Source organism: Miniopterus natalensis, unplaced genomic scaffold, assembly GCF_054644295.1.
Source record: "Miniopterus natalensis isolate mMinNat1 unplaced genomic scaffold, mMinNat1.hap1 Scaffold_60, whole genome shotgun sequence".
NCBI classification, from domain to species: Eukaryota; Metazoa; Chordata; class Mammalia; order Chiroptera; family Miniopteridae; genus Miniopterus; species Miniopterus natalensis.
In genome coordinates, this window is record NW_028269992.1 from 226874 (window position 1) to 298962 (window position 72089).

A 72089-nucleotide genomic window follows, 5' to 3' on the forward strand; every position below is an offset into this window, starting at 1 on the left:
CAATGGCTGAGTGTTCTTTCAGAGAGAAACATACACATTTCATCCTTCTGGAGTGAATTTTCAGCCTGGAATTCATATGCATTTGTACCGTGCAGAATGTAACTACCTGCTCGGGGGTTGTGTCATAGAAGCAACTTTCCTGCAGGAGCTTATTGGAACATTCATTGTTTGGCTAACTTCTTTGGGTTGGTTTTGGAAGGTCTTTCAACTTTAGCCAAATCCGCTTTCTTACGAAATTTTTTCACAGCCTTGTTTCCAAGAGCCCACAAAGAACTGCTGCTTAAAACTCTCCACATGCACATCTCCCATACTGGTGTGCTCGTTTCACTACCTGGATTTTGGTTTCCTCTTCTTTCTTTGAAATTACAAGCCCTCTTTCTGCATGCTACACACACCTTGTAGCAGTTTCAGTTTGCAGCATATTGGTGCTCTTAAAACGCTGAGTAACCTGTGTAGAGTGTGTCAATCTCCAGCACTGAATACACAACTTAGAGCTCCTTTCACCACAGACACGCAAACACATCTTTTTGTAAAAGTCCTACTTCTTTACTCTTGGAAATGTAAGGGTTTCATCGAGAACTTGAAGTCAATCATGCTTTTGCACTCTGCAACCAATAGGAATGAACTCTTGTACATACCCGTCTGAATTTCAGTGCAAAATGCCCTTCTTTTCTGGTTTGTTGAAAGTTCACAACACATTAGGAGATAGAGCGTGTTTGAAGAAGACTGATGCAGTGTGCGTTTTCCTGGATTTCTAGTGATTTGGGAAACATAATCCGTGTTTTCCCACATTGTCTAAGAAACAACATGAGGCTTGCAAGAGATTGAAACAATGCATCCTAAAACTTATTCCAGCAGTGAAAACACACGTTTCTACAAAGACTTGGAAGGAGCAAGCAAAAGAATAGTGGCTGAGTGTCCTTTCAGAGAGAAACACATGCATTTCATCCTTCTGGAGTGAGTTTTCTTGCTGGAGTTCATATGCATTTTATACTGTGCAGAATGTAGCTACCTGCTGGGGGTTGTGTCATAGAAGCACCTTTTCTGCAGGAGTTTATTGGAACATTCATTGTTTGGCTAAGTTATTTAGGGTTGGTTTTGGAAGGTCTTTCAACCTTGGCCAAATCCCGCTTCGTACGCAAGTTTTTAATAGCGCTGTTTCCAAGTGTCCACAAAGAGCTGCTGCTTGAAAGTGTCCACATGCACATCTCCCATACTGGTGTGCTCGTTTCACTACCTGGATTTTGGTTTCCTCTTCTTTCTTTGAAATGACAAGTCTTCATTCAGCATGCTACACACACCTTGTAGCAGTTTCAGTTTGAAGCATGTTGGTGCTCTCAAAACGCTGTGTATCCTGTGTAGAGTGTGTCACTCTACAGCACTGAATACACAACTTAGAGCTCCTTTCAACACAGACACGCAAACACGTCTTTTTGGGAAAGTCCTAACTCAGGTAAGTTGGAAATGTAATGGTTTCATCGAAAACATGAAGACAATCATGCTTTTGAACTCTGCAACCGAAAGAAATGGCTTTTTGTACATGCCATTCTGAATTTCACTGCAAAATGCCCTTCTTTTCTGGTTTGTTGAAAGTTCAAAACACTTTAGGAGATAGAACGTGTTTGAAGAAGACTGATGCAGTGTGCGTTTTCCTGGATTTCAAGTGATTCGGGATACATACTCCTTGTTTTTCGACATTGTCTAAGAAACAACATGAGGCTTGCAAGAGATTGAAAAAATGCATCCTAAAACTTATGCCTGCAGTGAAAACACACGTTTCTACAAAGACTTGGAAGGAGCAAGCAAAAGAATAGTGGCTGAGAGTTCTTTCAGAGAGAAACACACGTATTTCATCCTTCTGTAGAGACGGTTAGGGTTACGATTGGACCTAGGGTTAGGGTTATGTTGAGGTCTACGGTTAGAGATCCGGTTAGGGTTACGATTGGACCTAGGGTTAGGGTTATGTTGAGGTCTAGGGTTAGAGATCCGGTTAGGGTTACGATTGGACCTAGGGTTAGGGTTATGTTGAGGTCTAGGGTTAGAGATCCGGTTAGGGTTACGATTGGACCTAGGGTTAGGGTTATGTTGAGGGCTAGGGATAGAGAGACGGTTAGGGTTACGATTGGACCTAGGGTTAGGGTTATGTTGAGGGCCAGGGTTAGAGATCAGCTTAGTATTACGATTGGACCTAGGGTTAGGGTTATGTTGAGGCCTAGGGTTAGAGATCCGGTTAGGGTTACGATTGGACCTAGGGTTAGGGTTATGTTGAGGGCTAGGGTTAGAGATCCGGTTAGGGTTACGGTTGGACCTAGGGTTAGGGTTATATTGAGGGCTAGGGTTAGAGATCCGGTTAGGGTTACGATTGGACCTAGGGTTAGGGTTATGTTGAGGGCTAGGGATAGAGAGACGGTTAGGGTTACGATTGGACCTAGGGTTAGGGTTATGTTGAGGGCCAGGGTTAGAGATCAGCTTAGTATTACGATTGGACCTAGGGTTAGGGTTATGTTGAGGCCTAGGGTTAGATATCCGGTTAGGGTTACGATTGGACCTAGGGTTAGGGTTTTGTTGAGGCCTAAGGTTAGAGATCAGGTTAGTATTACGATTGGACCTAGGGTTAGGGTTATGTTGAGGGCTAGGGTTACAGATCCGGTTAGGGTTACGATTCTACCTAGGGTTAGGGTTATGTTGAGTGCTAGGGTTAGAGATCCGGTTAGGGTTACGGTTGGACCTAGGGTTAGGGTTTTGTTGAGGGCTAGGGTTAGAGATCCGTTTAGGGTTAAGAATGTACCTAGGGTTATAGTGATGTTGAGGGCTAGGATATTCCAGCAGTGAAAACACCCATTTCTATAAAGACTTTGAAGCAGCAAGCAAAAGCCTAGTGGCTGAGTGTTCTTTCAGAGAGAAACATGCATTTCATCCTTCTGGAGTGAATTTTCATGCTGGAGTTCATATGCATTTTATACTGTGCAGAATGTAGCTACCTGCTGAGGGTTGTGTCATAGAAGCTCCTTTTCTGCAGGAGTTTATTGGAACATTCATTGTTTGGCTAAGTTATTTAGGGTTGGTTTTGGAAGGTCTTTCAACCTTGGCCAAATCCCGCTTTGTACGCAAGTTTTTAATAGCGCTGTTTCCAAGTGTCCACAAAGAGCTGCTGCTTGAAACTGTCCACATGCACATCTCGTATACTGGTGTGCTCGTTTCACTACCTGGATTTTGGTTTCCTCTTCTTTCTTTGAAATGACAAGTCTTCATTCAGCATTCTACACACACCTTGTACCAGCTTCAGTTTGAAGCATGTTGGTGCTCTCAAAACGCTGTGTAACCTATGTAGAGTGTGTTACTCTCCAGCACTGAATACACAACTTAGAGCTCCTTTCACCACAGACACGCAAACACATCTTTTTGTGAAAGTCCTACTTCAGGTCCCTTGGGAATGTAAGGGTTTCCTGGAGAACATGAAGTCAATCATGCTTTTGCACTCTACTACCAATAGAAATGACCTCTTGTACATGCCTGACCGAGTTTCACTGCAAAATGCCCTTGTTTTCTGGTTTCTTGAATGTTCTCAACACATTAGGAGAAAGAGCGTGTTTGAGCAAGATCGATGCAGTGTGCGTTTCCCTAGATTTCAAGTGATTTGGGAAATATAATCCTTATTTTTCCACATTGTGAAAGAAACATGAGGCTTGCAAGAGATTGAAAAAATGCATCCCAAAACGTACTCCAGCGGTGAAAGCACACGTTTCTACAAAGACTTTGAAGTAGCAAGTAAAAGCCAATGGCTGAGTGTTCTTTCAGAGAGAAACATACACATTTCATCCTTCTGGAGTGAATTTTCAGCCTGGAATTCATATGCATTTGTACCGTGCAGAATGTAACTACCTGCTCGGGGGTTGTGTCATAGAAGCAACTTTCCTGCAGGAGCTTATTGGAACATTCATTGTTTGGCTAACTTCTTTGGGTTGGTTTTGGAAGGTCTTTCAACTTTAGCCAAATCCGCTTTCTTACGAAATTTTTTCACAGCCTTGTTTCCAAGAGCCCACAAAGAACTGCTGCTTAAAACTCTCCACATGCACATCTCCCATACTGGTGTGCTCGTTTCACTACCTGGATTTTGGTTTCCTCTTCTTTCTTTGAAATTACAAGCCCTCTTTCTGCATGCTACACACACCTTGTAGCAGTTTCAGTTTGCAGCATATTGGTGCTCTTAAAACGCTGAGTAACCTGTGTAGAGTGTGTCAATCTCCAGCACTGAATACACAACTTAGAGCTCCTTTCACCACAGACACGCAAACACATCTTTTTGTAAAAGTCCTACTTCTTTACTCTTGGAAATGTAAGGGTTTCATCGAGAACTTGAAGTCAATCATGCTTTTGCACTCTGCAACCAATAGGAATGAACTCTTGTACATACCCGTCTGAATTTCAGTGCAAAATGCCCTTCTTTTCTGGTTTGTTGAAAGTTCACAACACATTAGGAGATAGAGCGTGTTTGAAGAAGACTGATGCAGTGTGCGTTTTCCTGGATTTCTAGTGATTTGGGAAACATAATCCGTGTTTTCCCACATTGTCTAAGAAACAACATGAGGCTTGCAAGAGATTGAAACAATGCATCCTAAAACTTATTCCAGCAGTGAAAACACACGTTTCTACAAAGACTTGGAAGGAGCAAGCAAAAGAATAGTGGCTGAGTGTCCTTTCAGAGAGAAACACATGCATTTCATCCTTCTGGAGTGAGTTTTCTTGCTGGAGTTCATATGCATTTTATACTGTGCAGAATGTAGCTACCTGCTGGGGGTTGTGTCATAGAAGCACCTTTTCTGCAGGAGTTTATTGGAACATTCATTGTTTGGCTAAGTTATTTAGGGTTGGTTTTGGAAGGTCTTTCAACCTTGGCCAAATCCCGCTTCGTACGCAAGTTTTTAATAGCGCTGTTTCCAAGTGTCCACAAAGAGCTGCTGCTTGAAAGTGTCCACATGCACATCTCCCATACTGGTGTGCTCGTTTCACTACCTGGATTTTGGTTTCCTCTTCTTTCTTTGAAATGACAAGTCTTCATTCAGCATGCTACACACACCTTGTAGCAGTTTCAGTTTGAAGCATGTTGGTGCTCTCAAAACGCTGTGTATCCTGTGTAGAGTGTGTCACTCTACAGCACTGAATACACAACTTAGAGCTCCTTTCAACACAGACACGCAAACACGTCTTTTTGGGAAAGTCCTAACTCAGGTAAGTTGGAAATGTAATGGTTTCATCGAAAACATGAAGACAATCATGCTTTTGAACTCTGCAACCGAAAGAAATGGCTTTTTGTACATGCCATTCTGAATTTCACTGCAAAATGCCCTTCTTTTCTGGTTTGTTGAAAGTTCAAAACACTTTAGGAGATAGAACGTGTTTGAAGAAGACTGATGCAGTGTGCGTTTTCCTGGATTTCAAGTGATTCGGGATACATACTCCTTGTTTTTCGACATTGTCTAAGAAACAACATGAGGCTTGCAAGAGATTGAAAAAATGCATCCTAAAACTTATGCCTGCAGTGAAAACACACGTTTCTACAAAGACTTGGAAGGAGCAAGCAAAAGAATAGTGGCTGAGAGTTCTTTCAGAGAGAAACACACGTATTTCATCCTTCTGTAGAGACGGTTAGGGTTACGATTGGACCTAGGGTTAGGGTTATGTTGAGGTCTACGGTTAGAGATCCGGTTAGGGTTACGATTGGACCTAGGGTTAGGGTTATGTTGAGGTCTAGGGTTAGAGATCCGGTTAGGGTTACGATTGGACCTAGGGTTAGGGTTATGTTGAGGTCTAGGGTTAGAGATCCGGTTAGGGTTACGATTGGACCTAGGGTTAGGGTTATGTTGAGGGCTAGGGATAGAGAGACGGTTAGGGTTACGATTGGACCTAGGGTTAGGGTTATGTTGAGGGCCAGGGTTAGAGATCAGCTTAGTATTACGATTGGACCTAGGGTTAGGGTTATGTTGAGGCCTAGGGTTAGAGATCCGGTTAGGGTTACGATTGGACCTAGGGTTAGGGTTATGTTGAGGGCTAGGGTTAGAGATCCGGTTAGGGTTACGGTTGGACCTAGGGTTAGGGTTATATTGAGGGCTAGGGTTAGAGATCCGGTTAGGGTTACGATTGGACCTAGGGTTAGGGTTATGTTGAGGGCTAGGGATAGAGAGACGGTTAGGGTTACGATTGGACCTAGGGTTAGGGTTATGTTGAGGGCCAGGGTTAGAGATCAGCTTAGTATTACGATTGGACCTAGGGTTAGGGTTATGTTGAGGCCTAGGGTTAGATATCCGGTTAGGGTTACGATTGGACCTAGGGTTAGGGTTTTGTTGAGGCCTAAGGTTAGAGATCAGGTTAGTATTACGATTGGACCTAGGGTTAGGGTTATGTTGAGGGCTAGGGTTACAGATCCGGTTAGGGTTACGATTCTACCTAGGGTTAGGGTTATGTTGAGTGCTAGGGTTAGAGATCCGGTTAGGGTTACGGTTGGACCTAGGGTTAGGGTTTTGTTGAGGGCTAGGGTTAGAGATCCGTTTAGGGTTAAGAATGTACCTAGGGTTATAGTGATGTTGAGGGCTAGGATATTCCAGCAGTGAAAACACCCATTTCTATAAAGACTTTGAAGCAGCAAGCAAAAGCCTAGTGGCTGAGTGTTCTTTCAGAGAGAAACATGCATTTCATCCTTCTGGAGTGAATTTTCATGCTGGAGTTCATATGCATTTTATACTGTGCAGAATGTAGCTACCTGCTGAGGGTTGTGTCATAGAAGCTCCTTTTCTGCAGGAGTTTATTGGAACATTCATTGTTTGGCTAAGTTATTTAGGGTTGGTTTTGGAAGGTCTTTCAACCTTGGCCAAATCCCGCTTTGTACGCAAGTTTTTAATAGCGCTGTTTCCAAGTGTCCACAAAGAGCTGCTGCTTGAAACTGTCCACATGCACATCTCGTATACTGGTGTGCTCGTTTCACTACCTGGATTTTGGTTTCCTCTTCTTTCTTTGAAATGACAAGTCTTCATTCAGCATTCTACACACACCTTGTACCAGCTTCAGTTTGAAGCATGTTGGTGCTCTCAAAACGCTGTGTAACCTATGTAGAGTGTGTTACTCTCCAGCACTGAATACACAACTTAGAGCTCCTTTCACCACAGACACGCAAACACATCTTTTTGTGAAAGTCCTACTTCAGGTCCCTTGGGAATGTAAGGGTTTCCTGGAGAACATGAAGTCAATCATGCTTTTGCACTCTACTACCAATAGAAATGACCTCTTGTACATGCCTGACCGAGTTTCACTGCAAAATGCCCTTGTTTTCTGGTTTCTTGAATGTTCTCAACACATTAGGAGAAAGAGCGTGTTTGAGCAAGATCGATGCAGTGTGCGTTTCCCTAGATTTCAAGTGATTTGGGAAATATAATCCTTATTTTTCCACATTGTGAAAGAAACATGAGGCTTGCAAGAGATTGAAAAAATGCATCCCAAAACGTACTCCAGCGGTGAAAGCACACGTTTCTACAAAGACTTTGAAGTAGCAAGTAAAAGCCAATGGCTGAGTGTTCTTTCAGAGAGAAACATACACATTTCATCCTTCTGGAGTGAATTTTCAGCCTGGAATTCATATGCATTTGTACCGTGCAGAATGTAACTACCTGCTCGGGGGTTGTGTCATAGAAGCAACTTTCCTGCAGGAGCTTATTGGAACATTCATTGTTTGGCTAACTTCTTTGGGTTGGTTTTGGAAGGTCTTTCAACTTTAGCCAAATCCGCTTTCTTACGAAATTTTTTCACAGCCTTGTTTCCAAGAGCCCACAAAGAACTGCTGCTTAAAACTCTCCACATGCACATCTCCCATACTGGTGTGCTCGTTTCACTACCTGGATTTTGGTTTCCTCTTCTTTCTTTGAAATTACAAGCCCTCTTTCTGCATGCTACACACACCTTGTAGCAGTTTCAGTTTGCAGCATATTGGTGCTCTTAAAACGCTGAGTAACCTGTGTAGAGTGTGTCAATCTCCAGCACTGAATACACAACTTAGAGCTCCTTTCACCACAGACACGCAAACACATCTTTTTGTAAAAGTCCTACTTCTTTACTCTTGGAAATGTAAGGGTTTCATCGAGAACTTGAAGTCAATCATGCTTTTGCACTCTGCAACCAATAGGAATGAACTCTTGTACATACCCGTCTGAATTTCAGTGCAAAATGCCCTTCTTTTCTGGTTTGTTGAAAGTTCACAACACATTAGGAGATAGAGCGTGTTTGAAGAAGACTGATGCAGTGTGCGTTTTCCTGGATTTCTAGTGATTTGGGAAACATAATCCGTGTTTTCCCACATTGTCTAAGAAACAACATGAGGCTTGCAAGAGATTGAAACAATGCATCCTAAAACTTATTCCAGCAGTGAAAACACACGTTTCTACAAAGACTTGGAAGGAGCAAGCAAAAGAATAGTGGCTGAGTGTCCTTTCAGAGAGAAACACATGCATTTCATCCTTCTGGAGTGAGTTTTCTTGCTGGAGTTCATATGCATTTTATACTGTGCAGAATGTAGCTACCTGCTGGGGGTTGTGTCATAGAAGCACCTTTTCTGCAGGAGTTTATTGGAACATTCATTGTTTGGCTAAGTTATTTAGGGTTGGTTTTGGAAGGTCTTTCAACCTTGGCCAAATCCCGCTTCGTACGCAAGTTTTTAATAGCGCTGTTTCCAAGTGTCCACAAAGAGCTGCTGCTTGAAAGTGTCCACATGCACATCTCCCATACTGGTGTGCTCGTTTCACTACCTGGATTTTGGTTTCCTCTTCTTTCTTTGAAATGACAAGTCTTCATTCAGCATGCTACACACACCTTGTAGCAGTTTCAGTTTGAAGCATGTTGGTGCTCTCAAAACGCTGTGTATCCTGTGTAGAGTGTGTCACTCTACAGCACTGAATACACAACTTAGAGCTCCTTTCAACACAGACACGCAAACACGTCTTTTTGGGAAAGTCCTAACTCAGGTAAGTTGGAAATGTAATGGTTTCATCGAAAACATGAAGACAATCATGCTTTTGAACTCTGCAACCGAAAGAAATGGCTTTTTGTACATGCCATTCTGAATTTCACTGCAAAATGCCCTTCTTTTCTGGTTTGTTGAAAGTTCAAAACACTTTAGGAGATAGAACGTGTTTGAAGAAGACTGATGCAGTGTGCGTTTTCCTGGATTTCAAGTGATTCGGGATACATACTCCTTGTTTTTCGACATTGTCTAAGAAACAACATGAGGCTTGCAAGAGATTGAAAAAATGCATCCTAAAACTTATGCCTGCAGTGAAAACACACGTTTCTACAAAGACTTGGAAGGAGCAAGCAAAAGAATAGTGGCTGAGAGTTCTTTCAGAGAGAAACACACGTATTTCATCCTTCTGTAGAGACGGTTAGGGTTACGATTGGACCTAGGGTTAGGGTTATGTTGAGGTCTACGGTTAGAGATCCGGTTAGGGTTACGATTGGACCTAGGGTTAGGGTTATGTTGAGGTCTAGGGTTAGAGATCCGGTTAGGGTTACGATTGGACCTAGGGTTAGGGTTATGTTGAGGTCTAGGGTTAGAGATCCGGTTAGGGTTACGATTGGACCTAGGGTTAGGGTTATGTTGAGGGCTAGGGATAGAGAGACGGTTAGGGTTACGATTGGACCTAGGGTTAGGGTTATGTTGAGGGCCAGGGTTAGAGATCAGCTTAGTATTACGATTGGACCTAGGGTTAGGGTTATGTTGAGGCCTAGGGTTAGAGATCCGGTTAGGGTTACGATTGGACCTAGGGTTAGGGTTATGTTGAGGGCTAGGGTTAGAGATCCGGTTAGGGTTACGATTGGACCTAGGGTTAGGGTTATATTGAGGGCTAGGGTTAGAGATCCGGTTAGGGTTACGATTGGACCTAGGGTTAGGGTTATGTTGAGGGCTAGGGATAGAGAGACGGTTAGGGTTACGATTGGACCTAGGGTTAGGGTTATGTTGAGGGCCAGGGTTAGAGATCAGCTTAGTATTACGATTGGACCTAGGGTTAGGGTTATGTTGAGGCCTAGGGTTAGATATCCGGTTAGGGTTACGATTGGACCTAGGGTTAGGGTTTTGTTGAGGCCTAAGGTTAGAGATCAGGTTAGTATTACGATTGGACCTAGGGTTAGGGTTATGTTGAGGGCTAGGGTTACAGATCCGGTTAGGGTTACGATTCTACCTAGGGTTAGGGTTATGTTGAGTGCTAGGGTTAGAGATCCGGTTAGGGTTACGGTTGGACCTAGGGTTAGGGTTTTGTTGAGGGCTAGGGTTAGAGATCCGTTTAGGGTTAAGAATGTACCTAGGGTTATAGTGATGTTGAGGGCTAGGATATTCCAGCAGTGAAAACACCCATTTCTATAAAGACTTTGAAGCAGCAAGCAAAAGCCTAGTGGCTGAGTGTTCTTTCAGAGAGAAACATGCATTTCATCCTTCTGGAGTGAATTTTCATGCTGGAGTTCATATGCATTTTATACTGTGCAGAATGTAGCTACCTGCTGAGGGTTGTGTCATAGAAGCTCCTTTTCTGCAGGAGTTTATTGGAACATTCATTGTTTGGCTAAGTTATTTAGGGTTGGTTTTGGAAGGTCTTTCAACCTTGGCCAAATCCCGCTTTGTACGCAAGTTTTTAATAGCGCTGTTTCCAAGTGTCCACAAAGAGCTGCTGCTTGAAACTGTCCACATGCACATCTCGTATACTGGTGTGCTCGTTTCACTACCTGGATTTTGGTTTCCTCTTCTTTCTTTGAAATGACAAGTCTTCATTCAGCATTCTACACACACCTTGTACCAGCTTCAGTTTGAAGCATGTTGGTGCTCTCAAAACGCTGTGTAACCTATGTAGAGTGTGTTACTCTCCAGCACTGAATACACAACTTAGAGCTCCTTTCACCACAGACACGCAAACACATCTTTTTGTGAAAGTCCTACTTCAGGTCCCTTGGGAATGTAAGGGTTTCCTGGAGAACATGAAGTCAATCATGCTTTTGCACTCTACTACCAATAGAAATGACCTCTTGTACATGCCTGACCGAGTTTCACTGCAAAATGCCCTTGTTTTCTGGTTTCTTGAATGTTCTCAACACATTAGGAGAAAGAGCGTGTTTGAGCAAGATCGATGCAGTGTGCGTTTCCCTAGATTTCAAGTGATTTGGGAAATATAATCCTTATTTTTCCACATTGTGAAAGAAACATGAGGCTTGCAAGAGATTGAAAAAATGCATCCCAAAACGTACTCCAGCGGTGAAAGCACACGTTTCTACAAAGACTTTGAAGTAGCAAGTAAAAGCCAATGGCTGAGTGTTCTTTCAGAGAGAAACATACACATTTCATCCTTCTGGAGTGAATTTTCAGCCTGGAATTCATATGCATTTGTACCGTGCAGAATGTAACTACCTGCTCGGGGGTTGTGTCATAGAAGCAACTTTCCTGCAGGAGCTTATTGGAACATTCATTGTTTGGCTAACTTCTTTGGGTTGGTTTTGGAAGGTCTTTCAACTTTAGCCAAATCCGCTTTCTTACGAAATTTTTTCACAGCCTTGTTTCCAAGAGCCCACAAAGAACTGCTGCTTAAAACTCTCCACATGCACATCTCCCATACTGGTGTGCTCGTTTCACTACCTGGATTTTGGTTTCCTCTTCTTTCTTTGAAATTACAAGCCCTCTTTCTGCATGCTACACACACCTTGTAGCAGTTTCAGTTTGCAGCATATTGGTGCTCTTAAAACGCTGAGTAACCTGTGTAGAGTGTGTCAATCTCCAGCACTGAATACACAACTTAGAGCTCCTTTCACCACAGACACGCAAACACATCTTTTTGTAAAAGTCCTACTTCTTTACTCTTGGAAATGTAAGGGTTTCATCGAGAACTTGAAGTCAATCATGCTTTTGCACTCTGCAACCAATAGGAATGAACTCTTGTACATACCCGTCTGAATTTCAGTGCAAAATGCCCTTCTTTTCTGGTTTGTTGAAAGTTCACAACACATTAGGAGATAGAGCGTGTTTGAAGAAGACTGATGCAGTGTGCGTTTTCCTGGATTTCTAGTGATTTGGGAAACATAATCCGTGTTTTCCCACATTGTCTAAGAAACAACATGAGGCTTGCAAGAGATTGAAACAATGCATCCTAAAACTTATTCCAGCAGTGAAAACACACGTTTCTACAAAGACTTGGAAGGAGCAAGCAAAAGAATAGTGGCTGAGTGTCCTTTCAGAGAGAAACACATGCATTTCATCCTTCTGGAGTGAGTTTTCTTGCTGGAGTTCATATGCATTTTATACTGTGCAGAATGTAGCTACCTGCTGGGGGTTGTGTCATAGAAGCACCTTTTCTGCAGGAGTTTATTGGAACATTCATTGTTTGGCTAAGTTATTTAGGGTTGGTTTTGGAAGGTCTTTCAACCTTGGCCAAATCCCGCTTCGTACGCAAGTTTTTAATAGCGCTGTTTCCAAGTGTCCACAAAGAGCTGCTGCTTGAAAGTGTCCACATGCACATCTCCCATACTGGTGTGCTCGTTTCACTACCTGGATTTTGGTTTCCTCTTCTTTCTTTGAAATGACAAGTCTTCATTCAGCATGCTACACACACCTTGTAGCAGTTTCAGTTTGAAGCATGTTGGTGCTCTCAAAACGCTGTGTATCCTGTGTAGAGTGTGTCACTCTACAGCACTGAATACACAACTTAGAGCTCCTTTCAACACAGACACGCAAACACGTCTTTTTGGGAAAGTCCTAACTCAGGTAAGTTGGAAATGTAATGGTTTCATCGAAAACATGAAGACAATCATGCTTTTGAACTCTGCAACCGAAAGAAATGGCTTTTTGTACATGCCATTCTGAATTTCACTGCAAAATGCCCTTCTTTTCTGGTTTGTTGAAAGTTCAAAACACTTTAGGAGATAGAACGTGTTTGAAGAAGACTGATGCAGTGTGCGTTTTCCTGGATTTCAAGTGATTCGGGATACATACTCCTTGTTTTTCGACATTGTCTAAGAAACAACATGAGGCTTGCAAGAGATTGAAAAAATGCATCCTAAAACTTATGCCTGCAGTGAAAACACACGTTTCTACAAAGACTTGGAAGGAGCAAGCAAAAGAATAGTGGCTGAGAGTTCTTTCAGAGAGAAACACACGTATTTCATCCTTCTGTAGAGACGGTTAGGGTTACGATTGGACCTAGGGTTAGGGTTATGTTGAGGTCTACGGTTAGAGATCCGGTTAGGGTTACGATTGGACCTAGGGTTAGGGTTATGTTGAGGTCTAGGGTTAGAGATCCGGTTAGGGTTACGATTGGACCTAGGGTTAGGGTTATGTTGAGGTCTAGGGTTAGAGATCCGGTTAGGGTTACGATTGGACCTAGGGTTAGGGTTATGTTGAGGGCTAGGGATAGAGAGACGGTTAGGGTTACGATTGGACCTAGGGTTAGGGTTATGTTGAGGGCCAGGGTTAGAGATCAGCTTAGTATTACGATTGGACCTAGGGTTAGGGTTATGTTGAGGCCTAGGGTTAGAGATCCGGTTAGGGTTACGATTGGACCTAGGGTTAGGGTTATGTTGAGGGCTAGGGTTAGAGATCCGGTTAGGGTTACGATTGGACCTAGGGTTAGGGTTATATTGAGGGCTAGGGTTAGAGATCCGGTTAGGGTTACAATTGGACCTAGGGTTAGGGTTATGTTGAGGGCTAGGGATAGAGAGACGGTTAGGGTTACGATTGGACCTAGGGTTAGGGTTATGTTGAGGGCCAGGGTTAGAGATCAGCTTAGTATTACGATTGGACCTAGGGTTAGGGTTATGTTGAGGCCTAGGGTTAGATATCCGGTTAGGGTTACGATTGGACCTAGGGTTAGGGTTTTGTTGAGGCCTAAGGTTAGAGATCAGGTTAGTATTACGATTGGACCTAGGGTTAGGGTTATGTTGAGGGCTAGGGTTACAGATCCGGTTAGGGTTACGATTCTACCTAGGGTTAGGGTTATGTTGAGTGCTAGGGTTAGAGATCCGGTTAGGGTTACGGTTGGACCTAGGGTTAGGGTTTTGTTGAGGGCTAGGGTTAGAGATCCGTTTAGGGTTAAGAATGTACCTAGGGTTATAGTGATGTTGAGGGCTAGGATATTCCAGCAGTGAAAACACCCATTTCTATAAAGACTTTGAAGCAGCAAGCAAAAGCCTAGTGGCTGAGTGTTCTTTCAGAGAGAAACATGCATTTCATCCTTCTGGAGTGAATTTTCATGCTGGAGTTCATATGCATTTTATACTGTGCAGAATGTAGCTACCTGCTGAGGGTTGTGTCATAGAAGCTCCTTTTCTGCAGGAGTTTATTGGAACATTCATTGTTTGGCTAAGTTATTTAGGGTTGGTTTTGGAAGGTCTTTCAACCTTGGCCAAATCCCGCTTTGTACGCAAGTTTTTAATAGCGCTGTTTCCAAGTGTCCACAAAGAGCTGCTGCTTGAAACTGTCCACATGCACATCTCGTATACTGGTGTGCTCGTTTCACTACCTGGATTTTGGTTTCCTCTTCTTTCTTTGAAATGACAAGTCTTCATTCAGCATTCTACACACACCTTGTACCAGCTTCAGTTTGAAGCATGTTGGTGCTCTCAAAACGCTGTGTAACCTATGTAGAGTGTGTTACTCTCCAGCACTGAATACACAACTTAGAGCTCCTTTCACCACAGACACGCAAACACATCTTTTTGTGAAAGTCCTACTTCAGGTCCCTTGGGAATGTAAGGGTTTCCTGGAGAACATGAAGTCAATCATGCTTTTGCACTCTACTACCAATAGAAATGACCTCTTGTACATGCCTGACCGAGTTTCACTGCAAAATGCCCTTGTTTTCTGGTTTCTTGAATGTTCTCAACACATTAGGAGAAAGAGCGTGTTTGAGCAAGATCGATGCAGTGTGCGTTTCCCTAGATTTCAAGTGATTTGGGAAATATAATCCTTATTTTTCCACATTGTGAAAGAAACATGAGGCTTGCAAGAGATTGAAAAAATGCATCCCAAAACGTACTCCAGCGGTGAAAGCACACGTTTCTACAAAGACTTTGAAGTAGCAAGTAAAAGCCAATGGCTGAGTGTTCTTTCAGAGAGAAACATACACATTTCATCCTTCTGGAGTGAATTTTCAGCCTGGAATTCATATGCATTTGTACCGTGCAGAATGTAACTACCTGCTCGGGGGTTGTGTCATAGAAGCAACTTTCCTGCAGGAGCTTATTGGAACATTCATTGTTTGGCTAACTTCTTTGGGTTGGTTTTGGAAGGTCTTTCAACTTTAGCCAAATCCGCTTTCTTACGAAATTTTTTCACAGCCTTGTTTCCAAGAGCCCACAAAGAACTGCTGCTTAAAACTCTCCACATGCACATCTCCCATACTGGTGTGCTCGTTTCACTACCTGGATTTTGGTTTCCTCTTCTTTCTTTGAAATTACAAGCCCTCTTTCTGCATGCTACACACACCTTGTAGCAGTTTCAGTTTGCAGCATATTGGTGCTCTTAAAACGCTGAGTAACCTGTGTAGAGTGTGTCAATCTCCAGCACTGAATACACAACTTAGAGCTCCTTTCACCACAGACACGCAAACACACCTTTTTGTAAAAGTCCTACTTCTTTACTCTTGGAAATGTAAGGGTTTCATCGAGAACTTGAAGTCAATCATGCTTTTGCACTCTGCAACCAATAGGAATGAACTCTTGTACATACCCGTCTGAATTTCAGTGCAAAATGCCCTTCTTTTCTGGTTTGTTGAAAGTTCACAACACATTAGGAGATAGAGCGTGTTTGAAGAAGACTGATGCAGTGTGCGTTTTCCTGGATTTCTAGTGATTTGGGAAACATAATCCGTGTTTTCCCACATTGTCTAAGAAACAACATGAGGCTTGCAAGAGATTGAAACAATGCATCCTAAAACTTATTCCAGCAGTGAAAACACACGTTTCTACAAAGACTTGGAAGGAGCAAGCAAAAGAATAGTGGCTGAGTGTCCTTTCAGAGAGAAACACATGCATTTCATCCTTCTGGAGTGAGTTTTCTTGCTGGAGTTCATATGCATTTTATACTGTGCAGAATGTAGCTACCTGCTGGGGGTTGTGTCATAGAAGCACCTTTTCTGCAGGAGTTTATTGGAACATTCATTGTTTGGCTAAGTTATTTAGGGTTGGTTTTGGAAGGTCTTTCAACCTTGGCCAAATCCCGCTTCGTACGCAAGTTTTTAATAGCGCTGTTTCCAAGTGTCCACAAAGAGCTGCTGCTTGAAAGTGTCCACATGCACATCTCCCATACTGGTGTGCTCGTTTCACTACCTGGATTTTGGTTTCCTCTTCTTTCTTTGAAATGACAAGTCTTCATTCAGCATGCTACACACACCTTGTAGCAGTTTCAGTTTGAAGCATGTTGGTGCTCTCAAAACGCTGTGTATCCTGTGTAGAGTGTGTCACTCTACAGCACTGAATACACAACTTAGAGCTCCTTTCAACACAGACACGCAAACACGTCTTTTTGGGAAAGTCCTAACTCAGGTAAGTTGGAAATGTAATGGTTTCATCGAAAACATGAAGACAATCATGCTTTTGAACTCTGCAACCGAAAGAAATGGCTTTTTGTACATGCCATTCTGAATTTCACTGCAAAATGCCCTTCTTTTCTGGTTTGTTGAAAGTTCAAAACACTTTAGGAGATAGAACGTGTTTGAAGAAGACTGATGCAGTGTGCGTTTTCCTGGATTTCAAGTGATTCGGGATACATACTCCTTGTTTTTCGACATTGTCTAAGAAACAACATGAGGCTTGCAAGAGATTGAAAAAATGCATCCTAAAACTTATGCCTGCAGTGAAAACACACGTTTCTACAAAGACTTGGAAGGAGCAAGCAAAAGAATAGTGGCTGAGAGTTCTTTCAGAGAGAAACACACGTATTTCATCCTTCTGTAGAGACGGTTAGGGTTACGATTGGACCTAGGGTTAGGGTTATGTTGAGGTCTACGGTTAGAGATCCGGTTAGGGTTACGATTGGACCTAGGGTTAGGGTTATGTTGAGGTCTAGGGTTAGAGATCCGGTTAGGGTTACGATTGGACCTAGGGTTAGGGTTATGTTGAGGTCTAGGGTTAGAGATCCGGTTAGGGTTACGATTGGACCTAGGGTTAGGGTTATGTTGAGGGCTAGGGATAGAGAGACGGTTAGGGTTACGATTGGACCTAGGGTTAGGGTTATGTTGAGGGCCAGGGTTAGAGATCAGCTTAGTATTACGATTGGACCTAGGGTTAGGGTTATGTTGAGGCCTAGGGTTAGAGATCCGGTTAGGGTTACGATTGGACCTAGGGTTAGGGTTATGTTGAGGGCTAGGGTTAGAGATCCGGTTAGGGTTACGATTGGACCTAGGGTTAGGGTTATATTGAGGGCTAGGGTTAGAGATCCGGTTAGGGTTACGATTGGACCTAGGGTTAGGGTTATGTTGAGGGCTAGGGATAGAGAGACGGTTAGGGTTACGATTGGACCTAGGGTTAGGGTTATGTTGAGGGCCAGGGTTAGAGATCAGCTTAGTATTACGATTGGACCTAGGGTTAGGGTTATGTTGAGGCCTAGGGTTAGATATCCGGTTAGGGTTACGATTGGACCTAGGGTTAGGGTTTTGTTGAGGCCTAAGGTTAGAGATCAGGTTAGTATTACGATTGGACCTAGGGTTAGGGTTATGTTGAGGGCTAGGGTTACAGATCCGGTTAGGGTTACGATTCTACCTAGGGTTAGGGTTATGTTGAGTGCTAGGGTTAGAGATCCGGTTAGGGTTACGGTTGGACCTAGGGTTAGGGTTTTGTTGAGGGCTAGGGTTAGAGATCCGTTTAGGGTTAAGAATGTACCTAGGGTTATAGTGATGTTGAGGGCTAGGATATTCCAGCAGTGAAAACACCCATTTCTATAAAGACTTTGAAGCAGCAAGCAAAAGCCTAGTGGCTGAGTGTTCTTTCAGAGAGAAACATGCATTTCATCCTTCTGGAGTGAATTTTCATGCTGGAGTTCATATGCATTTTATACTGTGCAGAATGTAGCTACCTGCTGAGGGTTGTGTCATAGAAGCTCCTTTTCTGCAGGAGTTTATTGGAACATTCATTGTTTGGCTAAGTTATTTAGGGTTGGTTTTGGAAGGTCTTTCAACCTTGGCCAAATCCCGCTTTGTACGCAAGTTTTTAATAGCGCTGTTTCCAAGTGTCCACAAAGAGCTGCTGCTTGAAACTGTCCACATGCACATCTCGTATACTGGTGTGCTCGTTTCACTACCTGGATTTTGGTTTCCTCTTCTTTCTTTGAAATGACAAGTCTTCATTCAGCATTCTACACACACCTTGTACCAGCTTCAGTTTGAAGCATGTTGGTGCTCTCAAAACGCTGTGTAACCTATGTAGAGTGTGTTACTCTCCAGCACTGAATACACAACTTAGAGCTCCTTTCACCACAGACACGCAAACACATCTTTTTGTGAAAGTCCTACTTCAGGTCCCTTGGGAATGTAAGGGTTTCCTGGAGAACATGAAGTCAATCATGCTTTTGCACTCTACTACCAATAGAAATGACCTCTTGTACATGCCTGACCGAGTTTCACTGCAAAATGCCCTTGTTTTCTGGTTTCTTGAATGTTCTCAACACATTAGGAGAAAGAGCGTGTTTGAGCAAGATCGATGCAGTGTGCGTTTCCCTAGATTTCAAGTGATTTGGGAAATATAATCCTTATTTTTCCACATTGTGAAAGAAACATGAGGCTTGCAAGAGATTGAAAAAATGCATCCCAAAACGTACTCCAGCGGTGAAAGCACACGTTTCTACAAAGACTTTGAAGTAGCAAGTAAAAGCCAATGGCTGAGTGTTCTTTCAGAGAGAAACATACACATTTCATCCTTCTGGAGTGAATTTTCAGCCTGGAATTCATATGCATTTGTACCGTGCAGAATGTAACTACCTGCTCGGGGGTTGTGTCATAGAAGCAACTTTCCTGCAGGAGCTTATTGGAACATTCATTGTTTGGCTAACTTCTTTGGGTTGGTTTTGGAAGGTCTTTCAACTTTAGCCAAATCCGCTTTCTTACGAAATTTTTTCACAGCCTTGTTTCCAAGAGCCCACAAAGAACTGCTGCTTAAAACTCTCCACATGCACATCTCCCATACTGGTGTGCTCGTTTCACTACCTGGATTTTGGTTTCCTCTTCTTTCTTTGAAATTACAAGCCCTCTTTCTGCATGCTACACACACCTTGTAGCAGTTTCAGTTTGCAGCATATTGGTGCTCTTAAAACGCTGAGTAACCTGTGTAGAGTGTGTCAATCTCCAGCACTGAATACACAACTTAGAGCTCCTTTCACCACAGACACGCAAACACATCTTTTTGTAAAAGTCCTACTTCTTTACTCTTGGAAATGTAAGGGTTTCATCGAGAACTTGAAGTCAATCATGCTTTTGCACTCTGCAACCAATAGGAATGAACTCTTGTACATACCCGTCTGAATTTCAGTGCAAAATGCCCTTCTTTTCTGGTTTGTTGAAAGTTCACAACACATTAGGAGATAGAGCGTGTTTGAAGAAGACTGATGCAGTGTGCGTTTTCCTGGATTTCTAGTGATTTGGGAAACATAATCCGTGTTTTCCCACATTGTCTAAGAAACAACATGAGGCTTGCAAGAGATTGAAACAATGCATCCTAAAACTTATTCCAGCAGTGAAAACACACGTTTCTACAAAGACTTGGAAGGAGCAAGCAAAAGAATAGTGGCTGAGTGTCCTTTCAGAGAGAAACACATGCATTTCATCCTTCTGGAGTGAGTTTTCTTGCTGGAGTTCATATGCATTTTATACTGTGCAGAATGTAGCTACCTGCTGGGGGTTGTGTCATAGAAGCACCTTTTCTGCAGGAGTTTATTGGAACATTCATTGTTTGGCTAAGTTATTTAGGGTTGGTTTTGGAAGGTCTTTCAACCTTGGCCAAATCCCGCTTCGTACGCAAGTTTTTAATAGCGCTGTTTCCAAGTGTCCACAAAGAGCTGCTGCTTGAAAGTGTCCACATGCACATCTCCCATACTGGTGTGCTCGTTTCACTACCTGGATTTTGGTTTCCTCTTCTTTCTTTGAAATGACAAGTCTTCATTCAGCATGCTACACACACCTTGTAGCAGTTTCAGTTTGAAGCATGTTGGTGCTCTCAAAACGCTGTGTATCCTGTGTAGAGTGTGTCACTCTACAGCACTGAATACACAACTTAGAGCTCCTTTCAACACAGACACGCAAACACGTCTTTTTGGGAAAGTCCTAACTCAGGTAAGTTGGAAATGTAATGGTTTCATCGAAAACATGAAGACAATCATGCTTTTGAACTCTGCAACCGAAAGAAATGGCTTTTTGTACATGCCATTCTGAATTTCACTGCAAAATGCCCTTCTTTTCTGGTTTGTTGAAAGTTCAAAACACTTTAGGAGATAGAACGTGTTTGAAGAAGACTGATGCAGTGTGCGTTTTCCTGGATTTCAAGTGATTCGGGATACATACTCCTTGTTTTTCGACATTGTCTAAGAAACAACATGAGGCTTGCAAGAGATTGAAAAAATGCATCCTAAAACTTATGCCTGCAGTGAAAACACACGTTTCTACAAAGACTTGGAAGGAGCAAGCAAAAGAATAGTGGCTGAGAGTTCTTTCAGAGAGAAACACACGTATTTCATCCTTCTGTAGAGACGGTTAGGGTTACGATTGGACCTAGGGTTAGGGTTATGTTGAGGTCTACGGTTAGAGATCCGGTTAGGGTTACGATTGGACCTAGGGTTAGGGTTATGTTGAGGTCTAGGGTTAGAGATCCGGTTAGGGTTACGATTGGACCTAGGGTTAGGGTTATGTTGAGGTCTAGGGTTAGAGATCCGGTTAGGGTTACGATTGGACCTAGGGTTAGGGTTATGTTGAGGGCTAGGGATAGAGAGACGGTTAGGGTTACGATTGGACCTAGGGTTAGGGTTATGTTGAGGGCCAGGGTTAGAGATCAGCTTAGTATTACGATTGGACCTAGGGTTAGGGTTATGTTGAGGCCTAGGGTTAGAGATCCGGTTAGGGTTACGATTGGACCTAGGGTTAGGGTTATGTTGAGGGCTAGGGTTAGAGATCCGGTTAGGGTTACGATTGGACCTAGGGTTAGGGTTATATTGAGGGCTAGGGTTAGAGATCCGGTTAGGGTTACGATTGGACCTAGGGTTAGGGTTATGTTGAGGGCTAGGGATAGAGAGACGGTTAGGGTTACGATTGGACCTAGGGTTAGGGTTATGTTGAGGGCCAGGGTTAGAGATCAGCTTAGTATTACGATTGGACCTAGGGTTAGGGTTATGTTGAGGCCTAGGGTTAGATATCCGGTTAGGGTTACGATTGGACCTAGGGTTAGGGTTTTGTTGAGGCCTAAGGTTAGAGATCAGGTTAGTATTACGATTGGACCTAGGGTTAGGGTTATGTTGAGGGCTAGGGTTACAGATCCGGTTAGGGTTACGATTCTACCTAGGGTTAGGGTTATGTTGAGTGCTAGGGTTAGAGATCCGGTTAGGGTTACGGTTGGACCTAGGGTTAGGGTTTTGTTGAGGGCTAGGGTTAGAGATCCGTTTAGGGTTAAGAATGTACCTAGGGTTATAGTGATGTTGAGGGCTAGGATATTCCAGCAGTGAAAACACCCATTTCTATAAAGACTTTGAAGCAGCAAGCAAAAGCCTAGTGGCTGAGTGTTCTTTCAGAGAGAAACATGCATTTCATCCTTCTGGAGTGAATTTTCATGCTGGAGTTCATATGCATTTTATACTGTGCAGAATGTAGCTACCTGCTGAGGGTTGTGTCATAGAAGCTCCTTTTCTGCAGGAGTTTATTGGAACATTCATTGTTTGGCTAAGTTATTTAGGGTTGGTTTTGGAAGGTCTTTCAACCTTGGCCAAATCCCGCTTCGTACGCAAGTTTTTAATAGCGCTGTTTCCAAGTGTCCACAAAGAGCTGCTGCTTGAAACTGTCCACATGCACATCTCGTATACTGGTGTGCTCGTTTCACTACCTGGATTTTGGTTTCCTCTTCTTTCTTTGAAATGACAAGTCTTCATTCAGCATTCTACACACACCTTGTACCAGCTTCAGTTTGAAGCATGTTGGTGCTCTCAAAACGCTGTGTAACCTATGTAGAGTGTGTTACTCTCCAGCACTGAATACACAACTTAGAGCTCCTTTCACCACAGACACGCAAACACATCTTTTTGTGAAAGTCCTACTTCAGGTCCCTTGGGAATGTAAGGGTTTCCTGGAGAACATGAAGTCAATCATGCTTTTGCACTCTACTACCAATAGAAATGACCTCTTGTACATGCCTGACCGAGTTTCACTGCAAAATGCCCTTGTTTTCTGGTTTCTTGAATGTTCTCAACACATTAGGAGAAAGAGCGTGTTTGAGCAAGATCGATGCAGTGTGCGTTTCCCTAGATTTCAAGTGATTTGGGAAATATAATCCTTATTTTTCCACATTGTGAAAGAAACATGAGGCTTGCAAGAGATTGAAAAAATGCATCCCAAAACGTACTCCAGCGGTGAAAGCACACGTTTCTACAAAGACTTTGAAGTAGCAAGTAAAAGCCAATGGCTGAGTGTTCTTTCAGAGAGAAACATACACATTTCATCCTTCTGGAGTGAATTTTCAGCCTGGAATTCATATGCATTTGTACCGTGCAGAATGTAACTACCTGCTCGGGGGTTGTGTCATAGAAGCAACTTTCCTGCAGGAGCTTATTGGAACATTCATTGTTTGGCTAACTTCTTTGGGTTGGTTTTGGAAGGTCTTTCAACTTTAGCCAAATCCGCTTTCTTACGAAATTTTTTCACAGCCTTGTTTCCAAGAGCCCACAAAGAACTGCTGCTTAAAACTCTCCACATGCACATCTCCCATACTGGTGTGCTCGTTTCACTACCTGGATTTTGGTTTCCTCTTCTTTCTTTGAAATTACAAGCCCTCTTTCTGCATGCTACACACACCTTGTAGCAGTTTCAGTTTGCAGCATATTGGTGCTCTTAAAACGCTGAGTAACCTGTGTAGAGTGTGTCAATCTCCAGCACTGAATACACAACTTAGAGCTCCTTTCACCACAGACACGCAAACACATCTTTTTGTAAAAGTCCTACTTCTTTACTCTTGGAAATGTAAGGGTTTCATCGAGAACTTGAAGTCAATCATGCTTTTGCACTCTGCAACCAATAGGAATGAACTCTTGTACATACCCGTCTGAATTTCAGTGCAAAATGCCCTTCTTTTCTGGTTTGTTGAAAGTTCACAACACATTAGGAGATAGAGCGTGTTTGAAGAAGACTGATGCAGTGTGCGTTTTCCTGGATTTCTAGTGATTTGGGAAACATAATCCGTGTTTTCCCACATTGTCTAAGAAACAACATGAGGCTTGCAAGAGATTGAAACAATGCATCCTAAAACTTATTCCAGCAGTGAAAACACACGTTTCTACAAAGACTTGGAAGGAGCAAGCAAAAGAATAGTGGCTGAGTGTCCTTTCAGAGAGAAACACATGCATTTCATCCTTCTGGAGTGAGTTTTCTTGCTGGAGTTCATATGCATTTTATACTGTGCAGAATGTAGCTACCTGCTGGGGGTTGTGTCATAGAAGCACCTTTTCTGCAGGAGTTTATTGGAACATTCATTGTTTGGCTAAGTTATTTAGGGTTGGTTTTGGAAGGTCTTTCAACCTTGGCCAAATCCCGCTTCGTACGCAAGTTTTTAATAGCGCTGTTTCCAAGTGTCCACAAAGAGCTGCTGCTTGAAAGTGTCCACATGCACATCTCCCATACTGGTGTGCTCGTTTCACTACCTGGATTTTGGTTTCCTCTTCTTTCTTTGAAATGACAAGTCTTCATTCAGCATGCTACACACACCTTGTAGCAGTTTCAGTTTGAAGCATGTTGGTGCTCTCAAAACGCTGTGTATCCTGTGTAGAGTGTGTCACTCTACAGCACTGAATACACAACTTAGAGCTCCTTTCAACACAGACACGCAAACACGTCTTTTTGGGAAAGTCCTAACTCAGGTAAGTTGGAAATGTAATGGTTTCATCGAAAACATGAAGACAATCATGCTTTTGAACTCTGCAACCGAAAGAAATGGCTTTTTGTACATGCCATTCTGAATTTCACTGCAAAATGCCCTTCTTTTCTGGTTTGTTGAAAGTTCAAAACACTTTAGGAGATAGAACGTGTTTGAAGAAGACTGATGCAGTGTGCGTTTTCCTGGATTTCAAGTGATTCGGGATACATACTCCTTGTTTTTCGACATTGTCTAAGAAACAACATGAGGCTTGCAAGAGATTGAAAAAATGCATCCTAAAACTTATGCCTGCAGTGAAAACACACGTTTCTACAAAGACTTGGAAGGAGCAAGCAAAAGAATAGTGGCTGAGAGTTCTTTCAGAGAGAAACACACGTATTTCATCCTTCTGTAGAGACGGTTAGGGTTACGATTGGACCTAGGGTTAGGGTTATGTTGAGGTCTACGGTTAGAGATCCGGTTAGGGTTACGATTGGACCTAGGGTTAGGGTTATGTTGAGGTCTAGGGTTAGAGATCCGGTTAGGGTTACGATTGGACCTAGGGTTAGGGTTATGTTGAGGTCTAGGGTTAGAGATCCGGTTAGGGTTACGATTGGACCTAGGGTTAGGGTTATGTTGAGGGCTAGGGATAGAGAGACGGTTAGGGTTACGATTGGACCTAGGGTTAGGGTTATGTTGAGGGCCAGGGTTAGAGATCAGCTTAGTATTACGATTGGACCTAGGGTTAGGGTTATGTTGAGGCCTAGGGTTAGAGATCCGGTTAGGGTTACGATTGGACCTAGGGTTAGGGTTATGTTGAGGGCTAGGGTTAGAGATCCGGTTAGGGTTACGATTGGACCTAGGGTTAGGGTTATATTGAGGGCTAGGGTTAGAGATCCGGTTAGGGTTACGATTGGACCTAGGGTTAGGGTTATGTTGAGGGCTAGGGATAGAGAGACGGTTAGGGTTACGATTGGACCTAGGGTTAGGGTTATGTTGAGGGCCAGGGTTAGAGATCAGCTTAGTATTACGATTGGACCTAGGGTTAGGGTTATGTTGAGGCCTAGGGTTAGATATCCGGTTAGGGTTACGATTGGACCTAGGGTTAGGGTTTTGTTGAGGCCTAAGGTTAGAGATCAGGTTAGTATTACGATTGGACCTAGGGTTAGGGTTATGTTGAGGGCTAGGGTTACAGATCCGGTTAGGGTTACGATTCTACCTAGGGTTAGGGTTATGTTGAGTGCTAGGGTTAGAGATCCGGTTAGGGTTACGGTTGGACCTAGGGTTAGGGTTTTGTTGAGGGCTAGGGTTAGAGATCCGTTTAGGGTTAAGAATGTACCTAGGGTTATAGTGATGTTGAGGGCTAGGATATTCCAGCAGTGAAAACACCCATTTCTATAAAGACTTTGAAGCAGCAAGCAAAAGCCTAGTGGCTGAGTGTTCTTTCAGAGAGAAACATGCATTTCATCCTTCTGGAGTGAATTTTCATGCTGGAGTTCATATGCATTTTATACTGTGCAGAATGTAGCTACCTGCTGAGGGTTGTGTCATAGAAGCTCCTTTTCTGCAGGAGTTTATTGGAACATTCATTGTTTGGCTAAGTTATTTAGGGTTGGTTTTGGAAGGTCTTTCAACCTTGGCCAAATCCCGCTTTGTACGCAAGTTTTTAATAGCGCTGTTTCCAAGTGTCCACAAAGAGCTGCTGCTTGAAACTGTCCACATGCACATCTCGTATACTGGTGTGCTCGTTTCACTACCTGGATTTTGGTTTCCTCTTCTTTCTTTGAAATGACAAGTCTTCATTCAGCATTCTACACACACCTTGTACCAGCTTCAGTTTGAAGCATGTTGGTGCTCTCAAAACGCTGTGTAACCTATGTAGAGTGTGTTACTCTCCAGCACTGAATACACAACTTAGAGCTCCTTTCACCACAGACACGCAAACACATCTTTTTGTGAAAGTCCTACTTCAGGTCCCTTGGGAATGTAAGGGTTTCCTGGAGAACATGAAGTCAATCATGCTTTTGCACTCTACTACCAATAGAAATGACCTCTTGTACATGCCTGACCGAGTTTCACTGCAAAATGCCCTTGTTTTCTGGTTTCTTGAATGTTCTCAACACATTAGGAGAAAGAGCGTGTTTGAGCAAGATCGATGCAGTGTGCGTTTCCCTAGATTTCAAGTGATTTGGGAAATATAATCCTTATTTTTCCACATTGTGAAAGAAACATGAGGCTTGCAAGAGATTGAAAAAATGCATCCCAAAACGTACTCCAGCGGTGAAAGCACACGTTTCTACAAAGACTTTGAAGTAGCAAGTAAAAGCCAATGGCTGAGTGTTCTTTCAGAGAGAAACATACACATTTCATCCTTCTGGAGTGAATTTTCAGCCTGGAATTCATATGCATTTGTACCGTGCAGAATGTAACTACCTGCTCGGGGGTTGTGTCATAGAAGCAACTTTCCTGCAGGAGCTTATTGGAACATTCATTGTTTGGCTAACTTCTTTGGGTTGGTTTTGGAAGGTCTTTCAACTTTAGCCAAATCCGCTTTCTTACGAAATTTTTTCACAGCCTTGTTTCCAAGAGCCCACAAAGAACTGCTGCTTAAAACTCTCCACATGCACATCTCCCATACTGGTGTGCTCGTTTCACTACCTGGATTTTGGTTTCCTCTTCTTTCTTTGAAATTACAAGCCCTCTTTCTGCATGCTACACACACCTTGTAGCAGTTTCAGTTTGCAGCATATTGGTGCTCTTAAAACGCTGAGTAACCTGTGTAGAGTGTGTCAATCTCCAGCACTGAATACACAACTTAGAGCTCCTTTCACCACAGACACGCAAACACATCTTTTTGTAAAAGTCCTACTTCTTTACTCTTGGAAATGTAAGGGTTTCATCGAGAACTTGAAGTCAATCATGCTTTTGCACTCTGCAACCAATAGGAATGAACTCTTGTACATACCCGTCTGAATTTCAGTGCAAAATGCCCTTCTTTTCTGGTTTGTTGAAAGTTCACAACACATTAGGAGATAGAGCGTGTTTGAAGAAGACTGATGCAGTGTGCGTTTTCCTGGATTTCTAGTGATTTGGGAAACATAATCCGTGTTTTCCCACATTGTCTAAGAAACAACATGAGGCTTGCAAGAGATTGAAACAATGCATCCTAAAACTTATTCCAGCAGTGAAAACACACGTTTCTACAAAGACTTGGAAGGAGCAAGCAAAAGAATAGTGGCTGAGTGTCCTTTCAGAGAGAAACACATGCATTTCATCCTTCTGGAGTGAGTTTTCTTGCTGGAGTTCATATGCATTTTATACTGTGCAGAATGTAGCTACCTGCTGGGGGTTGTGTCATAGAAGCACCTTTTCTGCAGGAGTTTATTGGAACATTCATTGTTTGGCTAAGTTATTTAGGGTTGGTTTTGGAAGGTCTTTCAACCTTGGCCAAATCCCGCTTCGTACGCAAGTTTTTAATAGCGCTGTTTCCAAGTGTCCACAAAGAGCTGCTGCTTGAAAGTGTCCACATGCACATCTCCCATACTGGTGTGCTCGTTTCACTACCTGGATTTTGGTTTCCTCTTCTTTCTTTGAAATGACAAGTCTTCATTCAGCATGCTACACACACCTTGTAGCAGTTTCAGTTTGAAGCATGTTGGTGCTCTCAAAACGCTGTGTATCCTGTGTAGAGTGTGTCACTCTACAGCACTGAATACACAACTTAGAGCTCCTTTCAACACAGACACGCAAACACGTCTTTTTGGGAAAGTCCTAACTCAGGTAAGTTGGAAATGTAATGGTTTCATCGAAAACATGAAGACAATCATGCTTTTGAACTCTGCAACCGAAAGAAATGGCTTTTTGTACATGCCATTCTGAATTTCACTGCAAAATGCCCTTCTTTTCTGGTTTGTTGAAAGTTCAAAACACTTTAGGAGATAGAACGTGTTTGAAGAAGACTGATGCAGTGTGCGTTTTCCTGGATTTCAAGTGATTCGGGATACATACTCCTTGTTTTTCGACATTGTCTAAGAAACAACATGAGGCTTGCAAGAGATTGAAAAAATGCATCCTAAAACTTATGCCTGCAGTGAAAACACACGTTTCTACAAAGACTTGGAAGGAGCAAGCAAAAGAATAGTGGCTGAGAGTTCTTTCAGAGAGAAACACACGTATTTCATCCTTCTGTAGAGACGGTTAGGGTTACGATTGGACCTAGGGTTAGGGTTATGTTGAGGTCTACGGTTAGAGATCCGGTTAGGGTTACGATTGGACCTAGGGTTAGGGTTATGTTGAGGTCTAGGGTTAGAGATCCGGTTAGGGTTACGATTGGACCTAGGGTTAGGGTTATGTTGAGGTCTAGGGTTAGAGATCCGGTTAGGGTTACGATTGGACCTAGGGTTAGGGTTATGTTGAGGGCTAGGGATAGAGAGACGGTTAGGGTTACGATTGGACCTAGGGTTAGGGTTATGTTGAGGGCCAGGGTTAGAGATCAGCTTAGTATTACGATTGGACCTAGGGTTAGGGTTATGTTGAGGCCTAGGGTTAGAGATCCGGTTAGGGTTACGATTGGACCTAGGGTTAGGGTTATGTTGAGGGCTAGGGTTAGAGATCCGGTTAGGGTTACGATTGGACCTAGGGTTAGGGTTATATTGAGGGCTAGGGTTAGAGATCCGGTTAGGGTTACGATTGGACCTAGGGTTAGGGTTATGTTGAGGGCTAGGGATAGAGAGACGGTTAGGGTTACGATTGGACCTAGGGTTAGGGTTATGTTGAGGGCCAGGGTTAGAGATCAGCTTAGTATTACGATTGGACCTAGGGTTAGGGTTATGTTGAGGCCTAGGGTTAGATATCCGGTTAGGGTTACGATTGGACCTAGGGTTAGGGTTTTGTTGAGGCCTAAGGTTAGAGATCAGGTTAGTATTACGATTGGACCTAGGGTTAGGGTTATGTTGAGGGCTAGGGTTACAGATCCGGTTAGGGTTACGATTCTACCTAGGGTTAGGGTTATGTTGAGTGCTAGGGTTAGAGATCCGGTTAGGGTTACGGTTGGACCTAGGGTTAGGGTTTTGTTGAGGGCTAGGGTTAGAGATCCGTTTAGGGTTAAGAATGTACCTAGGGTTATAGTGATGTTGAGGGCTAGGATATTCCAGCAGTGAAAACACCCATTTCTATAAAGACTTTGAAGCAGCAAGCAAAAGCCTAGTGGCTGAGTGTTCTTTCAGAGAGAAACATGCATTTCATCCTTCTGGAGTGAATTTTCATGCTGGAGTTCATATGCATTTTATACTGTGCAGAATGTAGCTACCTGCTGAGGGTTGTGTCATAGAAGCTCCTTTTCTGCAGGAGTTTATTGGAACATTCATTGTTTGGCTAAGTTATTTAGGGTTGGTTTTGGAAGGTCTTTCAACCTTGGCCAAATCCCGCTTCGTACGCAAGTTTTTAATAGCGCTGTTTCCAAGTGTCCACAAAGAGCTGCTGCTTGAAACTGTCCACATGCACATCTCGTATACTGGTGTGCTCGTTTCACTACCTGGATTTTGGTTTCCTCTTCTTTCTTTGAAATGACAAGTCTTCATTCAGCATTCTACACACACCTTGTACCAGCTTCAGTTTGAAGCATGTTGGTGCTCTCAAAACGCTGTGTAACCTATGTAGAGTGTGTTACTCTCCAGCACTGAATACACAACTTAGAGCTCCTTTCACCACAGACACGCAAACACATCTTTTTGTGAAAGTCCTACTTCAGGTCCCTTGGGAATGTAAGGGTTTCCTGGAGAACATGAAGTCAATCATGCTTTTGCACTCTACTACCAATAGAAATGACCTCTTGTACATGCCTGACCGAGTTTCACTGCAAAATGCCCTTGTTTTCTGGTTTCTTGAATGTTCTCAACACATTAGGAGAAAGAGCGTGTTTGAGCAAGATCGATGCAGTGTGCGTTTCCCTAGATTTCAAGTGATTTGGGAAATATAATCCTTATTTTTCCACATTGTGAAAGAAACATGAGGCTTGCAAGAGATTGAAAAAATGCATCCCAAAACGTACTCCAGCGGTGAAAGCACACGTTTCTACAAAGACTTTGAAGTAGCAAGTAAAAGCCAATGGCTGAGTGTTCTTTCAGAGAGAAACATACACATTTCATCCTTCTGGAGTGAATTTTCAGCCTGGAATTCATATGCATTTGTACCGTGCAGAATGTAACTACCTGCTCGGGGGTTGTGTCATAGAAGCAACTTTCCTGCAGGAGCTTATTGGAACATTCATTGTTTGGCTAACTTCTTTGGGTTGGTTTTGGAAGGTCTTTCAACTTTAGCCAAATCCGCTTTCTTACGAAATTTTTTCACAGCCTTGTTTCCAAGAGCCCACAAAGAACTGCTGCTTAAAACTCTCCACATGCACATCTCCCATACTGGTGTGCTCGTTTCACTACCTGGATTTTGGTTTCCTCTTCTTTCTTTGAAATTACAAGCCCTCTTTCTGCATGCTACACACACCTTGTAGCAGTTTCAGTTTGCAGCATATTGGTGCTCTTAAAACGCTGAGTAACCTGTGTAGAGTGTGTCAATCTCCAGCACTGAATACACAACTTAGAGCTCCTTTCACCACAGACACGCAAACACATCTTTTTGTAAAAGTCCTACTTCTTTACTCTTGGAAATGTAAGGGTTTCATCGAGAACTTGAAGTCAATCATGCTTTTGCACTCTGCAACCAATAGGAATGAACTCTTGTACATACCCGTCTGAATTTCAGTGCAAAATGCCCTTCTTTTCTGGTTTGTTGAAAGTTCACAACACATTAGGAGATAGAGCGTGTTTGAAGAAGACTGATGCAGTGTGCGTTTTCCTGGATTTCTAGTGATTTGGGAAACATAATCCGTGTTTTCCCACATTGTCTAAGAAACAACATGAGGCTTGCAAGAGATTGAAACAATGCATCCTAAAACTTATTCCAGCAGTGAAAACACACGTTTCTACAAAGACTTGGAAGGAGCAAGCAAAAGAATAGTGGCTGAGTGTCCTTTCAGAGAGAAACACATGCATTTCATCCTTCTGGAGTGAGTTTTCTTGCTGGAATTCATATGCATTTTGTACTGTGCAGAATGTAGCTACCTGCTCGGGGGTTGTGTCATAGATGCACCTTTCCTGCAGGAGCTTATTGGAACTTTCATTGTTTGGCTAAGTTATTTAGGGTTGGTTTTGGAAGGTCTTTCAACTTTGGCCAAATCCGCTTTGTACGAAAGTTTTTCACAGCCCTGTTTCCAAGTGTCCACAAAGAGCTGCTGCTTGAAAGTGTCCACATGCACATCTCCCATACTGGTGTGCTCGTTTCACTACCTGGATTTTGGTTTCCTCTTCTTTCTTTGAAATGACAAGTCTTCATTCAGCATGCTACACACACCTTGTAGCAGTTTCAGTTTGAAGCATGTTGGTGCTCTCAAAACGCTGTGTATCCTGTGTAGAGTGTGTCACTCTACAGCACTGAATACACAACTTAGAGCTCCTTTCAACACAGACACGCAAACACGTCTTTTTGGGAAAGTCCTAACTCAGGTAAGTTGGAAATGTAATGGTTTCATCGAAAACATGAAGACAATCATGCTTTTGAACTCTGCAACCGAAAGAAATGGCTTTTTGTACATGCCATTCTGAATTTCACTGCAAAATGCCCTTCTTTTCTGGTTTGTTGAAAGTTCAAAACACTTTAGGAGATAGAACGTGTTTGAAGAAGACTGATGCAGTGTGCGTTTTCCTGGATTTCAAGTGATTCGGGATACATACTCCTTGTTTTTCGACATTGTCTAAGAAACAACATGAGGCTTGCAAGAGATTGAAAAAATGCATCCTAAAACTTATGCCTGCAGTGAAAACACACGTTTCTACAAAGACTTGGAAGGAGCAAGCAAAAGAATAGTGGCTGAGAGTTCTTTCAGAGAGAAACACACGTATTTCATCCTTCTGTAGAGACGGTTAGGGTTACGATTGGACCTAGGGTTAGGGTTATGTTGAGGTCTAGGGTTAGAGATCCGGTTAGGGTTACGATTGGACCTAGGGTTAGGGTTATGTTGAGGTCTAGGGTTAGAGATCCGGTTAGGGTTACGATTGGACCTAGGGTTAGGGTTATGTTGAGGTCTAGGGTTAGAGATCCGGTTAGGGTTACGATTGGACCTAGGGTTAGGGTTATGTTGAGGGCTAGGGATAGAGAGACGGTTAGGGTTACGATTGGACCTAGGGTTAGGGTTATGTTGAGGGCCAGGGTTAGAGATCAGCTTAGTATTACGATTGGACCTAGGGTTAGGGTTATGTTGAGGCCTAGGGTTAGAGATCCGGTTAGGGTTACGATTGGACCTAGGGTTAGGGTTATGTTGAGGGCTAGGGTTAGAGATCCGGTTAGGGTTACGATTGGACCTAGGGTTAGGGTTATATTGAGGGCTAGGGTTAGAGATCCGGTTAGGGTTACGATTGGACCTAGGGTTAGGGTTATGTTGAGGCCTAGGGTTAGATATCCGGTTAGGGTTACGATTGGACCTAGGGTTAGGGTTTTGTTGAGGCCTAAGGTTAGAGATCAGGTTAGTATTACGATTGGACCTAGGGTTAGGGTTATGTTGAGGGCTAGGGTTACAGATCCGGTTAGGGTTACGATTCTACCTAGGGTTAGGGTTATGTTGAGTGCTAGGGTTAGAGATCCGGTTAGGGTTACGGTTGGACCTAGGGTTAGGGTTTTGTTGAGGGCTAGGGTTAGAGATCCGTTTAGGGTTAAGAATGTACCTAGGGTTATAGTGATGTTGAGGGCTAGGATATTCCAGCAGTGAAAACACCCATTTCTATAAAGACTTTGAAGCAGCAAGCAAAAGCCTAGTGGCTGAGTGTTCTTTCAGAGAGAAACATGCATTTCATCCTTCTGGAGTGAATTTTCATGCTGGAGTTCATATGCATTTTATACTGTGCAGAATGTAGCTACCTGCTGAGGGTTGTGTCATAGAAGCTCCTTTTCTGCAGGAGTTTATTGGAACATTCATTGTTTGGCTAAGTTATTTAGGGTTGGTTTTGGAAGGTCTTTCAACCTTGGCCAAATCCCGCTTTGTACGCAAGTTTTTAATAGCGCTGTTTCCAAGTGTCCACAAAGAGCTGCTGCTTGAAACTGTCCACATGCACATCTCGTATACTGGTGTGCTCGTTTCACTACCTGGATTTTGGTTTCCTCTTCTTTCTTTGAAATGACAAGTCTTCATTCAGCATTCTACACACACCTTGTACCAGCTTCAGTTTGAAGCATGTTGGTGCTCTCAAAACGCTGTGTAACCTATGTAGAGTGTGTTACTCTCCAGCACTGAATACACAACTTAGAGCTCCTTTCACCACAGACACGCAAACACATCTTTTTGTGAAAGTCCTACTTCAGGTCCCTTGGGAATGTAAGGGTTTCCTGGAGAACATGAAGTCAATCATGCTTTTGCACTCTACTACCAATAGAAATGACCTCTTGTACATGCCTGACCGAGTTTCACTGCAAAATGCCCTTGTTTTCTGGTTTCTTGAATGTTCTCAACACATTAGGAGAAAGAGCGTGTTTGAGCAAGATCGATGCAGTGTGCGTTTCCCTAGATTTCAAGTGATTTGGGAAATATAATCCTTATTTTTCCACATTGTGAAAGAAACATGAGGCTTGCAAGAGATTGAAAAAATGCATCCCAAAACGTACTCCAGCGGTGAAAGCACACGTTTCTACAAAGACTTTGAAGTAGCAAGTAAAAGCCAATGGCTGAGTGTTCTTTCAGAGAGAAACATACACATTTCATCCTTCTGGAGTGAATTTTCAGCCTGGAATTCATATGCATTTGTACCGTGCAGAATGTAACTACCTGCTCGGGGGTTGTGTCATAGAAGCAACTTTCCTGCAGGAGCTTATTGGAACATTCATTGTTTGGCTAACTTCTTTGGGTTGGTTTTGGAAGGTCTTTCAACTTTAGCCAAATCCGCTTTCTTACGAAATTTTTTCACAGCCTTGTTTCCAAGAGCCCACAAAGAACTGCTGCTTAAAACTCTCCACATGCACATCTCCCATACTGGTGTGCTCGTTTCACTACCTGGATTTTGGTTTCCTCTTCTTTCTTTGAAATTACAAGCCCTCTTTCTGCATGCTACACACACCTTGTAGCAGTTTCAGTTTGCAGCATATTGGTGCTCTTAAAACGCTGAGTAACCTGTGTAGAGTGTGTCAATCTCCAGCACTGAATACACAACTTAGAGCTCCTTTCACCACAGACACGCAAACACATCTTTTTGTAAAAGTCCTACTTCTTTACTCTTGGAAATGTAAGGGTTTCATCGAGAACTTGAAGTCAATCATGCTTTTGCACTCTGCAACCAATAGGAATGAACTCTTGTACATACCCGTCTGAATTTCAGTGCAAAATGCCCTTCTTTTCTGGTTTGTTGAAAGTTCACAACACATTAGGAGATAGAGCGTGTTTGAAGAAGACTGATGCAGTGTGCGTTTTCCTGGATTTCTAGTGATTTGGGAAACATAATCCGTGTTTTCCCACATTGTCTAAGAAACAACATGAGGCTTGCAAGAGATTGAAACAATGCATCCTAAAACTTATTCCAGCAGTGAAAACACACGTTTCTACAAAGACTTGGAAGGAGCAAGCAAAAGAATAGTGGCTGAGTGTCCTTTCAGAGAGAAACACATGCATTTCATCCTTCTGGAGTGAGTTTTCTTGCTGGAGTTCATATGCATTTTATACTGTGCAGAATGTAGCTACCTGCTGGGGGTTGTGTCATAGAAGCACCTTTTCTGCAGGAGTTTATTGGAACATTCATTGTTTGGCTAAGTTATTTAGGGTTGGTTTTGGAAGGTCTTTCAACCTTGGCCAAATCCCGCTTCGTACGCAAGTTTTTAATAGCGCTGTTTCCAAGTGTCCACAAAGAGCTGCTGCTTGAAAGTGTCCACATGCACATCTCCCATACTGGTGTGCTCGTTTCACTACCTGGATTTTGGTTTCCTCTTCTTTCTTTGAAATGACAAGTCTTCATTCAGCATGCTACACACACCTTGTAGCAGTTTCAGTTTGAAGCATGTTGGTGCTCTCAAAACGCTGTGTATCCTGTGTAGAGTGTGTCACTCTACAGCACTGAATACACAACTTAGAGCTCCTTTCAACACAGACACGCAAACACGTCTTTTTGGGAAAGTCCTAACTCAGGTAAGTTGGAAATGTAATGGTTTCATCGAAAACATGAAGACAATCATGCTTTTGAACTCTGCAACCGAAAGAAATGGCTTTTTGTACATGCCATTCTGAATTTCACTGCAAAATGCCCTTCTTTTCTGGTTTGTTGAAAGTTCAAAACACTTTAGGAGATAGAACGTGTTTGAAGAAGACTGATGCAGTGTGCGTTTTCCTGGATTTCAAGTGATTCGGGATACATACTCCTTGTTTTTCGACATTGTCTAAGAAACAACATGAGGCTTGCAAGAGATTGAAAAAATGCATCCTAAAACTTATGCCTGCAGTGAAAACACACGTTTCTACAAAGACTTGGAAGGAGCAAGCAAAAGAATAGTGGCTGAGAGTTCTTTCAGAGAGAAACACACGTATTTCATCCTTCTGTAGAGACGGTTAGGGTTACGATTGGACCTAGGGTTAGGGTTATGTTGAGGTCTACGGTTAGAGATCCGGTTAGGGTTACGATTGGACCTAGGGTTAGGGTTATGTTGAGGTCTAGGGTTAGAGATCCGGTTAGGGTTACGATTGGACCTAGGGTTAGGGTTATGTTGAGGTCTAGGGTTAGAGATCCGGTTAGGGTTACGATTGGACCTAGGGTTAGGGTTATGTTGAGGGCTAGGGTTAGAGATCCGGTTAGGGTTACGATTGGACCTAGGGTTAGGGTTATGTTGAGGGCCAGGGTTAGAGATCAGCTTAGTATTACGATTGGACCTAGGGTTAGGGTTATGTTGAGGCCTAGGGTTAGATATCCGGTTAGGGTTACGATTGGACCTAGGGTTAGGGTTTTGTTGAGGCCTAAGGTTAGAGATCAGGTTAGTATTACGATTGGACCTAGGGTTAGGGTTATGTTGAGGGCTAGGGTTACAGATCCGGTTAGGGTTACGATTCTACCTAGGGTTAGGGTTATGTTGAGTGCTAGGGTTAGAGATCCGGTTAGGGTTACGGTTGGACCTAGGGTTAGGGTTTTGTTGAGGGCTAGGGTTAGAGATCCGTTTAGGGTTAAGAATGTACCTAGGGTTATAGTGATGTTGAGGGCTAGGATATTCCAGCAGTGAAAACACCCATTTCTATAAAGACTTTGAAGCAGCAAGCAAAAGCCTAGTGGCTGAGTGTTCTTTCAGAGAGAAACATGCATTTCATCCTTCTGGAGTGAATTTTCATGCTGGAGTTCATATGCATTTTATACTGTGCAGAATGTAGCTACCTGCTGAGGGTTGTGTCATAGAAGCTCCTTTTCTGCAGGAGTTTATTGGAACATTCATTGTTTGGCTAAGTTATTTAGGGTTGGTTTTGGAAGGTCTTTCAACCTTGGCCAAATCCCGCTTTGTACGCAAGTTTTTAATAGCGCTGTTTCCAAGTGTCCACAAAGAGCTGCTGCTTGAAACTGTCCACATGCACATCTCGTATACTGGTGTGCTCATTTCACTACCTGGATTTTGGTTACCTCTTCTTTCTTTGAAATGACAAGTCTTCATTCAGCATTCTACACACACCTTGTACCAGCTTCAGTTTGAAGCATGTTGGTGCTCTCAAAACGCTGTGTAACCTATGTAGAGTGTGTTACTCTCCAGCACTGAATACACAACTTAGAGCTCCTTTCACCACAGACACGCAAACACATCTTTTTGTGAAAGTCCTACTTCAGGTCCCTTGGGAATGTAAGGGTTTCCTGGAGAACATGAAGTCAATCATGCTTTTGCACTCTACTACCAATAGAAATGACCTCTTGTACATGCCTGACCGAGTTTCACTGCAAAATGCCCTTGTTTTCTGGTTTCTTGAATGTTCTCAACACATTAGGAGAAAGAGCGTGTTTGAGCAAGATCGATGCAGTGTGCGTTTCCCTAGATTTCAAGTGATTTGGGAAATATAATCCTTATTTTTCCACATTGTGAAAGAAACATGAGGCTTGCAAGAGATTGAAAAAATGCATCCCAAAACGTACTCCAGCGGTGAAAGCACACGTTTCTACAAAGACTTTGAAGTAGCAAGTAAAAGCCAATGGCTGAGTGTTCTTTCAGAGAGAAACATACACATTTCATCCTTCTGGAGTGAATTTTCAGCCTGGAATTCATATGCATTTGTACCGTGCAGAATGTAACTACCTGCTCGGGGGTTGTGTCATAGAAGCAACTTTCCTGCAGGAGCTTATTGGAACATTCATTGTTTGGCTAACTTCTTTGGGTTGGTTTTGGAAGGTCTTTCAACTTTAGCCAAATCCGCTTTCTTACGAAATTTTTTCACAGCCTTGTTTCCAAGAGCCCACAAAGAACTGCTGCTTAAAACTCTCCACATGCACATCTCCCATACTGGTGTGCTCGTTTCACTACCTGGATTTTGGTTTCCTCTTCTTTCTTTGAAATTACAAGCCCTCTTTCTGCATGCTACACACACCTTGTAGCAGTTTCAGTTTGCAGCATATTGGTGCTCTTAAAACGCTGAGTAACCTGTGTAGAGTGTGTCAATCTCCAGCACTGAATACACAACTTAGAGCTCCTTTCACCACAGACACGCAAACACATCTTTTTGTAAAAGTCCTACTTCTTTACTCTTGGAAATGTAAGGGTTTCATCGAGAACTTGAAGTCAATCATGCTTTTGCACTCTGCAACCAATAGGAATGAACTCTTGTACATACCCGTCTGAATTTCAGTGCAAAATGCCCTTCTTTTCTGGTTTGTTGAAAGTTCACAACACATTAGGAGATAGAGCGTGTTTGAAGAAGACTGATGCAGTGTGCGTTTTCCTGGATTTCTAGTGATTTGGGAAACATAATCCGTGTTTTCCCACATTGTCTAAGAAACAACATGAGGCTTGCAAGAGATTGAAACAATGCATCCTAAAACTTATTCCAGCAGTGAAAACACACGTTTCTACAAAGACTTGGAAGGAGCAAGCAAAAGAATAGTGGCTGAGTGTCCTTTCAGAGAGAAACACATGCATTTCATCCTTCTGGAGTGAGTTTTCTTGCTGGAGTTCATATGCATTTTATACTGTGCAGAATGTAGCTACCTGCTGGGGGTTGTGTCATAGAAGCACCTTTTCTGCAGGAGTTTATTGGAACATTCATTGTTTGGCTAAGTTATTTAGGGTTGGTTTTGGAAGGTCTTTCAACCTTGGCCAAATCCCGCTTCGTACGCAAGTTTTTAATAGCGCTGTTTCCAAGTGTCCACAAAGAGCTGCTGCTTGAAAGTGTCCACATGCACATCTCCCATACTGGTGTGCTCGTTTCACTACCTGGATTTTGGTTTCCTCTTCTTTCTTTGAAATGACAAGTCTTCATTCAGCATGCTACACACACCTTGTAGCAGTTTCAGTTTGAAGCATGTTGGTGCTCTCAAAACGCTGTGTATCCTGTGTAGAGTGTGTCACTCTACAGCACTGAATACACAACTTAGAGCTCCTTTCAACACAGACACGCAAACACGTCTTTTTGGGAAAGTCCTAACTCAGGTAAGTTGGAAATGTAATGGTTTCATCGAAAACATGAAGACAATCATGCTTTTGAACTCTGCAACCGAAAGAAATGGCTTTTTGTACATGCCATTCTGAATTTCACTGCAAAATGCCCTTCTTTTCTGGTTTGTTGAAAGTTCAAAACACTTTAGGAGATAGAACGTGTTTGAAGAAGACTGATGCAGTGTGCGTTTTCCTGGATTTCAAGTGATTCGGGATACATACTCCTTGCTTTTCGACATTGTCTAAGAAACAACATGAGGCTTGCAAGAGATTGAAAAAATGCATCCTAAAACTTATGCCTGCAGTGAAAACACACGTTTCTACAAAGACTTGGAAGGAGCAAGCAAAAGAATAGTGGCTGAGAGTTCTTTCAGAGAGAAACACACGTATTTCATCCTTCTGTAGAGACGGTTAGGGTTACGATTGGACCTAGGGTTAGGGTTATGTTGAGGTCTACGGTTAGAGATCCGGTTAGGGTTACGATTGGACCTAGGGTTAGGGTTATGTTGAGGGCTAGGGATAGAGAGACGGTTAGGGTTACGATTGGACCTAGGGTTAGGGTTATGTTGAGGGCCAGGGTTAGAGATCAGCTTAGTATTACGATTGGACCTAGGGTTAGGGTTATGTTGAGGCCTAGGGTTAGAGATCCGGTTAGGGTTACGATTGGACCTAGGGTTAGGGTTATGTTGAGGGCTAGGGTTAGAGATCCGGTTAGGGTTACGATTGGACCTAGGGTTAGGGTTATATTGAGGGCTAGGGTTAGAGATCCGGTTAGGGTTACGATTGGACCTAGGGTTAGGGTTATGTTGAGGGCTAGGGATAGAGAGACGGTTAGGGTTACGATTGGACCTAGGGTTAGGGTTATGTTGAGGGCCAGGGTTAGAGATCAGCTTAGTATTACGATTGGACCTAGGGTTAGGGTTATGTTGAGGCCTAGGGTTAGATATCCGGTTAGGGTTACGATTGGACCTAGGGTTAGGGTTTTGTTGAGGCCTAAGGTTAGAGATCAGGTTAGTATTACGATTGGACCTAGGGTTAGGGTTATGTTGAGGGCTAGGGTTACAGATCCGGTTAGGGTTATGATTCTACCTAGGGTTAGGGTTATGTTGAGTGCTAGGGTTAGAGATCCGGTTAGGGTTACGGTTGGACCTAGGGTTAGGGTTTTGTTGAGGGCTAGGGTTAGAGATCCGTTTAGGGTTAAGAATGTACCTAGGGTTATAGTGATGTTGAGGGCTAGGATATTCCAGCAGTGAAAACACCCATTTCTATAAAGACTTTGAAGCAGCAAGCAAAAGCCTAGTGGCTGAGTGTTCTTTCAGAGAGAAACATGCATTTCATCCTTCTGGAGTGAATTTTCATGCTGGAGTTCATATGCATTTTATACTGTGCAGAATGTAGCTACCTGCTGAGGGTTGTGTCATAGAAGCTCCTTTTCTGCAGGAGTTTATTGGAACATTCATTGTTTGGCTAAGTTATTTAGGGTTGGTTTTGGAAGGTCTTTCAACCTTGGCCAAATCCCGCTTTGTACGCAAGTTTTTAATAGCGCTGTTTCCAAGTGTCCACAAAGAGCTGCTGCTTGAAACTGTCCACATGCACATCTCGTATACTGGTGTGCTCGTTTCACTACCTGGATTTTGGTTTCCTCTTCTTTCTTTGAAATGACAAGTCTTCATTCAGCATTCTACACACACCTTGTACCAGCTTCAGTTTGAAGCATGTTGGTGCTCTCAAAACGCTGTGTAACCTATGTAGAGTGTGTTACTCTCCAGCACTGAATACACAACTTAGAGCTCCTTTCACCACAGACACGCAAACACATCTTTTTGTGAAAGTCCTACTTCAGGTCCCTTGGGAATGTAAGGGTTTCCTGGAGAACATGAAGTCAATCATGCTTTTGCACTCTACTACCAATAGAAATGACCACTTGTACATGCCTGACCGAGTTTCACTGCAAAATGCCCTTGTTTTCTGGTTTCTTGAATGTTCTCAACACATTAGGAGAAAGAGCGTGTTTGAGCAAGATCGATGCAGTGTGCGTTTCCCTAGATTTCAAGTGATTTGGGAAATATAATCCTTATTTTTCCACATTGTGAAAGAAACATGAGGCTTGCAAGAGATTGAAAAAATGCATCCCAAAACGTACTCCAGCGGTGAAAGCACACGTTTCTACAAAGACTTTGAAGTAGCAAGTAAAAGCCAATGGCTGAGTGTTCTTTCAGAGAGAAACATACACATTTCATCCTTCTGGAGTGAATTTTCAGCCTGGAATTCATATGCATTTGTACCGTGCAGAATGTAACTACCTGCTCGGGGGTTGTGTCATAGAAGCAACTTTCCTGCAGGAGCTTATTGGAACATTCATTGTTTGGCTAACTTCTTTGGGTTGGTTTTGGAAGGTCTTTCAACTTTAGCCAAATCCGCTTTCTTACGAAATTTTTTCACAGCCTTGTTTCCAAGAGCCCACAAAGAACTGCTGCTTAAAACTCTCCACATGCACATCTCCCATACTGGTGTGCTCGTTTCACTACCTGGATTTTGGTTTCCTCTTCTTTCTTTGAAATTACAAGCCCTCTTTCTGCATGCTACACACACCTTGTAGCAGTTTCAGTTTGCAGCATATTGGTGCTCTTAAAACGCTGAGTAACCTTTGTAGAGTGTGTCAATCTCCAGCACTGAATACACAACTTAGAGCTCCTTTCACCACAGACACGCAAACACATCTTTTTGTAAAAGTCCTACTTCTTTACTCTTGGAAATGTAAGGGTTTCATCGAGAACTTGAAGTCAATCATGCTTTTGCACTCTGCAACCAATAGGAATGAACTCTTGTACATACCCGTCTGAATTTCAGTGCAAAATGCCCTTCTTTTCTGGTTTGTTGAAAGTTCACAACACATTAGGAGATAGAGCGTGTTTGAAGAAGACTGATGCAGTGTGCGTTTTCCTGGATTTCTAGTGATTTGGGAAACATAATCCGTGTTTTCCCACATTGTCTAAGAAACAACATGAGGCTTGCAAGAGATTGAAACAATGCATCCTAAAACTTATTCCAGCAGTGAAAACACACGTTTCTACAAAGACTTGGAAGGAGCAAGCAAAAGAATAGTGGCTGAGTGTCCTTTCAGAGAGAAACACATGCATTTCATCCTTCTGGAGTGAGTTTTCTTGCTGGAGTTCATATGCATTTTATACTGTGCAGAATGTAGCTACCTGCTGGGGGTTGTGTCATAGAAGCACCTTTTCTGCAGGAGTTTATTGGAACATTCATTGTTTGGCTAAGTTATTTAGGGTTGGTTTTGGAAGGTCTTTCAACCTTGGCCAAATCCCGCTTCGTACGCAAGTTTTTAATAGCGCTGTTTCCAAGTGTCCACAAAGAGCTGCTGCTTGAAAGTGTCCACATGCACATCTCCCATACTGGTGTGCTCGTTTCACTACCTGGATTTTGGTTTCCTCTTCTTTCTTTGAAATGACAAGTCTTCATTCAGCATGCTACACACACCTTGTAGCAGTTTCAGTTTGAAGCATGTTGGTGCTCTCAAAACGCTGTGTATCCTGTGTAGAGTGTGTCACTCTACAGCACTGAATACACAACTTAGAGCTCCTTTCAACACAGACACGCAAACACGTCTTTTTGGGAAAGTCCTAACTCAGGTAAATTGGAAATGTAATGGTTTCATCGAAAACATGAAGACAATCATGCTTTTGAACTCTGCAACCGAAAGAAATGGCTTTTTGTACATGCCATTCTGAATTTCACTGCAAAATGCCCTTCTTTTCTGGTTTGTTGAAAGTTCAAAACACTTTAGGAGATAGAACGTGTTTGAAGAAGACTGATGCAGTGTGCGTTTTCCTGGATTTCAAGTGATTCGGGATACATACTCCTTGTTTTTCGACATTGTCTAAGAAACAACATGAGGCTTGCAAGAGATTGAAAAAATGCATCCTAAAACTTATGCCTGCAGTGAAAACACACGTTTCTACAAAGACTTGGAAGGAGCAAGCAAAAGAATAGTGGCTGAGAGTTCTTTCAGAGAGAAACACACGTATTTCATCCTTCTGTAGAGACGGTTAGGGTTACGATTGGACCTAGGGTTAGGGTTATGTTGAGGTCTACGGTTAGAGATCCGGTTAGGGTTACGATTGGACCTAGGGTTAGGGTTATGTTGAGGTCTAGGGTTAGAGATCCGGTTAGGGTTACGATTGGACCTAGGGTTAGGGTTATGTTGAGGTCTAGGGTTAGAGATCCGGTTAGGGTTACGATTGGACCTAGGGTTAGGGTTATGTTGAGGGCTAGGGATAGAGAGACGGTTAGGGTTACGATTGGACCTAGGGTTAGGGTTATGTTGAGGGCCAGGGTTAGAGATCAGCTTAGTATTACGATTGGACCTAGGGTTAGGGTTATGTTGAGGCCTAGGGTTAGAGATCCGGTTAGGGTTACGATTGGACCTAGGGTTAGGGTTATGTTGAGGGCTAGGGTTAGAGATCCGGTTAGGGTTACGATTGGACCTAGGGTTAGGGTTATATTGAGGGCTAGGGTTAGAGATCCGGTTAGGGTTACGATTGGACCTAGGGTTAGGGTTATGTTGAGGGCTAGGGATAGAGAGACGGTTAGGGTTACGATTGGACCTAGGGTTAGGGTTATGTTGAGGGCCAGGGTTAGAGATCAGCTTAGTATTACGATTGGACCTAGGGTTAGGGTTATGTTGAGGCCTAGGGTTAGATATCCGGTTAGGGTTACGATTGGACCTAGGGTTAGGGTTTTGTTGAGGCCTAAGGTTAGAGATCAGGTTAGTATTACGATTGGACCTAGGGTTAGGGTTATGTTGAGGGCTAGGGTTACAGATCCGGTTAGGGTTACGATTCTACCTAGGGTTAGGGTTATGTTGAGTGCTAGGGTTAGAGATCCGGTTAGGGTTACGGTTGGACCTAGGGTTAGGGTTTTGTTGAGGGCTAGGGTTAGAGATCCGTTTAGGGTTAAGAATGTACCTAGGGTTATAGTGATGTTGAGGGCTAGGATATTCCAGCAGTGAAAACACCCATTTCTATAAAGACTTTGAAGCAGCAAGCAAAAGCCTAGTGGCTGAGTGTTCTTTCAGAGAGAAACATGCATTTCATCCTTCTGGAGTGAATTTTCATGCTGGAGTTCATATGCATTTTATACTGTGCAGAATGTAGCTACCTGCTGAGGGTTGTGTCATAGAAGCTCCTTTTCTGCAGGAGTTTATTGGAACATTCATTGTTTGGCTAAGTTATTTAGGGTTGGTTTTGGAAGGTCTTTCAACCTTGGCCAAATCCCGCTTTGTACACAAGTTTTTAATAGCGCTGTTTCCAAGTGTCCACAAAGAGCTGCTGCTTGAAACTGTCCACATGCACATCTCGTATACTGGTGTGCTCGTTTCACTACCTGGATTTTGGTTTCCTCTTCTTTCTTTGAAATGACAAGTCTTCATTCAGCATTCTACACACACCTTGTACCAGCTTCAGTTTGAAGCATGTTGGTGCTCTCAAAACGCTGTGTAACCTATGTAGAGTGTGTTACTCTCCAGCACTGAATACACAACTTAGAGCTCCTTTCACCACAGACACGCAAACACATCTTTTTGTGAAAGTCCTACTTCAGGTCCCTTGGGAATGTAAGGGTTTCCTGGAGAACATGAAGTCAATCATGCTTTTGCACTCTACTACCAATAGAAATGACCTCTTGTACATGCCTGACCGAGTTTCACTGCAAAATGCCCTTGTTTTCTGGTTTCTTGAATGTTCTCAACACATTAGGAGAAAGAGCGTGTTTGAGCAAGATCGATGCAGTGTGCGTTTCCCTAGATTTCAAGTGATTTGGGAAATATAATCCTTATTTTTCCACATTGTGAAAGAAACATGAGGCTTGCAAGAGATTGAAAAAATGCATCCCAAAACGTACTCCAGCGGTGAAAGCACACGTTTCTACAAAGACTTTGAAGTAGCAAGTAAAAGCCAATGGCTGAGTGTTCTTTCAGAGAGAAACATACACATTTCATCCTTCTGGAGTGAATTTTCAGCCTGGAATTCATATGCATTTGTACCGTGCAGAATGTAACTACCTGCTCGGGGGTTGTGTCATAGAAGCAACTTTCCTGCAGGAGCTTATTGGAACATTCATTGTTTGGCTAACTTCTTTGGGTTGGTTTTGGAAGGTCTTTCAACTTTAGCCAAATCCGCTTTCTTACGAAATTTTTTCACAACCTTGTTTCCAAGAGCCCACAAAGAACTGCTGCTTAAAACTCTCCACATGCACATCTCCCATACTGGTGTGCTCGTTTCACTACCTGGATTTTGGTTTCCTCTTCTTTCTTTGAAATTACAAGCCCTCTTTCTGCATGCTACACACACCTTGTAGCAGTTTCAGTTTGCAGCATATTGGTGCTCTTAAAACGCTGAGTAACCTGTGTAGAGTGTGTCAATCTCCAGCACTGAATACACAACTTAGAGCTCCTTTCACCACAGACACGCAAACACATCTTTTTGTAAAAGTCCTACTTCTTTACTCTTGGAAATGTAAGGGTTTCATCGAGAACTTGAAGTCAATCATGCTTTTGCACTCTGCAACCAATAGGAATGAACTCTTGTACATACCCGTCTGAATTTCAGTGCAAAATGCCCTTCTTTTCTGGTTTGTTGAAAGTTCACAACACATTAGGAGATAGAGCGTGTTTGAAGAAGACTGATGCAGTGTGCGTTTTCCTGGATTTCTAGTGATTTGGGAAACATAATCCGTGTTTTCCCACATTGTCTAAGAAACAACATGAGGCTTGCAAGAGATTGAAACAATGCATCCTAAAACTTATTCCAGCAGTGAAAACACACGTTTCTACAAAGACTTGGAAGGAGCAAGCAAAAGAATAGTGGCTGAGTGTCCTTTCAGAGAGAAACACATGCATTTCATCCTTCTGGAGTGAGTTTTCTTGCTGGAGTTCATATGCATTTTATACTGTGCAGAATGTAGCTACCTGCTGGGGGTTGTGTCATAGAAGCACCTTTTCTGCAGGAGTTTATTGGAACATTCATTGTTTGGCTAAGTTATTTAGGGTTGGTTTTGGAAGGTCTTTCAACCTTGGCCAAATCCCGCTTCGTACGCAAGTTTTTAATAGCGCTGTTTCCAAGTGTCCACAAAGAGCTGCTGCTTGAAAGTGTCCACATGCACATCTCCCATACTGGTGTGCTCGTTTCACTACCTGGATTTTGGTTTCCTCTTCTTTCTTTGAAATGACAAGTCTTCATTCAGCATGCTACACACACCTTGTAGCAGTTTCAGTTTGAAGCATGTTGGTGCTCTCAAAACGCTGTGTATCCTGTGTAGAGTGTGTCACTCTACAGCACTGAATACACAACTTAGAGCTCCTTTCAACACAGACACGCAAACACGTCTTTTTGGGAAAGTCCTAACTCAGGTAAGTTGGAAATGTAATGGTTTCATCGAAAACATGAAGACAATCATGCTTTTGAACTCTGCAACCGAAAGAAATGGCTTTTTGTACATGCCATTCTGAATTTCACTGCAAAATGCCCTTCTTTTCTGGTTTGTTGAAAGTTCAAAACACTTTAGGAGATAGAACGTGTTTGAAGAAGACTGATGCAGTGTGCGTTTTCCTGGATTTCAAGTGATTCGGGATACATACTCCTTGTTTTTCGACATTGTCTAAGAAACAACATGAGGCTTGCAAGAGATTGAAAAAATGCATCCTAAAACTTATGCCTGCAGTGAAAACACACGTTTCTACAAAGACTTGGAAGGAGCAAGCAAAAGAATAGTGGCTGAGAGTTCTTTCAGAGAGAAACACACGTATTTCATCCTTCTGTAGAGACGGTTAGGGTTACGATTGGACCTAGGGTTAGGGTTATGTTGAGGTCTACGGTTAGAGATCCGGTTAGGGTTACGATTGGACCTAGGGTTAGGGTTATGTTGAGGTCTAGGGTTAGAGATCCGGTTAGGGTTACGATTGGACCTAGGGTTAGGGTTATGTTGAGGTCTAGGGTTAGAGATCCGGTTAGGGTTACGATTGGACCTAGGGTTAGGGTTATGTTGAGGGCTAGGGATAGAGAGACGGTTAGGGTTACGATTGGACCTAGGGTTAGGGTTATGTTGAGGGCCAGGGTTAGAGATCAGCTTAGTATTACGATTGGACCTAGGGTTAGGGTTATGTTGAGGCCTAGGGTTAGAGATCCGGTTAGGGTTACGATTGGACCTAGGGTTAGGGTTATGTTGAGGGCTAGGGTTAGAGATCCGGTTAGGGTTACGATTGGACCTAGGGTTAGGGTTATATTGAGGGCTAGGGTTAGAGATCCGGTTAGGGTTACGATTGGACCTAGGGTTAGGGTTATGTTGAGGGCTAGGGATAGAGAGACGGTTAGGGTTACGATTGGACCTAGGGTTAGGGTTATGTTGAGGGCTAGGGTTACAGATCCGGTTAGGGTTACGATTGGACCTAGGGTAGGGTTATGTTGAGGGCTAGGGTTAGAGATCCGGTTAGGGTTACGATTGGACCTAGGGTTAGGGTTATGTTGAGGGCTAGGGTTAGAGATCCGGTTAGGGTTCCGGTTGGACCTAGGGTTAGGGTTATGTTGAGGGCTAGGGTTAGAGATTCGGTTAGGGTTACGATTGGACCTAGGGTTAGGGTTATGTTGAGGGCTAGGGATAGAGAGACGGTTAGGGTTACGATTGGACCTAGGGTTAGGGTTATGTTGAGGGCTAGGGATAGAGAGACGGTTAGGGTTACGATTGGACCTAGGGTTAGGGTTATGTTGAGGGCCAGGGTTAGAGATCAGCTTAGTATTACGATTGGACCTAGGGTTAGGGTTTTGTTGAGGCCTAAGGTTAGAGATCAGGTTAGTATTACGATTGGACCTAGGGTTAGGGTTATGTTGAGGGCTAGGGTTACAGATCCGGTTAGGGTTACGATTGGACCTAGGGTTAGGGTTATGTTGGGGGCTAGGGTTAGAGATCCGGTTAGGGTTACGGTTGGACCTAGGGTTAGGGTTTTGTTGAGGGCTAGGGTTAGAGATCCGTTTAGGGTTAAGAATGTACCTAGGGTTATAGTGATGTTGAGGGCTAGGATATTCCAGCAGTGAAAACACCCATTTCTATAAAGACTTTGAAGCAGCAAGCAAAAGCCTAGTGGCTGAGTGTTCTTTCAGAGAGAAATATGCATTTCATCCTTCTGGAGTGAATTTTCATGCTGGAGTTCATATGCATTTTATACTGTGCAGAATGTAGCTACCTGCTGGGGGTTGTGTCATAGAAGCACCTTTTCTGCAGGAGTTTATTGGAACATTCATTGTTTGGCTAAGTTATTTAGGGTTGGTTTTGGAAGGTCTTTCAACCTTGGCCAAATCCCGCTTCGTACGCAAGTTTTTAATAGCGCTGTTTCCAAGTGTCCACAAAGAGCTGCTGCTTGAAACTGTCCACATGCACATCTCGTATACTGGTGTGCTCGTTTCACTACCTGGATTTTGGTTTCCTCTTCTTTCTTTGAAATGACAAGTCTTCATTCAGCATTCTACACACACCATGTACCAGCTTCAGTTTGAAGCATGTTGGTGCTCTCAAAACGCTGTGTAACCTATGTAGAGTGTGTTACTCTCCAGCACTGAATACACAACTTAGAGCTCCTTTCACCACAGACACGCAAACACATCTTTTTGTGAAAGTCCTACTTCAGGTCCCTTGGGAATGTAAGGGTTTCCTGGAGAACATGAAGTCAATCATGCTTTTGCACTCTACTACCAATAGAAATGACCTCTTGTACATGCCTGACCGAGTTTCACTGCAAAATGCCCTTGTTTTCTGGTTTCTTGAATGTTCTCAACACATTAGGAGAAAGAGCGTGTTTGAGCAAGATCGATGCAGTGTGCGTTTCCCTAGATTTCAAGTGATTTGGGAAATATAATCCTTATTTTTCCACATTGTGAAAGAAACATGAGGCTTGCAAGAGATTGAAAAAATGCATCCCAAAACGTACTCCAGCGGTGAAAGCACACGTTTCTACAAAGACTTTGAAGTAGCAAGTAAAAGCCAATGGCTGAGTGTTCTTTCAGAGAGAAACATACACATTTCATCCTTCTGGAGTGAATTTTCAGCCTGGAATTCATATGCATTTGTACCGTGCAGAATGTAACTACCTGCTCGGGGGTTGTGTCATAGAAGCAACTTTCCTGCAGGAGCTTATTGGAACATTCATTGTTTGGCTAACTTCTTTGGGTTGGTTTTGGAAGGTCTTTCAACTTTAGCCAAATCCGCTTTCTTACGAAATTTTTTCACAGCCTTGTTTCCAAGAGCCCACAAAGAACTGCTGCTTAAAACTCTCCACATGCACATCTCCCATACTGGTGTGCTCGTTTCACTACCTGGATTTTGGTTTCCTCTTCTTTCTTTGAAATTACAAGCCCTCTTTCTGCATGCTACACACACCTTGTAGCAGTTTCAGTTTGCAGCATATTGGTGCTCTTAAAACGCTGAGTAACCTGTGTAGAGTGTGTCAATCTCCAGCACTGAATACACAACTTAGAGCTCCTTTCACCACAGACACGCAAACACATCTTTTTGTAAAAGTCCTACTTCTTTACTCTTGGAAATGTAAGGGTTTCATCGAGAACTTGAAGTCAATCATGCTTTTGCACTCTGCAACCAATAGGAATGAACTCTTGTACATACCCGTCTGAATTTCAGTGCAAAATGCCCTTCTTTTCTGGTTTGTTGAAAGTTCACAACACATTAGGAGATAGAGCGTGTTTGAAGAAGACTGATGCAGTGTGCGTTTTCCTGGATTTCTAGTGATTTGGGAAACATAATCCGTGTTTTCCCACATTGTCTAAGAAACAACATGAGGCTTGCAAGAGATTGAAACAATGCATCCTAAAACTTATTCCAGCAGTGAAAACACACGTTTCTACAAAGACTTGGAAGGAGCAAGCAAAAGAATAGTGGCTGAGTGTCCTTTCAGAGAGAAACACATGCATTTCATCCTTCTGGAGTGAGTTTTCTTGCTGGAATTCATATGCATTTTGTACTGTGCAGAATGTAGCTACCTGCTCGGGGGTTGTGTCATAGATGCACCTTTCCTGCAGGAGCTTATTGGAACTTTCATTGTTTGGCTAAGTTATTTAGGGTTGGTTTTGGAAGGTCTTTCAACTTTGGCCAAATCCGCTTTGTACGAAAGTTTTTCACAGCCCTGTTTCCAAGTGTCCACAAAGAGCTGCTGCTTGAAAGTGTCCACATGCACATCTCCCATACTGGTGTGCTCGTTTCACTACCTGGATTTTGGTTTCCTCTTCTTTCTTTGAAATGACAAGTCTTCATTCAGCATGCTACACACACCTTGTAGCAGTTTCAGTTTGAAGCATGTTGGTGCTCTCAAAACGCTGTGTATCCTGTGTAGAGTGTGTCACTCTACAGCACTGAATACACAACTTAGAGCTCCTTTCAACACAGACACGCAAACACGTCTTTTTGGGAAAGTCCTAACTCAGGTAAGTTGGAAATGTAATGGTTTCATCGAAAACATGAAGACAATCATGCTTTTGAACTCTGCAACCGAAAGAAATGGCTTTTTGTACATGCCATTCTGAATTTCACTGCAAAATGCCCTTCTTTTCTGGTTTGTTGAAAGTTCAAAACACTTTAGGAGATAGAACGTGTTTGAAGAAGACTGATGCAGTGTGCGTTTTCCTAGATTTCAAGTGATTCGGGATACATACTCCTTGTTTTTCGACATTGTCTAAGAAACAACATGAGGCTTGCAAGAGATTGAAAAAATGCATCCTAAAACTTATGCCTGCAGTGAAAACACACGTTTCTACAAAGACTTGGAAGGAGCAAGCAAAAGAATAGTGGCTGAGAGTTCTTTCAGAGAGAAACACACGTATTTCATCCTTCTGTAGAGACGGTTAGGGTTACGATTGGACCTAGGGTTAGGGTTATGTTGAGGTCTAGGGTTAGAGATCCGGTTAGGGTTACGATTGGACCTAGGGTTAGGGTTATGTTGAGGGCTAGGGTTAGAGAGAAGGGTTAGGGTTACGTTTGGACCTAGGGTTAGGGTTATGTTGAGGGCCAGGGTTAGAGATCAGCTTAGTATTACGATTGGACCTAGGGTTAGGGTTATGTTGAGGGCTAGGGTTAGAGAGAAGGGTTAGGGTTACGATTGGACCTAGGGTTAGGGTTATGTTGAGGTCTAGGGTTAGAGATCCAGGTTAGGGTTACGATTGGACCTAGGGTTAGGGTTATGTTGAGGGCTAGGGTTAGAGAGACGGTTAGGGTTACGATTGGACCTAGGGTTAGGGTTATGTTGAGGGCAGGGTTAGAGATCAGCTTAGTATTACGATTGGACCTAGGGTTAGGGTTATGTTGAGGGCTAGGGTTAGAGATCCGGTTAGGGTTACGATTGGACCTAGGGTAGGGTTATGTTGAGGGCTAGGGTTAGAGAGACGGTTAGGGTTACGATTGGACCTAGGGTTAGGGTTATGTTGAGGTCTAGGGTTAGAGATCCGGTTAGGGTTACGATTGGACCTAGGGTTAGGGTTATGTTGAGGGCTAGGGATAGAGAGACGGTTAGGGTTACGATTGGACCTAGGGTTAGGGTTATGTTGAGGGCCAGGGTTAGAGATCAGCTTAGTATTACGATTGGACCTAGGGTTAGCGTTATGTTGAGGCCTAGGGTTAGAGATCCGGTTAGGGTTACGATTGGACCTAGGGTTAGGGTTATGTTGAGGGCTAGGGTTAGAGATCCGGTTAGGGTCACGATTGGACCTAGGGTTAGGGTTATATTGAGGGCTAGGGTTAGAGAGACGGTTAGGGTTACGATTGGACCTAGGGTTAGGGTTATGTTGATGCCTAAGGTTAGAGATCAGGTTAGTATTACGATTGCACGTAGGGTTAGGGTTATGTTGAGGGCTAGGGTTACAGATCCGGTTAGGGTTACGATTGGACCTAGGGTAGGGTTATGTTGAGGGCTAGGGTTAGAGAACAGGTTAGGGTTACGATTGGACCTAGGGTTAGGGTTATGTTGAGGGCTAGGGTTAGAGATCCGGTTAGGGTTACGGTTGGACCTAGGGTTAGGGTTATGTTGAGGGCTAGGGTTAGAGATCCGGTTAGGGTTACGATTGGACCTAGGGTTAGGGTTATGTTGAGGGCTAGGGATAGAGAGACGGTTAGGGTTACGATTGGACCTAGGGTTAGGGTTATGTTGAGGGCCAGGGTTAGAGATCAGCTTAGTATTACGATTGGACCTAGGGTTAGGGTTATGTTGAGGCCTAGGGTTAGATATCCGGTTAGGGTTACGATTGGACCTAGGGTTAGGGTTTTGTTGAGGCCTAAGGTTAGAGATCAGGTTAGTATTACGATTGGACCTAGGGTTAGGGTTATGTTGAGGGCTAGGGTTACAGATCCGGTTAGGGTTACGATTCTACCTAGGGTTAGGGTTATGTTGAGTGCTAGGGTTAGAGATCCGGTTAGGGTTACGGTTGGACCTAGGGTTAGGTTTTTGTTGAGGGCTAGGGTTAGAGATCCGTTTAGGGTTAAGAATGTACCTAGGGTTATAGTGATGTTGAGGGCTAGGATATTCCAGCAGTGAAAACACCCATTTCTATAAAGACTTTGAAGCAGCAAGCAAAAGCCTAGTGGCTGAGTGTTCTTTCAGAGAGAAACATGCATTTCATCCTTCTGGAGTGAATTTTCATGCTGGAGTTCATATGCATTTTATACTGTGCAGAATGTAGCTACCTGCTGAGGGTTGTGTCATAGAAGCTCCTTTTCTGCAGGAGTTTATTGGAACATTCATTGTTTGGCTAAGTTATTTAGGGTTGGTTTTGGAAGGCCTTTCAACCTTGGCCAAATCCCGCTTCGTACGCAAGTTTTTAATAGCGCTGTTTCCAAGTGTCCACAAAGAGCTGCTGCTTGAAACTGTCCACATGCACATCTCGTATACTGGTGTGCTCGTTTCACTACCTGGATTTTGGTTTCCTCTTCTTTCTTTGAAATGACAAGTCTTCATTCAGCATTCTACACACACCTTGTACCAGCTTCAGTTTGAAGCATGTTGGTGCTCTCAAAACGCTGTGTAACCTATGTAGAGTGTGTTACTCTCCAGCACTGAATACACAACTTAGAGCTCCTTTCACCACAGACACGCAAACACATCTTTTTGTGAAAGTCCTACTTCAGGTCCCTTGGGAATGTAAGGGTTTCCTGGAGAACATGAAGTCAATCATGCTTTTGCACTCTACTACCAATAGAAATGACCTCTTGTACATGCCTGACCGAGTTTCACTGCAAAATGCCCTTGTTTTCTGGTTTCTTGAATGTTCTCAACACATTAGGAGAAAGAGCGTGTTTGAGCAAGATCGATGCAGTGTGCGTTTCCCTAGATTTCAAGTGATTTGGGAAATATAATCCTTATTTTTCCACATTGTGAAAGAAACATGAGGCTTGCAAGAGATTGAAAAAATGCATCCCAAAACGTACTCCAGCGGTGAAAGCACACGTTTCTACAAAGACTTTGAAGTAGCAAGTAAAAGCCAATGGCTGAGTGTTCTTTCAGAGAGAAACATACACATTTCATCCTTCTGGAGTGAATTTTCAGCCTGGAATTCATATGCATTTGTACCGTGCAGAATGTAACTACCTGCTCGGGGGTTGTGTCATAGAAGCAACTTTCCTGCAGGAGCTTATTGGAACATTCATTGTTTGGCTAACTTCTTTGGGTTGGTTTTGGAAGGTCTTTCAACTTTAGCCAAATCCGCTTTCTTACGAAATTTTTTCACAGCCTTGTTTCCAAGAGCCCACAAAGAACTGCTGCTTAAAACTCTCCACATGCACATCTCCCATACTGGTGTGCTCGTTTCACTACCTGGATTTTGGTTTCCTCTTCTTTCTTTGAAATTACAAGCCCTCTTTCTGCATGCTACACACACCTTGTAGCAGTTTCAGTTTGCAGCATATTGGTGCTCTTAAAACGCTGAGTAACCTGTGTAGAGTGTGTCAATCTCCAGCACTGAATACACAACTTAGAGCTCCTTTCACCACAGACACGCAAACACATCTTTTTGTAAAAGTCCTACTTCTTTACTCTTGGAAATGTAAGGGTTTCATCGAGAACTTGAAGTCAATCATGCTTTTGCACTCTGCAACCAATAGGAATGAACTCTTGTACATACCCGTCTGAATTTCAGTGCAAAATGCCCTTCTTTTCTGGTTTGTTGAAAGTTCACAACACATTAGGAGATAGAGCGTGTTTGAAGAAGACTGATGCAGTGTGCGTTTTCCTGGATTTCTAGTGATTTGGGAAACATAATCCGTGTTTTCCCACATTGTCTAAGAAACAACATGAGGCTTGCAAGAGATTGAAACAATGCATCCTAAAACTTATTCCAGCAGTGAAAACACACGTTTCTACAAAGACTTGGAAGGAGCAAGCAAAAGAATAGTGGCTGAGTGTCCTTTCAGAGAGAAACACATGCATTTCATCCTTCTGGAGTGAGTTTTCTTGCTGGAATTCATATGCATTTTGTACTGTGCAGAATGTAGCTACCTGCTCGGGGGTTGTGTCATAGATGCACCTTTCCTGCAGGAGCTTATTGGAACTTTCATTGTTTGGCTAAGTTATTTAGGGTTGGTTTTGGAAGGTCTTTCAACTTTGGCCAAATCCGCTTTGTACGAAAGTTTTTCACAGCCCTGTTTCCAAGTGTCCACAAAGAGCTGCTGCTTGAAAGTGTCCACATGCACATCTCCCATACTGGTGTGCTCGTTTCACTACCTGGATTTTGGTTTCCTCTTCTTTCTTTGAAATGACAAGTCTTCATTCAGCATGCTACACACACCTTGTAGCAGTTTCAGTTTGAAGCATGTTGGTGCTCTCAAAACGCTGTGTATCCTGTGTAGAGTGTGTCACTCTACAGCACTGAATACACAACTTAGAGCTCCTTTCAACACAGACACGCAAACACGTCTTTTTGGGAAAGTCCTAACTCAGGTAAGTTGGAAATGTAATGGTTTCATCGAAAACATGAAGACAATCATGCTTTTGAACTCTGCAACCGAAAGAAATGGCTTTTTGTACATGCCATTCTGAATTTCACTGCAAAATGCCCTTCTTTTCTGGTTTGTTGAAAGTTCAAAACACTTTAGGAGATAGAACGTGTTTGAAGAAGACTGATGCAGTGTGCGTTTTCCTAGATTTCAAGTGATTCGGGATACATACTCCTTGTTTTTCGACATTGTCTAAGAAACAACATGAGGCTTGCAAGAGATTGAAAAAATGCATCCTAAAACTTATGCCTGCAGTGAAAACACACGTTTCTACAAAGACTTGGAAGGAGCAAGCAAAAGAATAGTGGCTGAGAGTTCTTTCAGAGAGAAACACACGTATTTCATCCTTCTGTAGAGACGGTTAGGGTTACGATTGGACCTAGGGTTAGGGTTATGTTGAGGTCTAGGGTTAGAGATCCGGTTAGGGTTACGATTGGACCTAGGGTTAGGGTTATGTTGAGGGCTAGGGTTAGAGAGAAGGGTTAGGGTTACGTTTGGACCTAGGGTTAGGGTTATGTTGAGGGCCAGGGTTAGAGATCAGCTTAGTATTACGATTGGACCTAGGGTTAGGGTTATGTTGAGGGCTAGGGTTAGAGAGAAGGGTTAGGGTTACGATTGGACCTAGGGTTAGGGTTATGTTGAGGTCTAGGGTTAGAGATCCAGGTTAGGGTTACGATTGGACCTAGGGTTAGGGTTATGTTGAGGGCTAGGGTTAGAGAGACGGTTAGGGTTACGATTGGACCTAGGGTTAGGGTTATGTTGAGGGCAGGGTTAGAGATCAGCTTAGTATTACGATTGGACCTAGGGTTAGGGTTATGTTGAGGGCTAGGGTTAGAGATCCGGTTAGGGTTACGATTGGACCTAGGGTAGGGTTATGTTGAGGGCTAGGGTTAGAGAGACGGTTAGGGTTACGATTGGACCTAGGGTTAGGGTTATGTTGAGGTCTAGGGTTAGAGATCCGGTTAGGGTTACGATTGGACCTAGGGTTAGGGTTATGTTGAGGGCTAGGGATAGAGAGACGGTTAGGGTTACGATTGGACCTAGGGTTAGGGTTATGTTGAGGGCCAGGGTTAGAGATCAGCTTAGTATTACGATTGGACCTAGGGTTAGCGTTATGTTGAGGCCTAGGGTTAGAGATCCGGTTAGGGTTACGATTGGACCTAGGGTTAGGGTTATGTTGAGGGCTAGGGTTAGAGATCCGGTTAGGGTTACGATTGGACCTAGGGTTAGGGTTATATTGAGGGCTAGGGTTAGAGAGACGGTTAGGGTTACGATTGGACCTAGGGTTAGGGTTATGTTGATGCCTAAGGTTAGAGATCAGGTTAGTATTACGATTGCACGTAGGGTTAGGGTTATGTTGAGGGCTAGGGTTACAGATCCGGTTAGGGTTACGATTGGACCTAGGGTAGGGTTATGTTGAGGGCTAGGGTTAGAGAACAGGTTAGGGTTACGATTGGACCTAGGGTTAGGGTTATGTTGAGGGCTAGGGTTAGAGATCCGGTTAGGGTTACGGTTGGACCTAGGGTTAGGGTTATGTTGAGGGCTAGGGTTAGAGATCCGGTTAGGGTTACGATTGGACCTAGGGTTAGGGTTATGTTGAGGGCTAGGGATAGAGAGACGGTTAGGGTTACGATTGGACCTAGGGTTAGGGTTATGTTGAGGGCCAGGGTTAGAGATCAGCTTAGTATTACGATTGGACCTAGGGTTAGGGTTATGTTGAGGCCTAGGGTTAGATATCCGGTTAGGGTTACGATTGGACCTAGGGTTAGGGTTTTGTTGAGGCCTAAGGTTAGAGATCAGGTTAGTATTACGATTGGACCTAGGGTTAGGGTTATGTTGAGGGCTAGGGTTACAGATCCGGTTAGGGTTACGATTCTACCTAGGGTTAGGGTTATGTTGAGTGCTAGGGTTAGAGATCCGGTTAGGGTTACGGTTGGACCTAGGGTTAGGTTTTTGTTGAGGGCTAGGGTTAGAGATCCGTTTAGGGTTAAGAATGTACCTAGGGTTATAGTGATGTTGAGGGCTAGGATATTCCAGCAGTGAAAACACCCATTTCTATAAAGACTTTGAAGCAGCAAGCAAAAGCCTAGTGGCTGAGTGTTCTTTCAGAGAGAAACATGCATTTCATCCTTCTGGAGTGAATTTTCATGCTGGAGTTCATATGCATTTTATACTGTGCAGAATGTAGCTACCTGCTGAGGGTTGTGTCATAGAAGCTCCTTTTCTGCAGGAGTTTATTGGAACATTCATTGTTTGGCTAAGTTATTTAGGGTTGGTTTTGGAAGGCCTTTCAACCTTGGCCAAATCCCGCTTCGTACGCAAGTTTTTAATAGCGCTGTTTCCAAGTGTCCACAAAGAGCTGCTGCTTGAAACTGTCCACATGCACATCTCGTATACTGGTGTGCTCGTTTCACTACCTGGATTTTGGTTTCCTCTTCTTTCTTTGAAATGACAAGTCTTCATTCAGCATTCTACACACACCTTGTACCAGCTTCAGTTTGAAGCATGTTGGTGCTCTCAAAACGCTGTGTAACCTATGTAGAGTGTGTTACTCTCCAGCACTGAATACACAACTTAGAGCTCCTTTCACCACAGACACGCAAACACATCTTTTTGTGAAAGTCCTACTTCAGGTCCCTTGGGAATGTAAGGGTTTCCTGGAGAACATGAAGTCAATCATGCTTTTGCACTCTACTACCAATAGAAATGACCTCTTGTACATGCCTGACCGAGTTTCACTGCAAAATGCCCTTGTTTTCTGGTTTCTTGAATGTTCTCAACACATTAGGAGAAAGAGCGTGTTTGAGCAAGATCGATGCAGTGTGCGTTTCCCTAGATTTCAAGTGATTTGGGAAATATAATCCTTATTTTTCCACATTGTGAAAGAAACATGAGGCTTGCAAGAGATTGAAAAAATGCATCCCAAAACGTACTCCAGCGGTGAAAGCACACGTTTCTACAAAGACTTTGAAGTAGCAAGTAAAAGCCAATGGCTGAGTGTTCTTTCAGAGAGAAACATACACATTTCATCCTTCTGGAGTGAATTTTCAGCCTGGAATTCATATGCATTTGTACCGTGCAGAATGTAACTACCTGCTCGGGGGTTGTGTCATAGAAGCAACTTTCCTGCAGGAGCTTATTGGAACATTCATTGTTTGGCTAACTTCTTTGGGTTGGTTTTGGAAGGTCTTTCAACTTTAGCCAAATCCGCTTTCTTACGAAATTTTTTCACAGCCTTGTTTCCAAGAGCCCACAAAGAACTGCTGCTTAAAACTCTCCACATGCACATCTCCCATACTGGTGTGCTCGTTTCACTACCTGGATTTTGGTTTCCTCTTCTTTCTTTGAAATTACAAGCCCTCTTTCTGCATGCTACACACACCTTGTAGCAGTTTCAGTTTGCAGCATATTGGTGCTCTTAAAACGCTGAGTAACCTGTGTAGAGTGTGTCAATCTCCAGCACTGAATACACAACTTAGAGCTCCTTTCACCACAGACACGCAAACACATCTTTTTGTAAAAGTCCTACTTCTTTACTCTTGGAAATGTAAGGGTTTCATCGAGAACTTGAAGTCAATCATGCTTTTGCACTCTGCAACCAATAGGAATGAACTCTTGTACATACCCGTCTGAATTTCAGTGCAAAATGCCCTTCTTTTCTGGTTTGTTGAAAGTTCACAACACATTAGGAGATAGAGCGTGTTTGAAGAAGACTGATGCAGTGTGCGTTTTCCTGGATTTCTAGTGATTTGGGAAACATAATCCGTGTTTTCCCACATTGTCTAAGAAACAACATGAGGCTTGCAAGAGATTGAAACAATGCATCCTAAAACTTATTCCAGCAGTGAAAACACACGTTTCTACAAAGACTTGGAAGGAGCAAGCAAAAGAATAGTGGCTGAGTGTCCTTTCAGAGAGAAACACATGCATTTCATCCTTCTGGAGTGAGTTTTCTTGCTGGAATTCATATGCATTTTGTACTGTGCAGAATGTAGCTACCTGCTCGGGGGTTGTGTCATAGATGCACCTTTCCTGCAGGAGCTTATTGGAACTTTCATTGTTTGGCTAAGTTATTTAGGGTTGGTTTTGGAAGGTCTTTCAACTTTGGCCAAATCCGCTTTGTACGAAAGTTTTTCACAGCCCTGTTTCCAAGTGTCCACAAAGAGCTGCTGCTTGAAAGTGTCCACATGCACATCTCCCATACTGGTGTGCTCGTTTCACTACCTGGATTTTGGTTTCCTCTTCTTTCTTTGAAATGACAAGTCTTCATTCAGCATGCTACACACACCTTGTAGCAGTTTCAGTTTGAAGCATGTTGGTGCTCTCAAAACGCTGTGTATCCTGTGTAGAGTGTGTCACTCTACAGCACTGAATACACAACTTAGAGCTCCTTTCAACTCAGACACGCAAACACGTCTTTTTGGGAAAGTCCTAACTCAGGTAAGTTGGAAATGTAATGGTTTCATCGAAAACATGAAGACAATCATGCTTTTGAACTCTGCAACCGAAAGAAATGGCTTTTTGTACATGCCATTCTGAATTTCACTGCAAAATGCCCTTCTTTTCTGGTTTGTTGAAAGTTCAAAACACTTTAGGAGATAGAACGTGTTTGAAGAAGACTGATGCAGTGTGCGTTTTCCTGGATTTCAAGTGATTCGGGATACATACTCCTTGTTTTTCGACATTGTCTAAGAAACAACATGAGGCTTGCAAGAGATTGAAAAAATGCATCCTAAAACTTATGCCTGCAGTGAAAACACACGTTTCTACAAAGACTTGGAAGGAGCAAGCAAAAGAATAGTGGCTGAGAGTTCTTTCAGAGAGAAACACACGTATTTCATCCTTCTGTAGAGACGGTTAGGGTTACGATTGGACCTAGGGTTAGGGTTATGTTGAGGTCTAGGGTTAGAGATCCGGTTAGGGTTACGATTGGACCTAGGGTTAGGGTTATGTTGAGGGCTAGGGTTAGAGAGAAGGGTTAGGGTTACGTTTGGACCTAGGGTTAGGGTTATGTTGAGGGCCAGGGTTAGAGATCAGCTTAGAATTACGATTGGACCTAGGGTTAGGGTTATGTTGAGGGCTAGGGTTAGAGAGAAGGGTTAGGGTTACGATTGGACCTAGGGTTAGGGTTATGTTGAGGTCTAGGGTTAGAGATCCAGGTTAGGGTTACGATTGGACCTAGGGTTAGGGTTATGTTGAGGGCTAGGGTTAGAGAGACGGTTAGGGTTACGATTGGACCTAGGGTTAGGGTTATGTTGAGGGCAGGGTTAGAGATCAGCTTAGTATTACGATTGGACCTAGGGTTAGGGTTATATTGAGGGCTAGGGTTAGAGAGACGGTTAGGGTTACGATTGGACCTAGGGTTAGGGTTATGTTGATGCCTAAGGTTAGAGATCAGGTTAGTATTACGATTGGACGTAGGGTTAGGGTTATGTTGAGGGCTAGGGTTACAGATCCGGTTAGGGTTACGATTGGACCTAGGGTAGGGTTATGTTGAGGGCTAGGGTTAGAGATCCGGTTAGGGTTACGATTGGACCTAGGGTTAGGGTTATGTTGAGGGCTAGGGTTAGAGATCCGGTTAGGGTTACGGTTGGACCTAGGGTTAGGGTTATGTGAGGGCTAGGGTTAGAGATCCGGTTAGGGTTACGATTGGACCTAGGGTTAGGGTTATGTTGAGGGCTAGGGATAGAGAGACGGTTAGGGTTACGATTGGACCTAGGGTTAGGGTTATGTTGAGGGCCAGGGTTAGAGATCAGCTTAGTATTACGATTGGACCTAGGGTTAGGGTTATGTTGAGGCCTAGGGTTAGATATCCGGTTAGGGTTACGATTGGACCTAGGGTTAGGGTTTTGTTGAGGCCTAAGGTTAGAGATCAGGTTAGTATTACGATTGGACCTAGGGTTAGGGTTATGTTGAGGGCTAGGGTTACAGATCCGGTTAGGGTTACGATTGGACCTAGGGTTAGGGTTATGTTGAGGGCTAGGGTTAGAGATCCGGTTAGGGTTACGGTTGGACCTAGGGTTAGGGTTTTGTTGAGGGCTAGGGTTAGAGATCCGTTTAGGGTTAAGAATGTACCTAGGGTTATAGTGATGTTGAGGGCTAGGATATTCCAGCAGTGAAAACACCCATTTCTATAAAGACTTTGAAGCAGCAAGCAAAAGCCTAGTGGCTGAGTGTTCTTTCAGAGAGAAACATGCATTTCATCCTTCTGGAGTGAATTTTCATGCTGGAGTTCATATGCATTTTATACTGTGCAGAATGTAGCTACCTGCTGGGGGTTGTGTCATAGAAGCACCTTTTCTGCAGGAGTTTATTGGAACATTCATTGTTTGGCTAAGTTATTTAGGGTTGGTTTTGGAAGGTCTTTCAACCTTGGCCAAATCCCGCTTCGTACGCAAGTTTTTAATAGCGCTGTTTCCAAGTGTCCACAAAGAGCTGCTGCTTGAAACTGTCCACATGCACATCTCGTATACTGGTGTGCTCGTTTCACTACCTGGATTTTGGTTTCCTCTTCTTTCTTTGAAATGACAAGTCTTCATTCAGCATTCTACACACACCTTGTACCAGCTTCAGTTTGAAGCATGTTGGTGCTCTCAAAACGCTGTGTAACCTATGTAGAGTGTGTTACTCTCCAGCACTGAATACACAACTTAGAGCTCCTTTCACCACAGACACGCAAACACATCTTTTTGTGAAAGTCCTACTTCAGGTCCCTTGGGAATGTAAGGGTTTCATGGAGAACATGAAGTCAATCATGCTTTTGCACTCTACTACCAATAGAAATGACCTCTTGTACATGCCTGACCGAGTTTCACTGCAAAATGCCCTTGTTTTCTGGTTTCTTGAATGTTCTCAACACATTAGGAGAAAGAGCGTGTTTGAGCAAGATCGATGCAGTGTGCGTTTCCCTAGATTTCAAGTGATTTGGGAAATATAATCCTTATTTTTCCACATTGTGAAAGAAACATGAGGCTTGCAAGAGATTGAAAAAATGCATCCCAAAACGTACTCCAGCGGTGAAAGCACACGTTTCTACAAAGACTTTGAAGTAGCAAGTAAAAGCCAATGGCTGAGTGTTCTTTCAGAGAGAAACATACACATTTCATCCTTCTGGAGTGAATTTTCAGCCTGGAATTCATATGCATTTGTACCGTGCAGAATGTAACTAGGGTTAGGGTTATGTTGAGGGCTAGGGTTAGAGATCCGGTTAGGGTTACGATTGGACCTAGGGTTAGGGTTATGTTGAGGCCTAGGGTTAGAGATCCGGTTAGGGTTACGATTGGACCTAGGGTTAGGGTTATGTTGAGGGCTAGGGTTAGAGATCCGGTTAGGGTTACGATTGGACCTAGGGTTAGGGTTATATTGAGGGCTAGGGTTAGAGAGACGGTTAGGGTTACGGTTGGACCTAGGGTTAGGGTTTTGTTGAGGGCTAGGGTTAGAGATCTGTTTAGGGTTAAGAATGTACCTAGGGTTATAGTGATGTTGAGGGCTAGGATATTCCAGCAGTGAAAACACCCATTTCTATAAAGACTTTGAAGCAGCAAGCAAAAGCCTAGTGGCTGAGTGTTCTTTCAGAGAGAAACATGCATTTCATCCTTCTGGAGTGAATTTTCATGCTGGAGTTCATATGCATTTTATACTGTGCAGAATGTAGCTACCTGCTGGGGGTTGTGTCATAGAAGCACCTTTTCTGCAGGAGTTTATTGGAACATTCATTGTTTGGCTAAGTTATTTAGGGTTGGTTTTGGAAGGTCTTTCAACCTTGGCCAAATCCCGCTTCGTACGCAAGTTTTTAATAGCGCTGTTTCCAAGTGTCCACAAAGAGCTGCTGCTTGAAACTGTCCACATGCACATCTCGTATACTGGTGTGCTCGTTTCACTACCTGGATTTTGGTTTCCTCTTCTTTCTTTGAAATGACAAGTCTTCATTCAGCATTCTACACACACCATGTACCAGCTTCAGTTTGAAGCATGTTGGTGCTCTCAAAACGCTGTGTAACCTATGTAGAGTGTGTTACTCTCCAGCACTGAATACACAACTTAGAGCTCCTTTCACCACAGACACGCAAACACATCTTTTTGTGAAAGTCCTACTTCAGGTCCCTTGGGAATGTAAGGGTTTCCTGGAGAACATGAAGTCAATCATGCTTTTGCACTCTACTACCAATAGAAATGACCTCTTGTACATGCCTGACCGAGTTTCACTGCAAAATGCCCTTGTTTTCTGGTTTCTTGAATGTTCTCAACACATTAGGAGAAAGAGCGTGTTTGAGCAAGATCGATGCAGTGTGCGTTTCCCTAGATTTCAAGTGATTTGGGAAATATAATCCTTATTTTTCCACATTGTGAAAGAAACATGAGGCTTGCAAGAGATTGAAAAAATGCATCCCAAAACGTACTCCAGCGGTGAAAGCACACGTTTCTACAAAGACTTTGAAGTAGCAAGTAAAAGCCAATGGCTGAGTGTTCTTTCAGAGAGAAACATACACATTTCATCCTTCTGGAGTGAATTTTCAGCCTGGAATTCATATGCATTTGTACCGTGCCGAATGTAACTACCTGCTCGGGGGTTGTGTCATAGAAGCAACTTTCCTGCAGGAGCTTATTGGAACATTCATTGTTTGGCTAACTTCTTTGGGTTGGTTTTGGAAGGTCTTTCAACTTTAGCCAAATCCGCTTTCTTACGAAATTTTTTCACAGCCTTGTTTCCAAGAGCCCACAAAGAACTGCTGCTTAAAACTCTCCACATGCACATCTCCCATACTGGTGTGCTCGTTTCACTACCTGGATTTTGGTTTCCTCTTCTTTCTTTGAAATTACAAGCCCTCTTTCTGCATGCTACACACACCTTGTAGCAGTTTCAGTTTGCAGCATATTGGTGCTCTTAAAACGCTGAGTAACCTGTGTAGAGTGTGTCAATCTCCAGCACTGAATACACAACTTAGAGCTCCTTTCACCACAGACACGCAAACACATCTTTTTGTAAAAGTCCTACTTCTTTACTCTTGGAAATGTAAGGGTTTCATCGAGAACTTGAAGTCAATCATGCTTTTGCACTCTGCAACCAATAGGAATGAACTCTTGTACATACCCGTCTGAATTTCAGTGCAAAATGCCCTTCTTTTCTGGTTTGTTGAAAGTTCACAACACATTAGGAGATAGAGCGTGTTTGAAGAAGACTGATGCAGTGTGCGTTTTCCTGGATTTCTAGTGATTTGGGAAACATAATCCGTGTTTTCCCACATTGTCTAAGAAACAACATGAGGCTTGCAAGAGATTGAAACAATGCATCCTAAAACTTATTCCAGCAGTGAAAACACACGTTTCTACAAAGACTTGGAAGGAGCAAGCAAAAGAATAGTGGCTGAGTGTCCTTTCAGAGAGAAACACATGCATTTCATCCTTCTGGAGTGAGTTTTCTTGCTGGAATTCATATGCATTTTGTACTGTGCAGAATGTAGCTACCTGCTCGGGGGTTGTGTCATAGATGCACCTTTCCTGCAGGAGCTTATTGGAACTTTCATTGTTTGGCTAAGTTATTTAGGGTTGGTTTTGGAAGGTCTTTCAACTTTGGCCAAATCCGCTTTGTACGAAAGTTTTTCACAGCCCTGTTTCCAAGTGTCCACAAAGAGCTGCTGCTTGAAAGTGTCCACATGCACTTCTCCCATACTGGTGTGCTCGTTTCACTACCTGGATTTTGGTTTCCTCTTCTTTCTTTGAAATGACAAGTCTTCATTCAGCATGCTACACACACCTTGTAGCAGTTTCAGTTTGAAGCATGTTGGTGCTCTCAAAACGCTGTGTATCCTGTGTAGAGTGTGTCACTCTACAGCACTGAATACACAACTTAGAGCTCCTTTCAACTCAGACACGCAAACACGTCTTTTTGGGAAAGTCCTAACTCAGGTAAGTTGGAAATGTAATGGTTTCATCGAAAACATGAAGACAATCATGCTTTTGAACTCTGCAACCGAAAGAAATGGCTTTTTGTACATGCCATTCTGAATTTCACTGCAAAATGCCCTTCTTTTCTGGTTTGTTGAAAGTTCAAAACACTTTAGGAGATAGAACGTGTTTGAAGAAGACTGATGCAGTGTGCGTTTTCCTGGATTTCAAGTGATTCGGGATACATACTCCTTGTTTTTCGACATTGTCTAAGAAACAACATGAGGCTTGCAAGAGATTGAAAAAATGCATCCTAAAACTTATGCCTGCAGTGAAAACACACGTTTCTACAAAGACTTGGAAGGAGCAAGCAAAAGAATAGTGGCTGAGAGTTCTTTCAGAGAGAAACACACGTATTTCATCCTTCTGTAGAGACGGTTAGGGTTACGATTGGACCTAGGGTTAGGGTTATGTTGAGGTCTAGGGTTAGAGATCCGGTTAGGGTTACGATTGGACCTAGGGTTAGGGTTATGTTGAGGGCTAGGGTTAGAGAGAAGGGTTAGGGTTACGTTTGGACCTAGGGTTAGGGTTATGTTGAGGGCCAGGGTTAGAGATCAGCTTAGTATTACGATTGGACCTAGGGTTAGGGTTATGTTGAGGGCTAGGGTTAGAGAGAAGGGTTAGGGTTACGATTGGACCTAGGGTTAGGGTTATGTTGAGGTCTAGGGTTAGAGATCCAGGTTAGGGTTACGATTGGACCTAGGGTTAGGGTTATGTTGAGGGCTAGGGTTAGAGAGACGGTTAGGGTTACGATTGGACCTAGGGTTAGGGTTATGTTGAGGGCAGGGTTAGAGATCAGCTTAGTATTACGATTGGACCTAGGGTTAGGGTTATATTGAGGGCTAGGGTTAGAGAGACGGTTAGGGTTACGATTGGACCTAGGGTTAGGGTTATGTTGATGCCTAAGGTTAGAGATCAGGTTAGTATTACGATTGGACGTAGGGTTAGGGTTATGTTGAGGGCTAGGGTTACAGATCCGGTTAGGGTTACGATTGGACCTAGGGTAGGGTTATGTTGAGGGCTAGGGTTAGAGATCCGGTTAGGGTTACGATTGGACCTAGGGTTAGGGTTATGTTGAGGGCTAGGGTTAGAGATCCGGTTAGGGTTACGGTTGGACCTAGGGTTAGGGTTATGTGAGGGCTAGGGTTAGAGATCCGGTTAGGGTTACGATTGGACCTAGGGTTAGGGTTATGTTGAGGGCTAGGGATAGAGAGACGGTTAGGGTTACGATTGGACCTAGGGTTAGGGTTATGTTGAGGGCCAGGGTTAGAGATCAGCTTAGTATTACGATTGGACCTAGGGTTAGGGTTATGTTGAGGCCTAGGGTTAGATATCCGGTTAGGGTTACGATTGGACCTAGGGTTAGGGTTTTGTTGAGGCCTAAGGTTAGAGATCAGGTTAGTATTACGATTGGACCTAGGGTTAGGGTTATGTTGAGGGCTAGGGTTACAGATCCGGTTAGGGTTACGATTGGACCTAGGGTTAGGGTTATGTTGAGGGCTAGGGTTAGAGATCCGGTTAGGGTTACGGTTGGACCTAGGGTTAGGTTTTTGTTGAGGGCTAGGGTTAGAGATCCGTTTAGGGTTAAGAATGTACCTAGGGTTATAGTGATGTTGAGGGCTAGGATATTCCAGCAGTGAAAACACACATTTCCATAAAGACTTTGAAGCAGCAAGCAAAAGCCTAGTGGCTGAGTGTTCTTTCAGAGAGAAACATGCATTTCATCCTTCTGGAGTGAATTTTCATGCTGGAGTTCATATGCATTTTATACTGTGCAGAATGTAGCTACCTGCTGGGGGTTGTGTCATAGAAGCACCTTTTCTCCAGGAGTTTATTGGAACATTCATTGTTTGGCTAAGTTATTTAGGGTTGGTTTTGGAAGGCCTTTCAACCTTGGCCAAATCCCGCTTCGTACGCAAGTTTTTAATAGCGCTGTTTCCAAGTGTCCACAAAGAGCTGCTGCTTGAAACTGTCCACATGCACATCTCGTATACTGGTGTGCTCGTTTCACTACCTGGATTTTGGTTTCCTCTTCTTTCTTTGAAATGACAAGTCTTCATTCAGCATTCTACACACACCTTGTACCAGCTTCAGTTTGAAGCATGTTGGTGCTCTCAAAACGCTGTGTAACCTATGTAGAGTGTGTTACTCTCCAGCACTGAATACACAACTTAGAGCTCCTTTCACCACAGACACGCAAACACATCTTTTTGTGAAAGTCCTACTTCAGGTCCCTTGGGAATGTAAGGGTTTCCTGGAGAACATGAAGTCAATCATGCTTTTGCACTCTACTACCAATAGAAATGACCTCTTGTACATGCCTGACCGAGTTTCACTGCAAAATGCCCTTGTTTTCTGGTTTCTTGAATGTTCTCAACACATTAGGAGAAAGAGCGTGTTTGAGCAAGATCGATGCAGTGTGCGTTTCCCTAGATTTCAAGTGATTTGGGAAATATAATCCTTATTTTTCCACATTGTGAAAGAAACATGAGGCTTGCAAGAGATTGAAAAAATGCATCCCAAAACGTACTCCAGCGGTGAAAGCACACGTTTCTACAAAGACTTTGAAGTAGCAAGTAAAAGCCAATGGCTGAGTGTTCTTTCAGAGAGAAACATACACATTTCATCCTTCTGGAGTGAATTTTCAGCCTGGAATTCATATGCATTTGTACCGTGCAGAATGTAACTACCTGCTCGGGGGTTGTGTCATAGAAGCAACTTTCCTGCAGGAGCTTATTGGAACATTCATTGTTTGGCTAACTTCTTTGGGTTGGTTTTGGAAGGTCTTTCAACTTTAGCCAAATCCGCTTTCTTACGAAATTTTTTCACAGCCTTGTTTCCAAGAGCCCACAAAGAACTGCTGCTTAAAACTCTCCACATGCACATCTCCCATACTGGTGTGCTCGTTTCACTACCTGGATTTTGGTTTCCTCTTCTTTCTTTGAAATTACAAGCCCTCTTTCTGCATGCTACACACACCTTGTAGCAGTTTCAGTTTGCAGCATATTGGTGCTCTTAAAACGCTGAGTAACCTGTGTAGAGTGTGTCAATCTCCAGCACTGAATACACAACTTAGAGCTCCTTTCACCACAGACACGCAAACACATCTTTTTGTAAAAGTCCTACTTCTTTACTCTTGGAAATGTAAGGGTTTCATCGAGAACTTGAAGTCAATCATGCTTTTGCACTCTGCAACCAATAGGAATGAACTCTTGTACATACCCGTCTGAATTTCAGTGCAAAATGCCCTTCTTTTCTGGTTTGTTGAAAGTTCACAACACATTAGGAGATAGAGCGTGTTTGAAGAAGACTGATGCAGTGTGCGTTTTCCTGGATTTCTAGTGATTTGGGAAACATAATCCGTGTTTTCCCACATTGTCTAAGAAACAACATGAGGCTTGCAAGAGATTGAAACAATGCATCCTAAAACTTATTCCAGCAGTGAAAACACACGTTTCTACAAAGACTTGGAAGGAGCAAGCAAAAGAATAGTGGCTGAGTGTCCTTTCAGAGAGAAACACATGCATTTCATCCTTCTGGAGTGAGTTTTCTTGCTGGAATTCATATGCATTTTGTACTGTGCAGAATGTAGCTACCTGCTCGGGGGTTGTGTCATAGATGCACCTTTCCTGCAGGAGCTTATTGGAACTTTCATTGTTTGGCTAAGTTATTTAGGGTTGGTTTTGGAAGGTCTTTCAACTTTGGCCAAATCCGCTTTGTACGAAAGTTTTTCACAGCCCTGTTTCCAAGTGTCCACAAAGAGCTGCTGCTTGAAAGTGTCCACATGCACATCTCCCATACTGGTGTGCTCGTTTCACTACCTGGATTTTGGTTTCCTCTTCTTTCTTTGAAATGACAAGTCTTCATTCAGCATGCTACACACACCTTGTAGCAGTTTCAGTTTGAAGCATGTTGGTGCTCTCAAAACGCTGTGTATCCTGTGTAGAGTGTGTCACTCTACAGCACTGAATACACAACTTAGAGCTCCTTTCAACACAGACACGCAAACACGTCTTTTTGGGAAAGTACTAACTCAGGTAAGTTGGAAATGTAATGGTTTCATCGAAAACATGAAGACAATCATGCTTTTGAACTCTGCAACCGAAAGAAATGGCTTTTTGTACATGCCATTCTGAATTTCACTGCAAAATGCCCTTCTTTTCTGGTTTGTTGAAAGTTCAAAACACTTTAGGAGATAGAACGTGTTTGAAGAAGACTGATGCAGTGTGCGTTTTCCTGGATTTCAAGTGATTCGGGATACATACTCCTTGTTTTTCGACATTGTCTAAGAAACAACATGAGGCTTGCAAGAGATTGAAAAAATGCATCCTAAAACTTATGCCTGCAGTGAAAACACACGTTTCTACAAAGACTTGGAAGGAGCAAGCAAAAGAATAGTGGCTGAGAGTTCTTTCAGAGAGAAACACACGTATTTCATCCTTCTGTAGAGACGGTTAGGGTTACGATTGGACCTAGGGTTAGGGTTATGTTGAGGTCTAGGGTTAGAGATCCGGTTAGGGTTACGATTGGACCTAGGGTTAGGGTTATGTTGAGGGCTAGGGTTAGAGAGAAGGGTTAGGGTTACGTTTGGACCTAGGGTTAGGGTTATGTTGAGGGCCAGGGTTAGAGATCAGCTTAGTATTACGATTGGACCTAGGGTTAGGGTTATGTTGAGGGCTAGGGTTAGAGAGAAGGGTTAGGGTTACGATTGGACCTAGGGTTAGGGTTATGTTGAGGTCTAGGGTTAGAGATCCAGGTTAGGGTTACGATTGGACCTAGGGTTAGGGTTATGTTGAGGGCTAGGGTTAGAGAGACGGTTAGGGTTACGATTGGACCTAGGGTTAGGGTTATGTTGAGGGCAGGGTTAGAGATCAGCTTAGTATTACGATTGGACCTAGGGTTAGGGTTATGTTGAGGGCTAGGGTTAGAGATCCGGTTAGGGTTACGATTGGACCTAGGGTTAGGGTTATGTTGAGGTCTAGGGTTAGAGATCCCGTTAGGGTTACGATTGGACCTAGGGTTAGGGTTATGTTGAGGTCTAGGGTTAGAGATCCGGTTAGGGTTACGATTGGACCTAGGGTTAGGGTTATGTTGAGGGCTAGGGATAGAGAGACGGTTAGGGTTACGATTGGACCTAGGGTTAGGGTTATGTTGAGGGCCAGGGTTAGAGATCAGCTTAGTATTACGATTGGACCTAGGGTTAGCGTTATGTTGAGGCCTAGGGTTAGAGATCCGGTTAGGGTTACGATTGGACCTAGGGTTAGGGTTATGTTGAGGGCTAGGGTTAGAGATCCGGTTAGGGTTACGATTGGACCTAGGGTTAGGGTTATATTGAGGGCTAGGGTTAGAGAGACGGTTAGGGTTACGATTGGACCTAGGGTTAGGGTTATGTTGATGCCTAAGGTTAGAGATCAGGTTAGTATTACGATTGCACGTAGGGTTAGGGTTATGTTGAGGGCTAGGGTTACAGATCCGGTTAGGGTTACGATTGGACCTAGGGTAGGGTTATGTTGAGGGCTAGGGTTAGAGAACCGGTTAGGGTTACGATTGGACCTAGGGTTAGGGTTATGTTGAGGGCTAGGGTTAGAGATCCGGTTAGGGTTACGGTTGGACCTAGGGTTAGGGTTATGTTGAGGGCTAGGGTTAGAGATCCGGTTAGGGTTACGATTGGACCTAGGGTTAGGGTTATGTTGAGGGCTAGGGATAGAGAGACGGTTAGGGTTACGATTGGACCTAGGGTTAGGGTTATGTTGAGGGCCAGGGTTAGAGATCAGCTTAGTATTACGATTGGACCTAGGGTTAGGGTTATGTTGAGGCCTAGGGTTAGATATCCGGTTAGGGTTACGATTGGACCTAGGGTTAGGGTTTTGTTGAGGCCTAAGGTTAGAGATCAGGTTAGTATTACGATTGGACCTAGGGTTAGGGTTATGTTGAGGGCTAGGGTTACAGATCCGGTTAGGGTTACGATTGGACCTAGGGTTAGGGTTATGTTGAGGGCTAGGGTTAGAGATCCGGTTAGGGTTACGGTTGGACCTAGGGTTAGGTTTTTGTTGAGGGCTAGGGTTAGAGATCCGTTTAGGGTTAAGAATGTACCTAGGGTTATAGTGATGTTGAGGGCTAGGATATTCCAGCAGTGAAAACACCCATTTCTATAAAGACTTTGAAGCAGCAAGCAAAAGCCTAGTGGCTGAGTGTTCTTTCAGAGAGAAACATGCATTTCATCCTTCTGGAGTGAATTTTCATGCTGGAGTTCATATGCATTTTATACTGTGCAGAATGTAGCTACCTGCTGAGGGTTGTGTCATAGAAGCTCCTTTTCTGCAGGAGTTTATTGGAACATTCATTGTTTGGCTAAGTTATTTAGGGTTGGTTTTGGAAGGCCTTTCAACCTTGGCCAAATCCCGCTTCGTACGCAAGTTTTTAATAGCGCTGTTTCCAAGTGTCCACAAAGAGCTGCTGCTTGAAACTGTCCACATGCACATCTCGTATACTGGTGTGCTCGTTTCACTACCTGGATTTTGGTTTCCTCTTCTTTCTTTGAAATGACAAGTCTTCATTCAGCATTCTACACACACCTTGTACCAGCTTCAGTTTGAAGCATGTTGGTGCTCTCAAAACGCTGTGTAACCTATGTAGAGTGTGTTACTCTCCAGCACTGAATACACAACTTAGAGCTCCTTTCACCACAGACACGCAAACACATCTTTTTGTGAAAGTCCTACTTCAGGTCCCTTGGGAATGTAAGGGTTTCCTGGAGAACATGAAGTCAATCATGCTTTTGCACTCTACTACCAATAGAAATGACCTCTTGTACATGCCTGACCGAGTTTCACTGCAAAATGCCCTTGTTTTCTGGTTTCTTGAATGTTCTCAACACATTAGGAGAAAGAGCGTGTTTGAGCAAGATCGATGCAGTGTGCGTTTCCCTAGATTTCAAGTGATTTGGGAAATATAATCCTTATTTTTCCACATTGTGAAAGAAACATGAGGCTTGCAAGAGATTGAAAAAATGCATCCCAAAACGTACTCCAGCGGTGAAAGCACACGTTTCTACAAAGACTTTGAAGTAGCAAGTAAAAGCCAATGGCTGAGTGTTCTTTCAGAGAGAAACATACACATTTCATCCTTCTGGAGTGAATTTTCAGCCTGGAATTCATATGCATTTGTACCGTGCAGAATGTAACTACCTGCTCGGGGGTTGTGTCATAGAAGCAACTTTCCTGCAGGAGCTTATTGGAACATTCATTGTTTGGCTAACTTCTTTGGGTTGGTTTTGGAAGGTCTTTCAACTT